The sequence below is a fragment of the Misgurnus anguillicaudatus genome, chromosome 9, assembly GCF_027580225.2.
Source record: "Misgurnus anguillicaudatus chromosome 9, ASM2758022v2, whole genome shotgun sequence".
Taxonomy (NCBI): domain Eukaryota; kingdom Metazoa; phylum Chordata; class Actinopteri; order Cypriniformes; family Cobitidae; genus Misgurnus; species Misgurnus anguillicaudatus.
The window spans coordinates 25,586,941-25,655,910 of NC_073345.2; the positions used below are offsets into that span (position 1 = coordinate 25,586,941).

The 68,970-nt window shown below is 38.3% G+C and overlaps 2 protein-coding genes and 2 long non-coding RNA genes across 4 annotated transcripts; 1 reads left to right on the forward strand and 3 right to left on the reverse strand.

Moving 5' to 3' along the window:
* Positions 1–11,840: 11,840 nt before the first annotated feature.
* On the reverse strand, positions 11,841–57,171 carry LOC141366236 (C-type lectin lectoxin-Enh4). Its single transcript, XM_073871709.1, has 5 exons — positions 57,057–57,171; positions 56,369–56,746; positions 56,155–56,169; positions 12,489–12,559; positions 11,841–12,286 (listed from the first exon to the last, which is right to left on the reverse strand). Exons 1-5 carry the CDS (start codon positions 57,121–57,123, stop codon positions 12,206–12,208), a joined length of 612 nt encoding a protein of 203 aa, XP_073727810.1. The 5' UTR covers positions 57,124–57,171; the 3' UTR covers positions 11,841–12,205.
* LOC141366235 (uncharacterized) lies at positions 26,934–28,026 on the forward strand. The gene is made up of 3 exons (XR_012371339.1): positions 26,934–27,084; positions 27,152–27,220; positions 27,293–28,026. It is a non-coding gene; the product is annotated as an uncharacterized lncRNA (long non-coding RNA).
* Positions 39,062–40,025, reverse strand: LOC141366121 (uncharacterized). The gene is made up of 2 exons (XR_012371164.1): positions 39,768–40,025; positions 39,062–39,305 (listed from the first exon to the last, which is right to left on the reverse strand). It is a non-coding gene; the product is annotated as an uncharacterized lncRNA (long non-coding RNA).
* Positions 57,137–60,530, reverse strand: LOC129423323 (C-type mannose receptor 2-like). The gene is made up of 6 exons (XM_073870993.1): positions 60,128–60,530; positions 59,677–60,042; positions 57,970–58,347; positions 57,539–57,880; positions 57,248–57,428; positions 57,137–57,155 (listed from the first exon to the last, which is right to left on the reverse strand). Exons 1-6 carry the CDS (start codon positions 60,528–60,530, stop codon positions 57,137–57,139), a joined length of 1,689 nt encoding a protein of 562 aa, XP_073727094.1.
* Between the last annotated feature and the right edge of the window lie 8,440 nt (positions 60,531–68,970).

The following is a 68,970-nucleotide window of genomic DNA, read 5'->3' on the forward strand; positions in this document are numbered from 1 at the left end:
AGCGCAGATATCTTAGCCTATACTACAGCAAAGGGCTTTATTAGCCACTCTCTTATAAAACAGTACTAACCCATTTGAGAAGAACAAAGATTTGCATGTGAAAAGTGTACGTCTAGAGAAGAGATACAGAGCTACTTCAAACTATAGCTGTCACATTAATAATCTGATTTCTACTAAATAGTATTAACTCTGACTGCATGTTTATAGATATGTTCAAATATATAAAATAATTAAATGAGAGACAAATATAATGCCTAGAGTAAGACACTACCTTTGTAAAACTGCTTTAAAAAAACATAAGTACTAACTCTGGGATTTTAAGCATTTCTACAGTATGTTACCCCAAAAGCTAATAAATGAATGGCAAAAACACTTACAACACTGCTTATTCAATGTACAATAAACAGATATAAGATATATAAGATATATAAGATATAATATAATAATAATTATGTTACAAAAGTCTGAACAAAAAATGTAATTCAAAATAGTCTTGTATCGTGATGCTCATCGTATCGGGACCCTTGTATCGGGATACGTATCGTATCGGGGAATTGTTGGCGATACACAGCCCTACACGGCACCAACCCAAAAGGGACAGCTCACCTCACCAGCAGCAACAGTCCAGAGCTGTGATAGAGAGGGGAAACAACGTTAGTGATAAACCAGCAGAGTAAGCGCTGGACAGCGCTCAGTACTGACAGCTCGCTGGAGATAAAATATACAGCAAAGTCACAAAGTGGCTGAGGTTGAAGAACAATAACAATGTCCTGCTGACAACGGTAGTAATCCAATGAACCAAAAGTCAACTCAGCTGTGTGCAGCAGTAGAGCAGATAAATTGAGACTCGTGGTATTCCAAAATCTCCACAGCGAAGTAGATCTCTAATTCATGAACAGGCTGATTGCAGGGCTGGGAAGATCGCAGCAGCTAAGGTGACTGGAAGTCTGCGAAAGCGAGACAGCAGATAACACAGACTAATATATGTGAACAAAACTGAGATTTAACAAGACAGGACAAGATGGCGAAATGCATCAGAAGCACCACCTGTACATTCAATGACGGACTCGCAAAGACTGGGGGGAAAGGGAGAGTTATATACTACTGCCGATTGGGATTCAAACAAGCTTCAGGTGATGATGACGTAGTGAGGAAATCACAGAAAACGGGAACACCTGTGAGAGGCACGCACGTGGATCTGTGAGACAAACATACAAGACAACAAGGGAAAACAGCACACAACAAACCGGTAAGACGGAAATCATGACATTACTCCCCCCCCCCACTGCCGCCACCTGGCGGGCCATCGGGAGGCTCATCTCGTTGCCGATGGAAATCCCTTATCAAGCCAGGATCCAGGATGTCCCGGGCCGGTACCCAACACCTCTCATCCGGACCGTAACCCTCCCAGTCCACCAGATATTGAAAGCCTCTACCCCGGCGGCGCACATCTAGAAGAGACTTAACAGTATAAGCCGGGGTACCATCTATAAGACGAGGGGCGGGAGGGGCGGGAGCAGACGGGGCAGGATTAAGGGAAGAGAAAATACCGGTTTTAACTTGGAAACATGGAAAACCGGATGGACTAATAATAGTGAATGGCCCAAGGAAACAGGGTACCAGCTTACGAGAAGGCTCCTGGAGAGGCAGATCCTTGGAAGAAAGCCATACTTTCTGCCCACAAATAAAAGCTTTGGTTCGTCTGGAAGCTTGGAGAAGAAGATTTCTAGCTCTCCTCCAGGTGCGTTTGCAACGTTGGATGAAGGCTAGCGCAGACGGAATTGCCACATCGGGTTCTTGAGATGGGAAAAGAGGAGGCTGGAACCCAATGGACGCCTCAAAAGGGGACATATTAAGGGAAGCCATCGGAAGGGAATTGTGCACATACTCTACCCAGGGTAACTGTTGGCACCAGGAATTCGGATACTGAGATGTCAGAAAGCGGAACACTTTACCTAGATCCTGATTAGCCCGTTCGCATTGCCCATTGGTCTGGGGATGATAGCCTGAAGACAAGCTGGCCGTACAACCGATCTGTCTACATAACTCCTGCCAGAAACGAGAAATAAATTGGGGACTAGGGCTGTGTATCGCCAACAATTCCCCGATACGATACGTATCCCGATACAAGGGTCCCGATACGATGAGCATCACGATACAAGACTATTTTGAATTACATTTTTTGTTCAGACTTTTGTAACATAATTATTATTATTATCTGTTTATTGTACATTGAATAAGCAGTGTTGTAAGTGTTTTTGCCATTCATTCATTAGCTTTTGGGGTAACATACTGTAGAAATGCTTAAAATCCCAGAGTTAGTTCTTATGTTTTTTAAAGCAGTTTTACAAAGGTAGTGCCTTACTCTAGGCATTATATTTGTCTCTCATTTAATTATTTTATAATAATACCTTACATTTTTTAATACCTTACATTTATATAGCGCTTTTCTCAGTACTCAAAGCGCTTTACATATGAACGGGGGAATCTCCTCAACCACCACCAATGTGCAGCATCCACCTGGATGATGCGACGGCAGCCATATTGCGCCAGACCGCTCACCACACATTTTATATCTTTGAACATATCTATAAACATGCAGTCAGAGTTAATACTATTTAGTAGAAATCAGATTATTAATGTGACAGCTATAGTTTGAAGAAGCTCGGTATCTCTTCTCTAGACGTACACTTTTCACATGCAAATCTTTGTTCTTCTCAAATGGGTTAGTACTGTTTTATAAGAGAGTGGCTAATAAAGCCCTTTGCTGTATAGGCTAAGATACAGTATCTGCGCTTTCTTACTGAACTCATTGATTTTAAATATGTGCGCGAGCGAGGAAGAGAAAGAGAAAGAGAGAGAGTGCGAGTACGCGGCTCCTTATGCAGACACGTGCGCCAGCGAGACAGACACGCAAAGTGAAAGTATACCCCGCTACCTTTAACTCTACGTACTCCACGGGACACATGCGTCCTTTCCATATGGATCAACAGCGTTTCGTCACGTTACTTTCAAAAGTGCATCCGAATCGATACGGAAGGTGCTGTATCGATGCGCGCATCGTCATGCGTCCATGACGATGTATCGTCGTATCGATATTTTGAACACAGCACTACTAGTGACAAATCAGGTTGTTAACAGTTAAACTGTTTGTTTGTTAGTTTAATTAATCATTTGGTGCGTGTGTATCATGCAGTATACAGTTGAAAACTGGGGTTTTGTTTTAACGGTTAATGTTACAAAACACTGCTTAAAAAATTATGTAATTTTAACTGCGTAAAACCCCACGCGGAGCGAAGGCTCAAGGCTGAATCAAATCCTTGGTTTTAATGCGGTCGTTACGTTAGTACGAATTCAGTACTGTTTGATCTTATAGAAATTATAGTTTAGCAAATATTATACTCTAACACCAAATGCAAGCAAAGTTTAAAGTTTAAGTACATGACAAAGTACGCTATCAAGCAGACTCGAAACACCAAGTAAGAGCCCGGAGCGAACGAATAAACATAGGCTACTTAACAGACTGCACGGTCGGCATATGAATATCTTCTTTATTTGGTTTGACATGTTTTTATGAAGAAAGACAACCATATTTTGCCTACGTGCTCCGTGAAAGCCTGTTCTTAATGCCAGCAGAGAAAACTCTCCTTAAACAGGCATTTGCAGTTCCGCTTCATTTTCCATATAGAGCACCACATATAATAAATGTTCTCTGTTTCGTTTTCCATGTCTGTCTCGTTTAGCTGTAATAACAAAATAAAATAAGTCATAACAAGAAGCTAACAAATCTCTCATGATGCGCGCTGATGGGGCAGAGAAGCACGTCTAAATTAAACCTGAGCCGGTGGACAAAAACAGATAACCCGGTGTTAAAACTCGAAATACTTCAATTAGTCTGCGATTTGAATTGCCAAAACAATCAGACATACAAACAAATACATTTTCATGTATATGTAATTTATATTTGATGTATATTTACATTAAAGACTGTAAAAGACAATACATGAAGTGAAAACATTAAATGAATAGTAGCATTTACCCTGCGGGGGCGCATTAAAAACAAACAAACTAATATTCCAATAGCATCTTTTCCATTAGAATTATTATTGCAGATCAAATATTCGACCATTCGTGCACATCCCTAATTTTAAACACAATAGTGTTGAAAGTCTGTTTTTCTGGATGGTAATCTGAACCAGTGTTTTGTATGAGCATGCATTTGTGTACAGTTTTCACAAACTCTGAGAAAATCCGCGGGAGCGGGCAGGAGTGGACACAAATATTGCGGGCGCGGGCGGGAGTGGAACACGCAGGTTGCGGGAGCGGGCGGGACTGGTCATAAATTCAGCGGGTGCGGGCGGGCATGGGTTTAAAAAAACAGTCCCGCGCAGGGCTCTACTCCACGGGACACATGCGTCCTTTCCATATGGATCAACAGCGTTTCGTCACGTTACTTTCAAAAGTGCATCCGAATCGATACGGAAGGTGCTGTATCAATGCGCGCATCGTCATGCGTCCATGACGATGTATCGTCGTATCGATATTTTGAACACAGCACTAGTCCCGTGGTTCAGTTCGCTGAATAATTCCACGGCAATTTAATTATTCCCCTTCCCTGAGGCTCCCGTGACGCGGCGCTCACGGGAGCGGTCTACGTGCCCTGCCCCGTATCGGGATTCCCCATACTATCATCCCGTGCCTTCATTGTCGGGAAACACATCCGGTGGCTGAGAGACTTTATTCTTGCATATTGTTAATAAACATCTCTGCTTTGGAATCCTGTGTTTTGTGTTCCTTACATATGATGTTCTAAAAAAAGTAATAAATCATGTGATAAATCAATAATAAATCATTCTTTGAAGAAAACATTACTTTGTATGAAGTCACTGAAATTGTTGAAACTGTAAAGATAAAAAGTTAGTATTTTGTGTATTGGTGTTTGATGCTGGTGTTTTTCCTCTCAGTGTGTTGTGAGTGACAGTGTGTGTTATCTCAGTGAGGGTTGTGCATAGTGTTTGGCTGCACTGAGCTGTTTTGAGACATTGTTGTGCTCAGGTGACTTTTGGTAGTGCAGACTGTAGTTAGAGTTTTGCACATATAGCTCCAGTTGTGCTCACTGTCGTTTAGCAATCGAAAAAACTGTAATAAAGTCAAATACATTATATGTAGATATCAGAAAACAATTTAACATATTATTTCAATGCATTCTTTGGCATCTTTAAGAATATACAAACCTGTTGGATTATATTAGGCTATCTAAAGCAAGCACAACTTTGAACATTGCTTGGCGACACACAAAGCTTGATAAATTGGCAAGCTACTATACACTCTCAGAAATGAAGGTACACAAGTTGGCACTGGGACAGTATGCTTTCAAAAAGGTACACTTTTGTACCCAAAGAGTGAATATTTGTACTTCAAAGGTAGATATTGGTAGTTTAAAGATGGATGTTTGTACCAAAATGGTACATATTAGGACCTTTTTTAAAGGGTACTGCCCCAGTGACAACTTGTGTACATATTTCTGACTATCAACATTAATTTTAAACTACATTCACTTTAGGATACATAAACACCTTTAATGTTTATAAGGGCTATAACATATACATGTGTTTATATGCTGGTAATGATGACCTTTTCCTAATCATCAAAAACAATTTATATGTTTATTTAATTGAAAACATACAACTAATAAATGTATAAGATCGTGCATGTATATGATAAGATTTAGATAATGTTAACATGCTTTACAACATGTCAGAAGCCAACACAAAAAAACTAGATTAATTTTAATATTTACATTTTTTCAAATAGAGTATTTGATGCAGTGGTAATTTTAACCCCAAATCTATTTGCATTATTTAGTAGGCTTATGTGAATATGCAAACCCCTGTATCAAATTTTCAGGGATCAGTTTTATGATAGTCTCTCAAATGCATGGTGATGTTGCTGGGAACCCCAAGTTCAATCAGCTTCTCTTGAAACTGAAACAACAGAGAGTGATGACATCATTTGTGTGCTTATATTTACTGTAATATTTAAATAGCATGACTTTGTTCAGTTTAAAAATATTTTTACCCGTTGTCTGTAGTGCTCTATGGATTAAAAAAAAAACATTTTAGAGTAAATTAATTAAATTAAATGATATGAAATAAGTATGAAAAAAAATTAATGTAACGTTATTATAAATGATTGCTTTAAGTGTTTGACTGTTTAGTTACTCACTTGTATAATCACAAGCTCTTCAATCTGAGACTCTGACAGATTTTCTTCACTTGTAATTTGCAGTCTGAGTCCCACCTATACATCATCTGATACCTATACATTGTGTGTGTTGCGTTTTATGCCTTCGGAGAAAGTAAAGAAAGTAGAAGGCAGCAAAGTAAAGTTACCCTCTTTATAGAACAGCCTTGTGTCAGGAGCAAATGGGGAAAATGTCAATACCAAATGACTATGCAACATAATGTCAGCAAGTATTCATTTTCCTTTGTAGAGATGTCACAACTCACACAACCTCTGAAACAGGTTATGCCACAAATGTAAAATATTTTCTTGTACATCTAGTTATAAGTGAAAGTGAGTGACCTACAACCAGGGCTGGACTGGTAATCTGGCATACCGGGCAAATGCTCGGTGGGCCGACGTCCTTGGGGGCCGGTGAATATAATATGATATATGTAAGCAATAAGGTACGAGAGGCTGTGCTGTATCGTGAATAAGTAACGGCTGAAGGGCGTTGTTAGGCACGACGCGAAGCGGAGTGCCTGCAACCCCTTCAGCCGTTACTTATTCACGATACAGCACTTGCCTCGAGCACCTTACCGCTTTCATAAAACGGTTACCACACAATATTAAAGTAAAAAAAATATTAGTGCAACTTTCATGAAGTTAAATCAATAAAAGCATTCCTTCCGCTAGAAAAAATAGTCCCTGACTGCGAACAATAACATGAAAGCTCAAATAAAAACTGTTCTCAGACTTTGTCTCATTATATGTTTATGTGTTGCTAAGGGTGTTGCTAAGGGCGCAGTGATATTAAATATCACCGTTGGGTGAAGCGGTCATAGCAGTGTTTTATTGTGAATAAAGCACACCTATTGACCAATCAGAATCAAGGATTGGAACTAACCGTTTTATAAATTTTTTTAATTGGCCAACGACCGGCCTCATAAAGCATGGACAGCGGCCCATTGGTTCATTTTCCATACTGACACTGGGCTGGCCCAATCAACAAGCTCCACCCCTCCCCTTCTGTTTCTTGTGTCAGATGGAAACAGAGAGCAATGATCTGACACACACAAGAAACAGAGCGCGAGTATCATACAGACGTATCATACACACACCCGTCGCTATGGGCGGGCCTTAGGGGGCCGGGCCCGCCCTCAAGGACGCTTGTGCCCCCCCCCCCCAGTATTTAAAAAAATACTGTCATTTTAAATTATTAATGTTGCTAATTTTGTGTTGCATTAATGTTGTATTCTTTATAATTAAAACATTAAAAATATAAAAAACAATGGTGTGATTTTGTTTGATTGATGGGAATCTAGCTACACTGCAACAGCCTATCACGAGGCTACGTACGACACGTACGTGACGTAGCCTACGTCAGTGTAGCCGCTCAACAGTTACCGCACTTTTTTTTAAACTGGATGAGTTTTCGCTTAGCTATACTGCTTTAAGATGGATGTTATCCGCAAATGGTTAAAATCCCAACAACAGTCTCCAAAAGACACGCAGCATTCAGACAGAAAGAAACTCCGGTGGCCTTGCAACCAATTTGGCGAGCTGCTCCATTGGTTTTACTTTGTTATCTGATGACGACACCAACGTAACTTAACCGCTAAAATGTAAATTTATAATTGACTGACATGTTTGTCTCAACGAAAATGAACCTTCCGACAACCACACAATGTCGCAGGCGCTCTTGGCAAACAGATGAGAGGTTTGAAAAGGACATTGACGCACACAGGCGAGAGAGTTCGGGTCTTCTCGGGTCCGTTCAGAAAAAACACATTCATTTTTAAATTACCCGAGACCCGATGCCGCTATTGTTGTACACGACCCGTGTCCGAGGCACATGTGAAACTTTTAGACCCGAACCCGATCGGGTCTCGGGTCGGACCTCGGGTTTTCGGATCTAAGTGGACCCGTGAAGAACTCTACCGTGGAGCCCGACCCCGGGCCTAACATACTACTACATTCAGAAGATATGGACTTGTTCACTGCGGTGATTCAGCTTGCTTCTGAAAAGGACCTCACTCACAAGTTTAATTCCGAGTGGACACTTTATTAATGAGGAGCTTCTGCTCGGAGAAACGCCGCCTGCCGCTGTACTGACAGGAGGGAGGGGTGAGACGACAGCGCTGCCTCCACAGTACCGTAGGTTCAAAGTCTGCGTGCGTGTGTGTGAATGTGTGTGTGTGTACGTGTCTCATGGCAATGCATATCCCTTTGTTGACTGCTTTAAAATGCAATGTTTGAGAGATGTCTCTGGTGTTACATGTAATATGTTGTATAGATTTATGGATATTCATAAAATTGTTTCTATATGTAATGTGGTGTGTAGGCTATTAGGCTATCTGGTCATATTGCTGATGGTTGTTTAACGTGGTGATTACGTGCTGCGCGAATAGAGTATATATTATTATAAGTATACGTACTGTAGGCTAATAATAAGTGTGCCCTCCCATGCATTTCATATGCCCCCCTTAAGACTGAGGTCTGGCGACGGGTCTGATCATACATCTCGCACTATTTTTGTCTGACCAGCCCATAACACTCGTTCATCGCGCAACGCAGGCCGTTGCTTTCTTTCTTTGTTTTAATGTAATTCATTAATGGCGCTAAAAGGTGCGGTGGCAATGTACTGCATTTTCCAAAAAAGTTATCGTAAGATGTTTTGGCTAGCCCAATAACAACTTTTAGGGCATTTTATGAGGCATGCAGCGTCAGTGTGCGTCTGTCAAAATAAGAGACGACTGAGAAGCGAGTTGACATGCGGTAAGCAGAACTGCTTTTAAAACACTGTTGTTAGATATCCTCTTAAAAAAACACAGTCAAAAACACAAATGATAGATCAATGGCTGTTTGCAACATGACAGTGATTACACTGCTATAAAATACAGTGTGGGCAGAATTATTACATCAAACTTTTGATCACAGTTTTTATCAAACATATTTTACTTATTCCAAACCAAATAAATTTTAATAACTACCATTAATTTTGTAAATAAAGCATTTATAAGTAATACATTATTGTTAATGATGGCTGACTGGAGAAAAAAACACCTTATATTCAAGTGTGCAGAATTATTAGGCACATATTCTTTTACATTTAAAATGGGCCAAAAATGTTTAACACACACTGGACATTCATTATTTATGTCCATAAGAAAGATGCCATGCATGGAAATTGCAAAATTGAGGTATGACCATTATACAAGAAATCCTGATTCGGGCAGCAAGGGAATTAAATAGGATGAAAGGAAAATATATATATACAAAATTATTGTTGGTTATTAAATTACTTTGGTTTGGAATTGGTAAAAGGTGTTCAGAAAAAAAGTGATCAAAATTTTCTGCACACACTGTCATGGGGCTTGTCATTGTAACATTTATCTTGTCTCAGTCTTATCATAAGGTGCACAACATTGTGGACTCACTGGCTTATACTATTATTTTTAAAACCTGCAAAGCCTTTTACAGCGCTTACATTTTTGTAATGTCACGTGTCAGCTCTTATACTTTTCTACTTAATCATTATATGGAGTTATAGTCAAGGTTGCACAAAGATTTGTGATCCTATGTAGTGGGCCGGTCTGGGCCAAAATGCCAGGGCCAATTTTTGTCCCAGTACAGCCCTGATTGGGGTTATTGCATACTGTGCAATTTATCTAAGAAAATACATGGCTGATTAATTTTGTGCACTCTTAATATTCAGCAGTCCAAAATAATGGGTCATAGATCAGTGGAGAAGATTCATGTAATTTAAGATACATTTAGTGAACACAGAGAAGATTTGCATATACACAAAAAAGATATACAGTTACAATCATACAGATTATTAGATTTAGATTGGTGAATATAGTAAATCAGTAATTCAATTCATATATTTTGTCTTTCTGCCTAAAAATGTTTGGTCAGTTTGATTATTAAAATCACAGTTCTGTAATTTAACTTGCTTAAAGTTCCTGTAAAGTCAGATATTACAGTTTTTTCCAATTGTTAACACACTAAAATTACATGAACAGCACAACTATTTAAACTATTTAAGACACACAGAGAGCAACACCTCTTCTCAAGTCTCCAAAAGTCTAAACACATTTTCTGCTTTACACACATTTTGCAATTCACAATGGCACTTTTTAAATGCACTGAACACGGTTCTCTGCACAAGACACAACAATCGGACATAAAGTCACATGTTTGCCTTTTCAAAACACTACCATTCAAAATGACACTACACGAGCTAAATGGCCAATGTATGTGCCACCTGCCCAAACACCTGAATGGTTAATTGTTAACACTTCAATCAGGATGTAAGCACTAGAAAAGACCACAGGAATGTCATTGGCCACAGAGCCATTATAGATGATCCTGGCTAACGTGGTGGGAACATCACAATGTGTGCTGCCATCTCCAATATGGATAGTGTCCTCCACCGTCATGCCAACCTTGGACCATACAACACAGCCCATATTCTCACATTTCTAGAAAGACTCCACAACATTCTCATACCATCAGAGTGTATGAATGATGCAGACCAAAGAAACCGGTATGTTGTAGTATGGCACAACGTGAGCTTTCATCGTGCAGCCCCAGTCCAAAACTGGTTTGCTGACTACCAAACATTTATTGTGCAATACCTCCCACCATACTTGCCATTTTTGAACCCCATAGTAGAGTTATATGGAAGGTATATGACCACCAGCCCTTTGTGCGCATGCCTCTTTTGCAGGCTATGGAAGAGACATGTGATGAGATTGATGTTGGTGCAATTTAGGGATGGATAAGGCGCTCAAGGCGCTTCTCCCCCGATGTCTGGCAAGGGAATATATTGCCTGTGATGTGGACGAGGCGTTGTGACTTGTTTGGTGAAAAATAAAAAAAATTAAACAGCATGTGTGTGTATCTGCAAATATTTTTGTGCATGTGAACAATCTAATACATATTTTAGTATTATGGCAAAGCATACTAAAGAAAAGTGCACTTTTCATTATGCCCAACTGTGTGTAGTTGGTTAGACAAAAATCTGGTAATATGAATGAAGTGTGTTCCAATTTGTGTCAAAGTTTGATTTTGATAATGTTATATGTAGTTTAGATTGGAGTGCTTCATTTTGCAGGATATATGTGGTATTTTGCTATTTGGGTGTGTGGTTTTGTAAATTGTGTTAAGTTTTTTGATAAAACCAGACTAGTTTGCAAAATTGTGTGTTAGCAATTGGAAAAAACTGTAAATGTGTTCTTAACCACCCAACCAAAATTGAATGATGGAAAAAAACATAAAGTAAATAAAAAAGTTATAAAATTTTTGAAAAAATAGGCTGTATTTTCAGCTCTCAAGTGGTGGGGGTGTGTCCTCTATAGGGCTGAAACCACGCTAACTGCTGTCAGAATACACCGCAAAATCACCGGTGTCAAAACTAAACTCTCTTATAGTTGTTTAAAACTTGATACCAGTCTGATACATTTATGGAATTGCAAAACATACAAATGCAGACATTTACTTATTTGATAATATGTGTGTGTGAGAGTGTGTGTGTGTGTGTGTGTGAGTTTGTGTGTGTGAGTGTGTTTGTGTGTGTGTGTGTGTGTGGGTTGGCAAATGTGGTTTACGAGGACATGAATAGTGTATAATGACATGTTAACTATGCTATTACCATGGTTTATGAGGACACAGGAAGTGTCCTCATAAACTGAAACGCTAAAAATACATACTAATTGGTAGTTTTTCATAGATTAAAGACTGGCAACAGGTTTTTGTGACATTGGGGTTAGGGACTGGGGTAGGTTAGGGGAATAGAATATAACAGTTTGGACAGTATAAAATGCATTGCGTCTATGGAAAGTCCCCATAAACCATGTATGCCTGACTGTGTGTGTGTGTGTGTGTGTGTGTGTGTGTGTGTGTGTGTGTGTGTGTGTGTGTGTGTGTGTGCGCGTGTGTGTGCGCGTGTGTGTGTTCAGGAATGCTGTTGTCTCTTTCATGGTCCAATTTTACGATAACTTCTCAAACTAAAGGTGAAGTTACCGTGAATTCCACTTCTTATAAATCCTTCATGGCGCTGAAACAAGATTTTTAAGTTATTTGCGAGCTCTTTGACACACTATTCTCTTACTGGTGCAAATGTATATTATTAAAATTGTATTTGCTGATGTTATTTTTACAGTGAGTTATTATTGGACCAGGGAGACAACATGAAACAACAAAATAAAACATAAAAATAGATCAATAATAACATGCGAATGTTATAAATGTACACTCACTTGTATAAATGCTTCAAACTGAGAACTTGACAGAATTTCTTCACTTCTAAATTTCACGCGTAGCCCTGTTACTGTTTAGTAAAAACAACAAGATGTTGAGTACTGTGTAAATACAATATATACATTCTTACAAATATAGTATTTACTATTAATGAGACTGGATGTATAAAAGATGTATTTAAAAATTGATTTATGTTAATTGCAGTATTCTGGAAATGAAAAGAGCACATATACACAAAACATACCATACTTATCTGATAGTGTTGGTTGAAGTAATGATCATCATGTTTACCAGAAAACAAACAGAAGATAGAGATAATGTTAACATAAAACATTACTAGTGGCTACACTGCCATTTATATTAGCTATTGAACAATCAAATTCAGCTTGCCTGTTTCTATGTTCTCTGTTTCTCTAATGTTTATTCTTTAATTTCATTACAATAAAATGAGGATTAACCTACCACCATAACAGAAGAAAGGCAAATGGGCTAAGCAGCTTTCATCTGTCCATTGACCGACATATTTTCCAGACACAGCAGTGCAGTGTTGAGCTCCCCTCAGTCCTGAGTCACCAAAACCATTATCTGGTTGTGCAGAAACATATGAAGTGGACGGCAGCCAGTATGTGAAGGAAGAGTTGCTCTGATCTGACCACAGTCTGTTTCTGTACAGACCAATCCATACACTATGACCCAGTGTAATGTTTAGGATCTGTCGAGACTCAGTTTGATTTCTCACGCTGGCCAGATCTGTGTAAAACTCTCTGCAGTATCTTTGAGCTTCAGTCCAGTTCCTTCCCTCAGGTACAAAAACATAACTCTGAGAGGCGTTTTCTCTACCTAAAAATATCAAAATGTAATGTACTGTAATCAGTTAATCCATGTGTGCTTTTGACGGGCCACCTTATTTTTATGAAAACAAAGTGTTTTTTTGGGCCTTGGGTAAATTTTAAAGTCGTTTACTTAATCTGACTTTAAACAGTCGTTGTCATGTATTTGACACATATTGGAATGTTATCATCATAGCAAACTAATTTGAAATTTCAGGTTTACATGTGTAAACAGCAGAAATAAATTATTCACAATCTTTTTAGGGATGAAAAATTGAAGTCTTACCATTATAACAAACAAATGGGAAATTAGTGTCACATGAAAAATCATACCAGTTTCCATAATAATCCATATAAACACATAATTCCTTCCCAAAAAAGTTGTTTGGTTCATGAAACCAGTTTCTGAATTCTCTCTCTCCTTCCTGATAGAAATCATTGTTTTCCAGTGACCATCTCCAGCTGTTCAGATCACCATACAGTCCAATCCAGGCTGATCCATTGTAACTCCCATTAACTGTGTTCATCAGACTGTTCATTTCATCCATGTTATCAATGGTGGCCAGATCAGTGTAATTCTCTCTGCAATATCTCTGAGCTTCAGTCCAACTCATAGACTCAGATATAAAGTCATACTGACGGGATGATCCTAACACTGTCTCTGTGAAAAAAAAACATATTTTTTATAATTCCACAGTGCTTTGACAAATTTGTCTTGAAATGGCATGGATTTATGTTTGGATGGTTTACTCACCATTGTAGCAAAAGAAAGGTAAATTCAAATCACAAATTTCATCTGTCCATTTCCCATCAATAAATGACACAGCAGTGCAGTCTTCAGAGTTTTCAACATTATTTGGCTCTCCTGATCTCCAGTTACTGAATGTAGAGTTACTCTGATCAGACCAAGATCGACTTCTGTACAGACCAATCCAAACCCAATCATATTTGTCTAAAAGAGATGTGATCCTCTTATTTTCAATGTCATTCCTGATACTGACAAGGTCTGTGTGATGCTTTCTGCAGTAACTCTGAGCTTCAGTCCAGTTTTTGTACTCATAAACAAATACATAATTTGCACTGGCATTCTGTCTTCCTGTGGGAAACATTTAAACATGGTAAACATCTTATAGTATCATAAGTATGTTTTTTCTAATTATTTAAAAGTCCAGTCGCTGTTCTCACCATCATAGCAAATAAAGAAACGCTGGGAGGAGCACAACGATTCATTCCAGAATCCTTTGTAATATGAAAGGATAACACAGAGATTCTGTCCATACCAGTTAACTGACTGCTGGCCATACCAGCTTTTAAACCCTTCTCCCAACTCTGTGTTTCCCAGTGACCATCTCCAGCTGTTCATATCATCATACAGTCCAATCCATGCTGTACCATACTTATTTCCCTCTACTGTTTTAATGAGTCTGTTCATATCATCCATGTTATCAATGGTGGCCAGATCAGTGTAATTCTCTCTGCAGTATCTCTGAGCTTCAGACCAGGTCTTTTTTACAGATATAAAGTGATACTGACGAGGACCACATGAAGATTGTGTGCAGATTCCTGTAAGTCAGAAATGTTAAACACCAAAAAAAAAAAAAAAAACATTTTACCTATACATGTATTATCTAGTATGAAACTAAAGTACTAGTTGGACAGGACTAGTTTTACACAGAGTTGGAAAGTAACGAATAACATTTACTCACGTTACTGTAATTGAGTTTTTTGTTGTTGTTAAAATCTGTAATTTTACTTTTACTTAAAGGAATAGTCTATCCATTTTCCATATTAAACTATGTTATTACCTTAACTAAGAAGAGTTGATACATCCCTCTATCATCTTAGTGCGTGCACATAAGCGCTGGAGCGTGCTGCGACACTTCGATAGCATTTGGCTTAGCCCCATACATTCAATGGTACCAAACTGAGATAAAGTTAGAAGTGAGCAAACACATCGGCGTTTTTCCTGTTTGGGACGAGTGGTTGTGCGGGCAGGTTTGGTGGCACAAAATGGGACGTGGCGCTTTTCTGAGCGGATTTAAAAGGGTAACTATATTGTATGACGTAATAGCACTTTTGGGAGTAACACTCTCCCTCTCCCATTATGAGAGGGAGAAAGGGGAGCGGATTTTTCAGGCGAGTCGAAGTACTCCCAAAAGTGCTATTCCGCCATAATATTTTGAATCCGCTTAGAAAGGCGCTACGTTTTGATTTGTGCCACCAGGCTTGCTCGTGTGGCTGCTCGTCTTGAGTGGGAGGACCGTTGATGTGTTTGGTCGCTTCTGGCTTTGTCTCTAAATGGTACCATTGAATGTATGGGGCTAAGCTAAATGCTATCGAAGTGTCGCAGCGCGCCCCAGCGCTTACGTGCACGCACACAGAAGATAGAGGGATGTATCAACTCTTCTTAGTTAAGGTAATAACATAGTTTAATATGGAAAATGGATAGACTATTCCTTTAAGTATATGTTTTGTTGTAAGTATTGAACTTTGTTACCATTAAGATCATATCCATTACTGAGTAAAAAAATATTAACAAAAATAATGCAAGGTGATAAAGGCGTGCCACGGATACTGATTGATTGATGGGCGGGGGAACTCTTGAACACTGAACTCACACACTAAACTCACAAAAATAACCATAGAAACGGATGAGACAGGCGCAAGCTGATGCAAGCTGATGCTTTGAAATATGCTCTTGTGCGTCCGAGGTTAATCAAGCCAATTTCTAACCTGAACCTGTTCCCAAGATGTCCGCCTGAGCCTGTTCTCATGATAGCTGTCACACCCAAGCCTGTCCCCAAGATAGCCGCCATATCCAAGCCTCTCCCCAAGATGGTCGCCACACCCGAGCCTGTCCCCAAGATGGCTGCCACTCCCGACACCTATCCCCAGATGGCCACCACGCCCGACCTGAACCCAAGATGGCCACCACGCCTGTCCACAAGATGGCCGCCACACCCGACCTGAACCCAAGATGGCCGCACGCCCGAGCCTGTCCCCAAGATGGCTGCCATGCCTGACCTGAACCCAAGATGGCCCCCACGACCGAGCCAGTTCCGAAGATGGCCAACACGCCCAAGCCAGTTCCCAAGATGACCACCACGCCCAAGCCTGTTCCCAAGATGGACACCATGCCCAATGCCTGTCCCCAAGATGGCCACCACCCTGACACCTGTCCCCAAGAGGGGCTTCACTCTAAACTTTCCCCCAAGAGACGACACTGCATGGAGACAACCACCTTCAAACTGGATGCTTTGCTCTATTCTCGACCTCAAGAGATTCTACTGACTACCATGAATTTAACAACACTGACTGCTTTTACATTAATTTTTGAGCTTAGGAGGTCACAATTAGACAACCAGAAATTTTTTACAGGTCAAAGTGTACACTTAATTATTCTGAGAATAAATGTTTAACTGGAGAGTTATCTATTACTGTGTACTCTTTAACTCTTTCGCCGCCATTGACGAGACATCTCGTCAATCAAAAGAAAACGTTTCCCTAGCTGCCAATGACAAGTATTTCCGGCTTTCTGCGATCTTCTGCAACTTTTTAAACCCGGAAGAATTGCCCTATGGCAAGCGGTTGCATGTCTGTGTCTGTTTTAAAGATCGCTCTGAATGGGATCTCCATGAAAAGTCCGTCACAAAAATGGAATTATCTCTGCTTTTTGCTCAAAATGTGGTGTTTTTGCAGAAACCTACCCAAATTCAAAAGCTGATTACAAAAGAACTACTGAAGGTAGGATGAAACTTTTTTTGAAAGCAAGATATATTGTATGTTTATATATTTAAAGAAGAACATTTTCTGGAAGGCATTAAACTTTTGTGAAAATCATGAAAATCATTAAAAACGCTGGCGGCGAAAGAGTTAATTAGTTTGGCCGTTGATCAAATTAATGTAACACTATGTAGTTTTTTTACCTTTAAATAATGTCTCTAAAATTATTTCAGTGATAGAACAACTTTTAACTGGACAAATTGTACTGTTGCTGCAACCTGAGCAGCCTCCTAGCTGCTACAAGCACACTCTGAAAGTGGCGGTGGAGGGTAGGAAACACAGCCCCTCCCCCTGCCTGCAGAAGAGTGTCTGATACCAGGCACTGTTGCGCTTTTCAACCTCATGGGGGAGCAGTAAGTCATTTTTACATGGAAACTACATAGTGTTGCTTTAACATGATGTTAATTCTTTGGAAGATATGTTTTTGAAGATGTTCTTTAGTAATGATAATGAAAGTTTGCTTGCTTTTAATCAACTTTGAGTTACCAAGTTATAATGGTATATTCTTTATGATTAAGAGGAGGGATAGATTGTAGGATTTTCACAGCCTGTAAAAACTGTCTATACATGTCAAAAACACATAAAAGACATATTATGTTGACATATTATATTCCTCCAAAAATAAATCAAACATAAACTCACTATTGTAGCAGAAGGAGGACATGTTGGTTAAGCAGTTCTCATCTGTCCATCTGCCCAAGTGTCCTAATGATATCGCAGTGCAGTGCTCGTCACCCTGCTGGTCATAAGTATATCGACCATTATCTGGTTGTCCCGGTGAATAAAGAATTTCGGGTCTCCAGTTTTGATATTTGGTAATCTGACCATTTGACCAAATCCTGTTTCTGTACAGACCGATCCAGACCTCACCACCAGTTATCTCAAGGATCTTCTGATTTTCAATCATGTTTCTTACATTGGCGAGATCTGTGTAATGTTCTCTGCAGTATCTCTGAGCATCTGCCCACTTTCTTCCAAAATTAATTATGATGAATGTGTTATTGTTCGCTAAGTAATGAAACATAAATATGCTCAGAAATTCTAAGCGAAAAAATAAGGAACAGACATGATAATTTAAATGTTCTTACCATTGTAACAAACAAATGAAAAGGAGTTGTCACATGATGAATCAAACCATCGGCCATCATAATTCATATAAACACACAGTTCATCCCCTGCGTAGTTGTTTGGTTCATGAAACCAATTTCTGAAGTCTTTCTCTCCTTCCTGATAGAAATCATTGTTTTCCAGTGACCATCTCCAGCTGTTCACATCATCATACAGTCCAATCCAGGCTGATCCTCTGTAACTCCCATTAACTGTGTCCATCAGACTGTTCATATCATCCATGTTATCAATGGTGGCCAGATCAGTGTAATTCTCTCTGCAGTATCTCTGAGCTTCAGTCCAGTTCTTAGACTCAGATATAAAGTGATACTGATGGGTTGATGCCAAATATGACACTGCAAAGAAAGTGTCAAATTTTAACATTTAAAGAGCCCCTTTTTTCCTTAACATCATTTTACATTTATTTTGGTGTGTAAGGGAGTGTTAGTACATGTTAACAATCCGCAAAGTTTTAATCCCAAAGCAAACGATGACATAAGTTATCGTCTCCAACCAAAAACTATTTTCTCGGACTTCAATGAATGCAAAGATATTAGGCAACAGTTTAGTTCCGCAACGAGTTAACGTGGACTTGATAAACATTATCATAATTCCACTCGCTTCTAACTCACAGCCTGTAAATATCCTATATGTTTTCATATTTATTTGCTACTGACTATTCAAATCATGATTTAAACACGACTTTTAAGCAGTGTCAAAGAGTATAGAAGAACAAGAGGGGAAACTCTGATTCGTTTTTGGCAACAGCCACTAGGTGGCTCACTGACACTGCCAATTCATTCTGAATTCATTCTCAGCGAATCCAACAGCCTAATCATAAGCGCAAAAGTAAGTTTTTTAAATTAAAATTTTGTTCTCTTGCTACACCTACACGAAACGCTGTATTGTCTTGTATGTATGTGTTGTGTTGTTGTTGTTATTAGTTGTGGAATCCAATCATTAAATAGATACACATTTGAGGTAGTTTTTTTTTTTTTTGCTTTATTTTTTTATGTAATTTTAATTTAGGCTACTTTACACATTTACTATTATTATTAGTTACCAACTCTACTAGGTATGAAATATATTTTGTACATATTAATCCCCTGGATCCCGCTACAAACATGAAAATCTTATACAACATGATGCATTTGTCACACCCAGGGGCTGGCTGCTAGTAGGCTAAAGTTGCCTTCTCAACTTCCACCTCGAGGAGGTCCCCAAAGCCAACCCAATGACCAGACAACAACGAGGACAGGTAAGTACACTGAAAAAATGATTCGTTGAATTTAATCAATTTTTTTAGGGTAAGTGGTTGCAATCAATTTATTTAAGCTACATTTAAACAAAAAAGATTAGTAAAGTAAAATAAAATATAAAACTTTGTTTAAATGTAGCTTAAATAAACTGACCGCAACCACCCACCCCAAAAAAATTGATTAAATTCAATGAATCACTTTTTTCAGTGTATAAAACAATCTTTATTTATTTAAATATTTAAAATGTACTTGGGAAATGGGGAAGGGGGAAATTAAAACTAAAGTATCTGGCTCTGCCCTCCAGGTAGGCAACGGCCAAGAGAATGACAGGAAGAAGGGGGGGGGCAACGGGGGTCCGGGACACTGTGGACCAGGGGGTGTGGGACTCAGGCTCCTGCCTGGTCTTTGCTGTCCGTGGCGCCCTCCTTTTTCCTCCTGGAGGCAGAAATCAAAACAAGATGAGTGTTGGGATTAATGTCCTCTTTGCGTACCTTGGTTCTCCGTATGGGAACTTCTCCACACGTGCCCACACAGTTCCTTGTCGTGTCACTCACTCTTCCTCTCTCTTCCTCCACAGGCAACAACTAGGACACAGAGGCACCGTCGCTTGGACTTGGTTCGCTCTCACCTCTTCGCTGACTACAGCTCACGGTAGGTACAGAATCCACACGGCTCGTTTTCGTGGTGCTCACTCTTTCTCTCTATTTCTCCACAGGCAGCGGCTGAGACACAGGGGCACAGTTAAGTGGACTTGATTTATTCTCACCTCTTCGCTGACTACAGCTCACGGTAAGTACAGGGTCCACACGGCTCGTTTTCGTGTTGCTCACTCTTTCTCTCTGTTTCTCCACAGGCAGCGACTGGGACACAAAAGGCACAGTTAATTGGACTTGATTCGTTCTCACCTCTTCGCTGACTCAACGTACCGTAAGTACAAGTTTCACTCAGTTTCTTCTCGTGTCATTCACTCTCTCTCTTTCTTTCTCCACAGGCAGTGACTGGGACACAAAGGCACAGTTAATTGGATTTGAATGGCTCTCCCCTCTCTGCTGACACAGCGTACCGTAAGTACAAGTTTCACTCAGTTTCTTCTCGTGTCATTCACTCTCTCTCTTTCTTTCTCCACAGGCAACAACTCTCTGCTGACACAGGGTACTGTAAGTACAGGTTTCACTCAGTTCCTTCTCGTGGTGCTCCTCACGTGCCGATCGTATATAGTGCGTTTTCCGTCTCTGTCAAACAACGGGCTTAAAGAGGTTGGTATTCAATATAACAAGAGGGCGGACTTACAACAATTGGTCTTTGCGATGTGTCAGATGGGGTAAGCAGTTCCTATGTGGCGTCGGGGGCGAACCCTCTCGACAAGCTCGATGGTTACAAAGGGGTGAAACGTCACACCGTCACGCCGGACCGAGCGCTTCCCTCTCCTCACTACCGTTGGGCGATCGAACACTGGACAGGGGCGCCCCTTTGTAGAGGCCTCGGGATGGCAGAATTCCTACACCTCTCTCTCTGTAACAGCATTACTACACAAATGAAAGCATCAACAATAGCGGCCCCTGATCGTACTATAACATCTGCCAATTCTCCTGCTCTTCACTGCCACTCTCCAATCCGCCCAATGTCTAGACGGGACAATCGTTCCCGGGGCACCACACCGTTACTTTAGACCTGAAGCACGTTCACAACCTATAATGCACTGATTTCTCTAGGACCGGCAGCCTCTTCGTCCTTCCTCGACGAAGTGTGTGAAGGCGGGGGTTTGTCTGACAAGACACACAGCAATACACAGCAATCCACAGCAATACACAGCACCACGTCAAAATAAAGGTTTCTACAGCACAAGGACTCACCCACCACACTCAAGTGTACACAAAGGACGCCCGTCTTCCTCCACTTCGCTTTGATCGGATCTGGCGATGAATCATACGGCCTAGTTGATAGTGTCGTCGTTGTGACTGCTTCGGTTAATGTTCCTTCGGCTCACCCACCACGCTATCTTAGGGGTAGGGCCGCCCTCCTTCTCCTGGAGGTATCTAGTATAAAGGCAGGTCAGTATACAATACGCTTTCAATTGAATCTTGTTACTCACATCAACGCCGTTTTCTTCTCCTCTTGGTTTATCTCGGTTTACAACGTGTTGCGATCGCTCCTCAACCTTTAAGGTTCACGACGTCCTCACAAACATGCAACTTCAGCCTAAGAGAGAGAGAGTTTAGACAGCCACCAGCAGCGCACCAGACGAGCACAACACAGCGCTTCAACACACACCAAAAAAACTCCTGCGGTGCAGTGCTCCTTAAACTCTCTCACAGCTCCGTCCTTTTTGCCTCTCTTGGCTGCCGTACTCTCTCCTTTCGCTCTAAGCGCTCTGTGGATCAACGGAGCCCTCCGGCTCCTCCAAGGACGGAGTGTGTGATTTGGGTCTGCCCTAGGCAATAATGGAGCTCGTGCCCGAAACAACTCTGTCTCTTTGTGCTTCCTTTGGCCTTTTTATGTGTCCTGTCTTTTCTCTCTCCTCCAATCGTGGGTTGCCAGCTTAATTCGCCTCACCTGTGGCTCGTTTTCCCCTGATTCGCGTTGCTAGGGAGACTAAAAAGTGAAAGGTACTTTTAAAAATCGGGCCCGGGCGGAAACCATCTTCAGGCGGAACCTTTCTCCGCCACTTTTGGTTCCGCCCTATCATAGTCACCCGGTGACACATTGCTCTGTCTGTTATCCTATAATTGCAACTTTTGGACAGTGGCTGTGTTTTACTTAATCCATTTCAAGCAATTCAGATGTATATGTGTGTATATGTGTATGCAGGGTGCGATTTGTAAAAAAAACAGAGGGGGGATGTTTTCATAGGCGTCGATTTCGGCCACGGTGAGTACCCACCATATTTCGTCATGAGTCATTTTGTACCCACCATTAGTTTTAACTTTTTTGACTGTTTTCAGTGGTTATGAAGAGCAATAGGCTATATGAGAAATTTGGTAATCATTGTCCGACCTAACCAAAATCCATTATAATATTATTTTTTTTATATATATTTCTAATTAAAATATTTCTAATATTCAGAAATGCGCTCCCCACTCACGAGCTCTGATCGGAACAAACCCGAACCTCACTGTCTGCTGAACTTGCGCAGAAACATAAAAATATAACCAGCTTTTCAAAATGGTTTTAAAACTAAACATTTATACTATTTTAGCACAAATTATGAGCTTATTGACGATTTTTTATCATTCTTGACATAATGCGTCTCTGTCCACAGCACATTTCAAAACATTTTAATTCATAAAAATAAATCATGAGAACATGAACTCATCACTGCATTTGCAGGAATTGTAAAATCTTTTTTCTTATTAACTCATGAAGCAGCCTAACACAATATTTTTACTCTAATAGCTTATCTATCCCCACACATATGAACTTTGATCATGCACAACGAAAAAACACGCAAGGATTAAATCTTGAATGGCAAAATATGGCACAACATAGTGTCATCTTAAACATAAATATGAACAATGTATTGATTGCAAAGTTAAACCATTACAGTAGAAACAGTTTTAATGCTGCTTTTAAAGTAATAACATTAACTTTACACCGCGATGCTGAGCTACAGTGAAATGATAGAAAAGTCAGATGCATTATGTGTTAGTCACTTAGCCTCATTTGCGCAAACTGGACGCGCCCGCGTCTTGCTAAACGCCTCATCGGCATTTCTCATGTGTAACTTCAGCCATTCTCAGTGGTTTGACTGGGACACTAACTCTGCTTGTCATCATAAACAGATAATCAGATTGTTATGTTTATTCCCGCTTTATTAATATGCGGCTGAATATGCTGCATTTCATCGTTTCGACACACAGCTCCATAACCATCTCGCAAGTGTTGATAGGTGAGGTGTAACCAATCAGATAGTGCCGTGGGCGGGACATTGAGCAAGTCTGCAGAGTGGTGAATACAGAGAGGCTGCGTGGCAGCTGTATCAGAGCCAGCCAAAGTAGCGCATTTTAAAACAAAATTGACTTTAATCAAACCACGGATCCGTGATACGTTTTGTGATCCGTCTCGCCACTAGTGTAGTAGCACTGATCACTTTAAGGGGGGGATAAATTTATCCCCACCGGGGATAAAAATAATTAAGCAGAGTCAGGGATACATTGACCAGAAAGGGGGAAATCCCACGCATCCCCCCCGGCAAATCGCACCCTGAGTGTATGTATATGGAGCCAAAATATTATGTGTGGATGAGTTTATGTCGGTATGTATGGATGTAAAATTAGCCTATATAAAAGTGAAAGACTTGTCTAAATATCTGAAAATAAGCTGTAATTAATGATCACTGGTTTGATTGTATTTTATTCTGTGTTATCATCATTCAGTTTGAATTTGATCTTTATAATGTACAAAGTAGCTGATATTGCCATTACTTCTAGTTGACTCCTGAGTCGCTCTCATTCCAAAATGGCGGATTCGTTGGGCTGCTGCTGGGCGCTGGTGTTGCAATGGAACATTCTATTGAGTTTCACTTCTTGTCAATATAAGTTCTTTGGCAGTGTAGAGTATCGCTTGTTATTTGTCGTTGCTGCAGACATGGTTTAATTTTTAAGTATCCTTACATTACTTTAGTAGTCTGTTACATTCTGCTCAAACTGTGCTGGCAAAGTTGATAGATCAGCTTGGTCAACTGCAATTTCTGGATCAGATTTGCACTCGTATTTATAAGGTAGTAAAGATGATATAACCTCCAGTCCATATATGGTAAGGAGCGTAACATTTCCGCCTCAGATAGGTGGTGCATAGAGGAGCAAGAATAATATATGGTATGTGGAAAATAATGTTATTTGAACCATAAACCATGTGAACACATTGCTTTACACCAAATAGACAAAATAACATTATTTTTATCAACATAATAGGGGCTCTTTAAACATTTTAGAAAATTCTGGTTACAGAAATGTACTCACCACTGTAGCAAAGGAAATATAACTGATTATCACAGTTTTCATTTGTCCAACTCCCAAAGTCAGTAAAGGACACAGCAGTGCAGTATTGACTGCCTTCAGCATTATTGGACTCTCCTGTCTTCCAGTTACTGAATGTAGAGTTACTCTGATCAGACCAAGATTTGCTTCCATAAAGACCAATCCAAACTAAATCATAGACAATATATTGAAGAAAATACTGAATCTCCTGGTTTTCAGATTCATTCCTGATACTAACAAGATCTGTGTGATGCTCTCTGCAGTAACTCTGAGCTTCAGTCCAGTTCTTTGGTTCATGAACTAAAACATAACTAGTGTTGGCATTCTGTCTTCCTAAAAGCATCAGAGGTTGGTTATTTAATACAATTTGAGCTCTAATTGTGCTATAGTATAATAGTATTGAAATTGCTCACCATCATAGCAGATGAAAATATGTGTGCTGTTGCAGTTTGTTGGATACCATATCCCATTGTACAAAATCACACAAAGATTTCCTCCATAATATCCTTGTCCTATGTTATACCAGCTTCTGAACTGTTTATCCCCTGCTTTAAAGAAATCAGTGTCCTCTAGAGTCCATTTCCAACTGTTCAGATCATCATAAAGTCCAATCCAGGCCAGATCAATGGTATTCACTGTGTTGAGTAACTGGGTCGTCTCTTGTTCATTTTCAATTGTGGCCAGATCAGTGTATTTATCTCTACAGTAACTCTGAGCTTCGGTCCATGTCTTGGATTCATTTACAAAGACATACTGACGTCCAGAACATAAGGTCAGTGTGATAAAGCCTGATGAGAAAAAATGATTAAATGCATATATTTACTAACATGTGTGGCCAACTAGGACCTAATAAGCCTATATTCAGCCCAATCTTACGAAATTTCGTTATATAGTCACATATTTTTTGCTATTATCACAAAACTTCGTGTTTTTTCGTGATCGTATAACAAATTCCTGTTTTCGTGTGATTATCACGTATTGGTTACTCAACTGTTTTGTCCTATTTTCTTACTATTGTAGCTTCGGTTTAGGGTTAGATTTACATAAAAGGACATCCCTAACCAAACCCAACTCTAACCCTAACGCCAGTCGACATATAAAAAATAAATCAGAAAAAATTGTATAAACCAATATATAAAGTGACATTCTAATGCAAGCACCAAATCTAACCCTAAACCCAAGCGACAATGGTTTATAAATAGGAAAAAGCAGTTGAGTAACCAATACATGATAATCACACGAAAACAGGAATTCGGTATACGATCATGAAAAAACACGAAATTTCGTGATAATATCATGAAAAAAGAATAAAAAAAAATGTGACTATATCAAAAAACTTTGTGAGACTGGGTAGCTATATTATTTAATTAATTCATTTTGACTAAATAAGTAAATAAATGCTTTGCTTTTAACAAATGCATCTATTTTTAAATGTTTTATTGTATATGATGACTTATTGTGATATGATGTACCTCTGGATATGGTGATATGAGAAACATTTTTAAGTAATGCTAAAAAAACATGGCGCTGTCCGAGTGCTGAAACAGCTCTTCCCATGTTTGTAAATTCTTTATCTCTTGTTTGTTACAAATAAAGTATTTTTAGAGTACAAACTTTTTTTGCATATTTGGAAATTATTTTATGAGATTACACAACACATTCTCACTCCCCGAGGCGTGAAAATCTGAAGCATGTTCAAACGCCTTCAGCGGCAGTATGAAGACCCGAAGAGTGCCCCTATGCGTCACTATATCGACGAAATGGGAACTCCGTTGCTTTCATGCTAATCCCTCAGTGTTGGATATAGACGAAAGGGAATCCAGGAAGGTGATGCCGACGATTGGCAGGATCATGCCGCTTCTGGATGGTAACTACTCAATTTTTTTCCAATTTTTAAATTGTCGCTTGGGGTTAGACTTGGGGTTTGGATGTCAGTTTAAGTATTGGTTTATACTTTTTGTCTTCTGATTTTTAAGCCATTGTTGCTTGGGGTTAAAGTTCCGGTTTGGGTTAGGAAGTCTGTATTGGTTTATATTTTTTGTCTTCTGATTTTTAAACCATTGTCGCTTGGGGTTAGGGTTAGAGTTGGGTTTGGGTTAGGATGTAATTTTATGTAACAGAAAGTCGTTCTAACCCCAACCCCAATTACATTATTCATAAACTGGTGGACTTCGTCCTCTCCTTAGTTTTTCAGTTTACAAATTCTGCTTTCTGAATAGGGATTAGGCATGGCGCCAGGCGCAACTTGCTTTTAAAGGGAGCTGAGACTATCATTGGTTTATTGCACGTAACACCCAAAACACACCCATTTCTCATTAGGAGAATAGGAACCCTTCGCTTTAGACAATGCGCTTAGATCATTAAAATAGGGCCCTAAAAATATCAAGGTTATATTTTGTATCATGCTTTTGTGTAGAAAATAGCAAGTGACCAAATGCACAACACTACTGTATAGGGCATATGTGTAAAATGTTTAGCCTACTTGTAGCAGGATGACGTTTAGTCATTGGTTAACGTGTGGTAAAACCAGACCAATTGGATGTTGATTCAGAGGGTATAAAAGCCCTGAGAGGTTTCGGAGCGAGATGCGTCATCCAGTGGTACCGCCCTCTTGGCGGACGCGGATTTTATGAATGAATGGTAAGTGTTGGCTGCACGCGTAAATTCGTGTTTGTGTAAAGTTTTAATTTTATTATACTTGTGCTAGGATAATGCTCGTTCCATCGGGTGTCTCATCACCGAGTATGTGATGTTCGTAACCTTTGGGAATGACTTGGTATGTAGCCTTACCATCGTTTATTCCGGGTATTTGAGTATGTTATGTAATTAAGTGTTCTGTGCCTGGCAGGTGACATGTAGCCTACGCCTTCACGGTGTCCGTAACCACATTAAATGGGACGAGTGTTAATCTGAGATGACTGCACTGCTGCCTTGCCTGGGTCTCATTTGCTCAATTTGGTAGTTGGACGCTCACGAATCCGCGACAATGATATTGCCCTCCTTTAGGCTGCTATAGGACTGAGGTGGGGGGCTGACGGCATCGACTGGGTGCTGACGGCCTTGACCACGTCATTTGATTACGGGACTGTGATCATGAAGGTCTGAATTGACTTTTATCCACTGCTTTTAAAGTGCAGCCTTTCTCTCTGGTCGCTGGGAGCACGTGACCAACTACCTTCAGCTGCCGCTTATGGTTGTTTGTCGGTTTATTAAATTGCCTTGATTATGCTTTTTGTTTTTGTTTTATGTTTTAGTTATTAATGTCTGTCTTTTTGTATAAGTTTAATTGTTTTGATTGTATTTTGTTTGAAGTGGGATGCGTTGGCTGGGGATTGAAATTCACCAATTGCGGTTTGCTGTTTTGCAGTGCTTCACTAACTTTGCGGTATTGAGTGTGGGGTGTAAACAACAAAATCCCTGCCAGCAACTCTCACTTTAATTTTATTGTCTTTTTTCCGTATGTGTTGTGAAGCTTAAATTGTGACTCTTGAGGGATGATTATTTTTTTTACTCTATAAAATAAAGAATTTATATATTTTTCTATATTTGGGTTGTCCTTCTCGCCCCATCTTTGACAACGAACCTTCGTGCCTTATAGTTTAATTTCCCGGTATATTCCGGGTGGCGTAGTCGGAAATTAGTTTCATTTGTAATTCCCTTTTGTGTTCCACCTTGCCACATACTGTTGAAAAGTCTTAAACTGGCAAAAAATGTAAGCTTGGGCATACTCTGCAAAGCTCTCACTTCTGTTGTAGATGCAAATGCATGACATTGACAAAAGTATGAAACTTGTATTATATCATTAATGACTATAACACATTTAGAGAATTGATTGAAATCATGATTCAATAAAAACATTTCTAAACCACACAATTTAGGCATAAAAAGTGATATAAAAATGAACATTACCTGGAATAAGAACTAGTAGAAACATGGCTGTGGATGAATTGTGTGTCTGTTTCAAGAAAAATAACAGTAAGTTATAAAGAAAAAATATGTTTGTATATTTGCAGTGTGTTTTCATTTACCTTTAAGTTCCGAAAACTGCAGTCTCTAACCAGTTTGTGTTTTAGTAGAGCTCTTTTATATTTGTAAAACCCAAAAAATGTGGGTGTGATTATTGTTTATGCCCAACACCCTTAAAGACTTATTCATAGTGATCTGACAAATAACAACAAACACTGACAATCTTTGTTTAACAGCATTACAAACATGCTTAAGAATATTAAAAAACCATTCAAAAACCCGTTGGTCTACGTAGTTTACATGCAAATCTGAAAGCAAATAGAAAAGCAAAATGCTTTTGATTTTTGTTTCTGATATGAACTGAACTATCTTAGAGGAGAACTGACTAACCCTAAATAAATCAAATGAAAAGGTATTTGTAGCCAAATAAAACTGGTGAAAGGCTCTGGGGTGTGTTTTGTGGTCCCACACCTTTTTATAGATTTGGTTTTATTGGCTTAAAGGACAAGTTCGGTATTTTACACTTAAAGCCCTGTTTTCAGATTGTTTATGATGAAATAGAACGGTTTTGACTGAAATTTGGACATATGATGCTGTCCTGAGAATTTCTGAGTGTTTGTTCGATCGCCCACCACCTCTACAATGGCTGCATAGGTGAACAGTCCTTCCTAAAATGCATTAAACTTTCGTTTACAAAGACGTGAAACTCACCGAGTGACTGATGTGCTCACACAAAAATCGCTGCAAAAGACGCATTTCAACAGGTTTTATCGTAGTTTTTGTCCAACTCCATTGACTTGTATTAGATGTGCTGTGAGGTACGGTATTACTCCGCCGCCGGGAACGGAAATGGTATTGTTTGTATTCTTGCAATTGGCAAAGGTGGGTTATCGCCAGTCGCCACCAACTGGGCTGGCGTTTGGAAAAATACATCCACAAGTTTACAACAAATGCTAAAACACCTGTTAGAAAGCAAAAAGCGATTTTTGTGTGAGCATGTCAGTGCACACCTGACCGCTCGGTGAGTTTTGCGTCTTTGTGGACGAAGGTTTGATGCGTTTTGGGAAGGATTGTTCCAGTGCACCTATGCAGCTATTGTGAGGGCGGGGGGGAAATTCTCGAGCCAGCATCATATGTCCAAATTTCAGTCAAAACCGAATTAAAAAAATCTGAAACAGGGCTTTAAGTGTAAAATACCGAACTTGTCCTTTAATATTTTAAGCATGTGTGAATTGCATAGCACTTATACACTTTAAATAACACTCTAAAGGCAATATCTAATTGAAATTCTAATTATTTCAATAAAATATTAACTAGAAAAAGAAGTAGGGTGATGATATTTTTTAATTCAATTAAAATCCATTTGCATTAAGGCAAAGTGAAAACATTAACAGTAATATTGGACAAAACTGCGGTATTTGAAAACAAAAATTAACACTAAAACAGAAGTTTAAAAAAAACATTTAATAAAAGAAAATATACTACAGCTCGATGTGTTTTCGAGTGTTTGTATGCTATACTTTTATTTTGACTCTCTTTGGAATAAAGAGGCTTGAGACCCTATGAAGAATTATGGTTAAAAAAATGGATCCATATTAGGAAAAACAACTTGCTTTGAGCATGTAGTGACAGCACTGACAGAGTATTGTGTACATGAAAACAGAAAGCAAATGTCATATTAAATTATCATCTTGAAGATAATGCTAGGCCATTTTAGTTTTCTGTCTCTTCGTGTAAGCCAGACTGGCTCAATGATGATAAAATCAGATTTCTATGGGCCATTTGTTCAGACCCCTTGTTTAAAAAAATCCTACTTGATTATTTCAGGCAATGTCAAAGAATATTTGAAAATCTATATTGTTATTTCCAATTGATACACCAAAGCATAATATTTAAATAAACCTAGCATTAGCATAGAGCTGCACATATTTCTTTTCTATAGGCTACAGTACAAACACATGCAATAAATGTGCTCACAGTCCATGTGTTTACATGCTGCTAATGCTGATTAGATTTTAAGCTTATGACCTTATTCTAATAATCTAAAACAATTAATGTGTTTTATTGGAAACATACAAAATAAATGGTGGAAGACTGTGCATGTGCTCATCTTCATACGCATGTAAAAAACAGAGAATCGTAAGGAAAATTCACATACATTCTTGTTGGAGGTGTTTGAAAAAACTGATTAGCATTCCTTTTTTATAGGGAGTTGGCAGAAGATTAAAAAAACCTGATAGTTCACATGCATTATCCTATTGTATTAAAAGTGAAAGTGAAAGAGAACACTGACTTACTATGACTAAAGTAATTATTTATAATAATAATGATTAATAATTTGCGCAGATCAGATTTCATGGGTAATAACTTTAACTTTTTGCAATAATTGCATGATTATGTCACATCTGTAAACAGAAAGAAGACAACCTGGCTACATTTTGAGCATTTGTAGGGTCAGGGGATCTCTGGATAATCCGTAATTCGTTTGTAATTAAAAAACGAAAATACCGCTTTTCTGTTTTTTGTTTCAAAACGAAAAACCAAATAACCGTTTTTGGTGTCAGAATAAAAAAAACGAAAAACCAATTAAAAACGTCACGTTTTTCGTTTTTTGGCGATCATTTTATCGTTATTCCTTTTTGAACAAAAAATGAAGAGTGTCTTTGAACTTCAGTCAATAGAGTGCCGAAGTCATGACGTCACTTTGTAGGCCAACCCGGAAGTTAGCGGCGCATGGGTTCCCTCGATCGAAAAGCCATTCATTTTTCCCATAGACTTTTGGAAAATCGCAAAAAATAAGATCTGTCTTCAACAAAGAGTTATGAACCTTACACGTTTTGTCTATCAAGATAATCTTTATAAGTTAAACGAAAATGTATACATTTTGAAGCCTAAATAAAGCCGTCAGATATAAAATGCTAACGGTATGCTATAAACGGACTACAGCGCACCGGTCGCGGATCAACGTCATCATCAAGCTTCCTCAAACTTTATTTAAAAAACACGCTCGCTCATTGTGATCTGCGCTGTTTATGGACACTTATCCACTTTTTCATGAGAAATATTGCACATTCGTTATTTCCAAAAATGTTAGAAATTTTGTTTACGCGTGATTTTTTGTTAATGTTTTATTTATTTATTAGTTTAATTATTTCGTTAGTTTATATAAACCTTAATATTATCATTGTGCCCCAAATAAACTTTAAAGATTATCTTTCACTGTATTATGTTTGATTGTATGTTTGTATACCATTTGCTAATTCGCCAGAAAAAAAACCCATCTCAGAAGCACTAGCTATTGCCGCATCAATTTCCAATCTTATGTACTTTTTCTAACTTAGACGATAGAAAACCATAGATCGAGGAGAGAGAACCACTATAAATCTGGACATAACAGTGCAGCTTAGATGCTGGTTTACTTACCGGAATTGTAAGGGCCAGCATGAGGGACAAGGTTTATCAAGTCTCATTAAGTAAAACTATGGAGAGAGGAGTTATAATAGTGTTCTATGTATTTTTAAGATAACTATACAATCTCTGAACAAACAGAACACAGTTAAATTCCAAACATTTAATATAATAGTTATATATAATTATATATGTTAAATTTAAAGAGAATTGTCCAATAGCATCAATGCTTAAATACAATATATTATAATGAAACCATATATGTTCTCTAAATAAACAATATATACTAATTTTGTTCACATTTTCTATATATTTCTACCTGGTAATCCACAAGCCCCAATGTGAGAGCCTGTGTAGTAAATTGTATCTCACATTACTGTGAGCTGACTGGTGTATAGTTACAATAGTATAACATTTAATTTTTGGTATTTGTTAGACAAGGGACTTACAGTGCATTCAAGCTATATATATCAGCGCGTTCTCTGGGAATTAAACAAAAGTTAACAAAATGCTCCAATCACTGATCCACAGAAACATTGCAGCACGTTTTGTAGTGAACATCTTTATTTTCATAAATAAGTAAACTTTGTCTCCGGACAAAACAAAACATGTCAAACTACAGTCTCTCCACAGTACAACAATATTTGGAAAAACTACAATTTGAAAAGACTAAATATATAACGCTATGTATATTAACTGAAAGGTAAACTTCTGAGAACGTGAGGCTAAAAGGCTAGTGACAGATTTCCTGTCATGATGACGTCTAAACTCCCCGCCAAGGATGTAGTCCCTATTAGCAACTTGTTAGCAACCACCGTTTTTAAGGCACAATAAAGTTTAAAAAAATCACAAGCAGATTATAACTGGTGTATTTTATGTCATAGAACAAAACGTGAAAATATTTCAGGCGATTTAGCAAAAACCCATTCAAAAAACCCATAGACTTCAGGGCGAGGGAACCCGTAGTGCTAAAATGCTACCTCACTTCCGCGTTTTAGCCTACAAAGTGACGCCATTACTTCGGCACTCTATTCGTTTTTCGTTTATTGCAAGTGGTGCCCGCTGCATAGAGACAGAGCGCAGCGCGTCACAACCTGAAAACCACGCCCACCGGGGGGGAAAGCAATCCAACAGTCTCCATTGACTTTGTATTGCAAAAGGCCGCCTCCTTGTCATTTCTGGCTTATAACAAAAAACTGAATAATGCCTAAAAGCTGCTTTGGGACAATATGTACAGCTAACAAGCCAAAGAACACAGAAATAAGTTTTTATAAGCTGTCGAGCCGTAAAACCCAGTCTTTAAGGAGAATAAAGTGGATCGCCGATTACGTTTCCCCCTATTGGACGCAGTTTTACTAATAGGAGTACTATGAAAAGTTGCCTGTTTCCATTTCTGTGTCTAAACGCTCGTTTTTTGAAGTCGACAGCTTATAAAAAAATATAAATATATATTTTTTTGGCGTGTTAGATGTACACCTTGTCACACAGCAGCTTTTAGGTATTATTCTGTTTTTAAGTTTAATCTGTAAATAAGTTTTTATAAGCTGTCGACCCCAAAAAACGAGCGTTTAAAGACACAAAAATGGATACAGGCAACTTTTCATAGTACTTCTATTAGTAGAACTGCGTCCACTAGGGGGAAACGTAGTCGGCGATCCACTTTATTCTCCTTAAAGGCTGGGTTTTACGGCTCAACAGCTTATAAAAACTTATTTCTGGGTTCTTTGGCTTGTTAGCTGTACATATTGTCACACAGCAGCTTTTAGGCATTATTCAGTTTTTTGTTATAAGCCAGAAATGACAAGGAGGCGGCTTCTCGCAATACAAACTCAATGGAGACGGTTGGATTGATTTCCCCCCCGGTGGGCATGGTTTTCAAATTTGCATAACGGCGCTCTGTCTCTATTCACCTTATTCCGCCACGCCCCTTTTTAATTCTTCGTTCTTCCGCATTTTGTCAACAGACTTCCGCTGCTAATATGGCACAGTGCATTAGGTGGTTAGTTTGGTGGTTAGAAGATTGTTTGTAGTTCTCTATAACTTTAGCGAAATTACAAATATCGCTACTGCTGTAAATGTTTTAAATTAGGAGCACGGTTAAAACTTCATACGACGCTCGGATAGTCTTATATTGTCCCATCAATCGTCTCGTGGTTAGGCGATATGAAGCGGCCGCGGCAAGTAACCTGGCATATTTAATTACCTCGTCCTGTCAGGAGTTGATGGAGCAGCACTGGAAATTATTAAAGTACTTATGCCTACCAATATTTACACAGTGATTTCGTCTTTTTTTAAAGCAAATGTGCACCTTAACCAGTCCAATAACTATTTCGTTTTTATGTGGTAATGTACCATAATAGAATTCATTTTGGTACACATCAGTGTACCACATCAGTAACAGAAGATGGGAAGATGGCGGGAGGTCGGTTAGGTGCGGTAGTGGCTCTGCTACTATATACACTCCTTTTGAAGTTTATACAACCGACTAACATACGTCTCTGTAAACAATCTTTCAACAACAAATATGCGAATATCACTCACAATAATGATAAACTAATTGCTAAACTAATTGCTTACGGGATTTATCAGCATAAACAAACAAACAAGATTCACGGCGTTTTCGGGTATGGGGACTACACCCTGGCCATCCATTGTACAAGCCCAAATCGATACAACCGCAGGGTGAAAGCGACAAAAACAACGTGCAAACGACATTCCAGTCAGGCCGTGATCATAGCTATCTGTTTGCTTTTGTCGGGGGACATTCATCAGTGTCCTGGCCCGGCAACAAATGGAGCAAGTATCTCTGACGTCTATACACGCAATTCTACCTCAGCTCAGGTATGTAGCATTGTTGGAGACTACTTATGCGCCAAATCCACACAGCAAACTTACCTTCTTCAATGTCCACTTTCGCCGAGTTCCGTCGGGGATCCTGGGGGAGTTCTGTGGCGTCCCATTGGCGGCTTGGCGCGCTCTGGGGTGGTCGGTCCTGGCGGGCGTCTGGGGCTGAGTGTGGAGAGAGCCCGGGGGAAGCCGCTCATGCCACAGGAAGCCTCTTCTGGCAGTCTGGGTGTACCGGAGGATGTGGAAGCCGTCCGGTTGCAGATGGAGGATCGGCCACCGTTTGACTCACCGGCGGTAAAGCCTTCACCACAGGGGAGACTTTCGGTAATGAGTACATTTGCAGCCCTTCCTAGGAGCGATACCGGTGGTGACTATACGCTCGTGAGTACAACAAATTCCCAACCGAGTGATAAGCATCGCAGGAATTTATCAGAGAAACGTGTGTTCAAGAAAAAAAAGTGTGGGGAAGTAAATAAAGCCATCCTTAAGAACCGGAAGTGGAAAATCTTTCCAACAGTAAACAACTCGAGGATTATTTGGGATCCAAAAGCTAAACCAAAGGGCATATTAGGTGCCCACTTAAACATACGTAGTTTAAAACCTAAAAGTGATCAAATAAAGAAAATATTAATAGACTCTAATTTAGACTTCCTCTGCTTAACGGAAACTTGGCTTCATGATAACTCTCCATCCGCTGCCCTAATAATCCCGGGCTATGACTTTTACAGGAGGGATCGAACTGATGCAAAAGGGGGTGGAGTTATGATATATGTAAAAAACACCATCCAATGTAAAGAGATTCAGTTGCAAAACCCAAGTAATCTTGAATGTTTAGCCTTGAATATGACTATCTCGCCTCAGATGTCCTATACTATTGTAGTAGTATAACACCTAACTCGAATATTAGTTTTTATAAAAAATTTAGGTCTGTATTGTGGCAATTTGATTTTAAGAAAGAAATAATTATAATGGGTGATTTTAACTTAAACTGGGAAGATAAGTCTTCAAGAATTAAACTTAAGCACATTTTTGATGGTTTTAATTTGGTTCAATTGGTTAAAGGTCCAACAAGAATAACTAACAACTCTAGTACCCAAATTGACCTTATATTTAGTAATAAACCGGAAAGGATTACAAAATCATTTAATATGATAACTGGTCTATCAGATCACAATATGGTGCTACTATCAAGAAAACTTACTTGCAGGCGGGTTATGAATGCTGCCAATAAGGAATTCTTTGGTATCCCGAAAAGCAAACAAGAAGATTTCAAGGCAGCCATACAAAGTATAAAATGGGATGAGTTACTGCCTGATAATGATTTAGAAATGACCAGTCAAATTTTTACACAAAAATTGCAATCTATAATCCATGAATTTTCAATTAATATTAAATGTAAAAACAAGAAACAAAGTCTTCCCTGGATCAACGAGAAAGTTTTAAAATTAATGAAGGAACGGGACACTGCTTTGAAATTGGCCACAAAATCAAAGTTGTCCGTTGATAGGTTTAATTTCGTTAGGCTAAGAAATTTAGTAATTAGAGAACTGAGAAAAGCTAAGGCCGATTTTTTTATTATAATTGCTGAAAATTCAAATGGCAATTCTAAAGCCATATGGAGCCAGATTCAAAAATTAACTGGTCAAAACATTAGTATAACTAAGCCAATTGTATTAAAAGTTAATGACACTATCTTGGAGAGCCCGATTGAAGTGGCACAAGCCTTCAATCAATATTTTGTTGAGTCAGTAGATTCTATTGCCCAATGTTTTTCAGTACAACAAAACAATGAACATATAGTCAATACTACAGAGTCACCATTAATAATCAGACCAGTGTCGGAGGATGAGGTTGTAAAAGTAATTGCATCTCTAAAACCTTCAAGGGCTAAGGACATCTATGGTATGGATACACTAATGCTGAAAGAGAATAATTCCTCAATAGTCATCCCATTAACACGTATAATTAATATCTCATTGACCCAAGGATGGTTCCCTGATTTATGGAAGCCTGCTGTTGTGGCCCCTATCTTTAAAGGTGGTGACCGGCAGCTGACTTCAAATTACAGGCCCATTAGTGTTGTACCTATAGTTTCAAAAGTATTTGAAAAATTAATTAACAAACAAATGATAGATTATTTAAATAATAGTTCTTTTCCATTGCATCCATTGCAATTTGGCTTCAGGGCTAACTACTCGACAGAAACGGCTACATGTTACTTTATAGAAAAGGTGAAGGCATCACTGGATAAAGGCGGGGTAGTAGGGGCCGTGTTCCTTGACTTAAAAAAAGCATTTGACACGGTTAACCATAATATTTTATTATACAAATTACAGAATTTTAATTTCTCCTCAGAGTTAGTCAGTCTTATTAAATCTTATCTTTCACTCCGGACTCAATATGTTAAAATTGGCAATTATAAATCTAATCCCCTATGTCTTTCAACTGGGGTCCCGCAAGGCTCAATACTTGGTCCAACCCTTTTTAGCTTGTATATTAATGATTTACCGTTGGTGTGTGAAAATTGTGATGTTTTAATGTATGCCGATGATACAGTTATTTTTACTCATGGTGGGACTGCTGCAGAGGTTGCAATTAAGTTAACAGAGATTTTAAAGAAGGTGACATCCTGGCTTGATCATTGTTGTTTACAATTGAATATTTCAAAAACAGTTTGTATGTATCTTTCCAAAAACTCCTCTATAGACATAGAACAAGACATTTTACTATCAGGACATACACTAAAAGTTGTATCAGAATATAAATATTTAGGAGTTCATATAGATTCAAATCTTACATTCAAAACACACATAAAAAAGGTCTGTAATAAAGTAAAGTTTAGTTTGGCAAATTTTAGGTATATCAGAAACCACTTATCAACTAAAGCAGCTAAGGTATATTTCCATTCACTGATTCTCTCTTACATTACTTACTGTTTGATAAGTTGGTCCAATGCGCACTCGACTGTTTTAAAACCACTGAAATCATTATACAATCAAGCTCTTAAAATTTTAGATAAAAAGCCAATTCGTTACCATCATTGCCAAATTTTAAAAAAATATACATTGCTTAGTTGGGTAAACCTCATAAAGTACAGAAATGTTTGTTTAGTTTACAAAATTTTACATAACTTAGCTCCCCCACCTTTACTCGGCCTTATTAATTTTAAATCGAATGCAAATAGAGTCACAAGAGGCGCAGCAAGGAGGGACTGTATAATTCCATTAAAAAAAACTGCATTTAGTCAGGCTGTATTTTCATTTACAGCAGTACATCAATGGAACTCAGTTCCACCATCAATTAGAGAGTCGCCATCCTACTACACTTTTAAGGTTAATGTTAAGAAATGGTTTAATGATAATCAACATTGTCAACACTGAACATTCCCATCTATTAATAGTAATTGTATCATCTTTTATCTTTTATCGTTTTTATTTTTTCTATCACTTCCTAAATGTGTATTTATACCTCTTGTATTTTCTTAACAATTTTATTGTATCACAACTGTTTTAGGATGCCTATTAACATCTGGCAAAGGGACTGCCGATGAAAATTAGCCTGTGGCTAATTCGGGTGCACTTACATTTGTTATGAATGTTGATACGTGTACATTGTCCCTTTTCAAATAAACAAATAAAATAAAATAAAATAAATAAATTTGCAAACTTGCCAACTTCAAATCAGGAGACTTAAATCCTTTTAAGTGGAATCTACAAAGCTCACATATGGTTTAAGAAATTCCTTACAGATAATATCTGATCACACTGTAAAGGTTTATATAACTGCATGGCAGGTTACATCTGATCACATAGTAAATGTTTAATATAACTGCATGACAGGTAACAGCTGATCACATAGTAAAGGTTTAATATAACTAAACAACATCTGATCACATTGTAAAGGTTTAATATAATTGCACAACATCTGATCACATTGTAAAGGTTTAATATTAATGCACATCTGATCACACTGTAAATGTTTCATATCACTGCATGACATCTGATCACATATGAAGGTTTAATGTAACTTTACAACAGGTAAAGCAAGACCACCCTGCAATAAATTAAGACACAGCTTTATCGGATTCATCAGGAGCTGATCCCAAGTGTTTATTTGGAAGCTGTTGGTGTATGTACTGGTAAAGTGCTTGGTCACTGTGTGATGGATGCGATATCAACCCTGTGTAAAGCTGACAAAGACGGTTGTACAGATATGTACATATGTGCCACCTCAACACATTGAAGCAGTTTCTCGGACAGGATTTACAGGACTAGGATTTAATTATATTAGGACATTTTAGTTTTTACAAACAAACCCTACAAAAAAACAAGACTGGTGCGCATCTTGTGACAAAACAATGGCACTTATATATGTTGAGGTATGTCAGTAAAAGGTGTTTTTAAATTATTGTAGCTCAAATATGCATTTTAGCCTGGGACCAGGATAAGCCCTGTCAGGGAAACTGCACCATTGTTTTCCCATATCAGATGTAGGTTGCTTCAGGTTGAGTTGTGATTTTAAAGTGTAGTTGTGGTCAGAGACGGATGGATCCTCCCATTGTGTTTCTGCATCACAGTTTAGGAACATGTTGATTGTATCATCCTCACAGTTGTCCACTGCATCACTACACATCAATGCATCTGTGAAAACAATATAACCATAAACATTTTTATGTTAGTATTTAAAATAAACTTGCATCATGAGAATTAATATATAAATGGCAACCATACTTAAGCAGAACAGTGTGTAAGAGAGAGATGCATTAAAAAGAGACAGTAACATTATACACACAACCTTTAACTTCAGTGTTAAATAATACGTTTTTTATAGGTCATTATCAATATCTGAATGAGAAATGAACTGACATTCTAGCATCTGAAATCTCAGTAACTTGTAGGAATCACGTGGGCTACTGTAAGAATGCAATGTACTATAATATCTCGTTGTACTATCGTAAATATAAAAATATAGGTGGACAATTAAAACCATTCAAATAGTTGCATTTTATAAACTAACGTTACTGATCTTAAGTGTATTTGTAGAACGGACTTCACAAATCTAACTGTAGGCGAACGAGCACAAAGTTAGCTAAGATAGATTACCTGAAACTGGCCACCTTTTCAACACCCGGCGTGGTTTAAAGTTACCGGAACATCGTAGTCGAACCATTACTTGGGATAAGGGTGTTCCTCAGTCCTTAAAATTGGTAAGAAAGAAACATAAAGGCTCTCGAGTGAGTTTTTTAAGCTTAACGCGTCGCCTTCAGTCACTGCCTCAGCTGCTCATCGTCTATGCGGCCGGAAGAACGTTGACAAAATGAGCGAAATGGCGCCGGCCTTGTTGTCGTGAAAAATAAGGTGAATAGCCAAATGGGCGGAGCTGGAGCTCTAGCGAGGCGTGGCATCCTCGCTGGATCTAGTGGGCGTGGCAGCATCAAGTGCGCAGGCGCAGATAGAGTTTGTTTAAACTTCCTGTACAGCCTGTATCAAGTACTCCGGAGAATTGCACGGGAAGAAAACGGTAATTTAAAGATAAACTGAGCTTTAATATGTATATTAAATCTTAGTCTTACAATTATCGCTGTCTCGACGTGATTTTCGGAACTATGTTGAGTTTCGTGTTAAACACTAGATAGCTAATGTGCTAACATTCTTCCGTCCACCACAAGTGGTACGTAGTGTTTTTATTGTAGTTTTTATTTTTTGTATTCAAATATTTGTTGAACCTGCACAGGTGCACCAGACAATACTTATGCGAGGACAGGATCTTCTGCTGTCTATATCACGGTGCCTACTGTAAATAAACATTTACACGAGCTCTGAAATCATGCAGTTCAACAAAAAGGTATGTGTGTGTGTGAATTAAATATTTTAATTATACTGTGTGTGATAAACATCATGTTTGTTGAACCTTTCTGTTTGTGCATGTCATAGTAATTTCTTTCTTGCATTTAAAACTAAAAACATACTGTTCATTTAATATTTTCTTGTGTTGTGAAACCTTTGGGATGTCTGAATTTAAACTACTTTATTTCAGTTGTTATAATAGTTTTTCTACGTAGCATTACTTATGACAAGTTAAAAACATGTATATAAATACTCTTTATGTTGTGCTCTTGAGCAAGGTGATTCATCACGAAAGCTGTTTATATGCAATGCACTGTACAAAACATGTAAACAAGACAATGATGCTAATTTATTCTTTCTATGTTTTAGATTTTATCATCATCAAGCGTGTTCTCAAGTCCAGACGATCCCACACTTTCACTGCTGTTACCGTACATCAACATTTTTAAATGTGTAAAAATCCAGCCTCTGGACAACCTTCCATTGGCTGCAGCACCCAGCATCAGCATCCCCACCTTTACTTCCCCTCGACATTGGAACATGTCTGTACTGATTTTGAGGTACAGCTTTTTAACTTCTTGCTGCTTGTAAACTTGTTTAAATATCTTTAGTGGAGTATTAAGACAGAACAAAGTACACAGTTGTCACAAATAACCCACTGAGGGTCAGTTAAGTAAACCAAGTACACATTTTTAACAAAACTGTAAACAAACAGAAAGACTTAACTTAAAAAAAAAAACAATCCCTAGATGTGACAGCTATATACTGTATTAATTGTATATAGTCTAATTGTATTGTCTATAATTAACAGGGTGCCCCTCTACAGCTAGGAGAAATTGATTGTGGGGTATTTATGTTGATGGTAAGTGGTCTTTTATTTGCTGTACACCTGTGTCTGTGTACTAAACACAGCATTTGTTAATATTGTTTTGTTTTTTGTATGCACTCTATGTTATGACTGTGAGTAAACATAAAAAAAGAACGATTAAGATTTTCGATTGCTATCTTTTGCCAGTCTGACACACTAATAATCATGAAGTGGTGGTGCTCAGTTAATTTAGACATTTCCTCTGACAAAGTATGATATTAATAACTATACTTATGATAAAACCTCCATTCTGTGCATTTCCAGTATGCAGACAATATATATATAAATAAAGCAATGCATGCCTAAAAACATTCTAATGTTTGTCTCTTCGTACAGTCAAGTCCCACAACTACTCACCCAGAAAGTAACATATGCAGATAACATGAAATTCACTCCACCTGAGTCAGATGTCATGGAGATCATCCAGACACCAGAGGAAGATGTATGTAGCAGGAATGTTTATGTACTGATTGACTTGTTTAACTTGTTAATGTGTGTATCAACCTTTCCTCTTTCATGAATTTGTTTATAAGCAGTACATCATTTTTAATTATATTATTATTGGAATTCTTATATAGCACACAGGACTCAGAATGAGAAACATTCAGCTGACCTGTGAGTGGCTAAAGGAGACCACTTGCTGGGAAGATGAGCTGCAAAAGATCTAAAGGATGATACCCTGTTGGCTATAACAATGTTGGACTTGTTTATAAACACCATGTTTTATGAGGGTGAAAGGAATGAAGAAAAAATGTCGACTCCCTTCCCTTTAATATTTTAGAGAAGAGCAGGAAATATATGAGACAAAAGAGTTATTCGTGGGTTTTGTTTACACAAAAAACCCTGTCTTGTGAATCTACCAGTGGGGACAGACCAATGCAAATATTGATTTTTTTGATTGGTTTTGTAAAATACTATTAAACGTTTGTGTGAACTGTAAAGTGTTGTGTTCTTAAAATAAATTTATAATATTTATTATTGTATCTTATTATACCATTAAAGTCTTGTGTTCTTGAAATATTCATGGTATTATTTTATATCTTCTTATTATAACATTTTATATAGATTTCTTTTATGTTAGAGGCATATTTTGCTAAATTTGGGTTAATAGAAACCAATAAATACACTTGTAGGACAGTGGAGTACAACACTTGTACACCTGAGTATGTGACTATTAAATTACATTTATCTTCTACAAAAATGTAGTTGAAGCGAATGCTTCACTAATGTCAAAGCACATTGTATATCCTCTACTGTGGTAAGTCACATGGTTGGTTTTAGACTACTTGTCTGCTTATTCATTAAAAATAGCATAATGCATAGTCTATCACATAAAGGTTGAATCTTTTCAAAGTTACAGTCAATATTCCATTTAAATTTGCAATATCATTTTTACACCATATGCTTTCACATTTACATACAATAAGGGCAGGTAACCTAGTCTTATTTATTATTATTATATGTATGTATTTATTTATTTATTGAATTAATCAGATGATTTTTTAATACAACAAGGTTGTATTAAACATTAGTAAATGCATTAACATTAAAAATAAAGCTTTTCAGCAAGTTTTAATTTTTGTTAATGTTAGTTAATGTCAATACAATTATTTAGTTCATGCATTAACTAATGTTAACAGTTACAACACTTGATTTTATAAATTTATTAGTAAATGCTGAAATTAACATGAACTAAGATTCATAAATGCTGTAGAAGTATTGTTATTTGATAGTTCATGTTAGCTAATGCATTAACTAATCTAAACAAATACAACCTTGTTGTAAAGTGTTATCGATCATTTAGATTAGTTCACAACCCACACTTTGCGGTGGACACAAATAAAGAGGGGTGCACAGATAGTAAGCTTTCACTGGCAAAGCAGCACACCACTCCTTCCTCCATAAAAGGGCCTTGCTGCTGTCACTTTCAGATATTTACATCATGGTTTATGGTAAGCCACATTTTTTAATTGTGTTACTACTTTGTGGAATTGGATGATGTCAAATTATGTCTTTAAATACAAATGTACAACAGTACAGTGAAGCAGGGCTTTGCATTGCAACTCTTTCACTTGCATATATGCCCTTAAATGATTTACAAGCATAGTGGATGAGTGAAGACTAAAACCTACTGTAAATGTTGTAATGTTAAGGTCATATTATACTTTTATACATTTACACTAGTTCCTGTGGCCTACCACAAACCATGATGCAAACATCCGAAAGTGACAACAAGGCCATTAATGCATTTACTAATGTTTAATACAACCTTGTTGTATTACGAAATCATCTGATTAATTCAATAAATAAATAAATAAATACATACAATAATAATAATAATAAACAAGACCAGGTTACCTGCCCTTATTGTATGTAAATGTGAAAGCATATGCACTGTAAAAAAAAATTGTTGGCTCAATGAATTATTTTTTAGTAACTAGTTCCACAGAAATTTTACGTTCACTCAATTTCTGTCTCCAAAGTGTTACCTGGATTGATGTTTTTTAGTTGGCCCAAATTTGACTCAAATATAAAAAAGTATGTTGGCTCAATTAGCTTTATAGTTCATTCAACTAAAATGTTTTAATCAGTTGAATCTTTAAAAACTTACAGCAAAAACTCTGTAAATTAAAATTTAAGTATTCACTCAATGTTTGATGTGTTACTTCAATTAATATTTATTATTTGGGATTTTTTTTAATAAATTTTTTTAATTATTTATCAAATAATTTATGCTGGTGTTGTAAACAAAATAATTAACTTCAGTCACATAAAAACAAAAGATTTTTATTCACTTATTCACTTATCATACAGACTGAACATACAGAATTAAGTCTTCTTTAAATAGAGGGCATAAAACAGTCCAAAAAGCCCCCAAAGTCAGTCAGAACATCTGCAGGGCCATTTAGGAGACTTTCCTCAGCCAGTCCAAGCGGAGACTGTCTCGCTATGTATCCTTCTGGTCTGCCTCTTACATAATCTCCGCTCTGGTTTGATAAACAGAGGAATATAAACACACACACATACATAAATAACATGTTTAATATAATAAAGCTTGACGGTGAAAGACTTTATTCCCTAAATAACGTTAACGTTAGGCCAAATTTCCCTCAGACATCACACATAATTAAACACTATTGGGCGGTTTTCTCGGACAGGGCTTTTCACTGACTAAAATAACTTACTGACATCTCTTAACATGTTTTGTCTCAAAATGCACGCCAGTATTGTATTATATAAGGTTTGTTTGTAAAAATGTCCCAATTATAATAAAGACCGAGTTCTAAACTGTCCGGTAAACCAACCTATCCAGGCTTTTTATCTTAACTAAATAGCTCCACTTTACTTCGGTCACATAACATAACACACTTCTAATATATATCTTTACAAAAATATAATTACAAAAACGTCGAGTATTTGCGTCTTTGCCAATTAATATATTCTAAAATTAACATTTAATTACAAACACTTACCTGACGTGAACTTGAGGAAACGGCTGACTTGTGTGTCCTTCCTTGTGTGAATCAGTAAGTGATTCCAGCTGTTGCGTGCGGATTGATCTCAGATGAAATGACCTGTGATCCAGATCCTTCCGAGTTAAAACATTTTAAATTCAAAATACACAGACGCACATACATACATACATACATGCACACGCGCGAGCACGCGCGCGCGCACACACGCACGCACACGGGTACACACACGGGTATATTTAGAAGTTTTAAGATTGTTATGATATTGGGACTATTTCTTCACTCGCACCTTCAGCTCTGAGGTTCAAAATCGCAGGCAGTACGCAGACCAGTTATAACAAATGTGAAAGATATGAAATATCATTCAACAGCGATATCATTTAAGTGCAATCCTAAAATATGATTTAAAACATACCGGTAAACCTTTTATTATTAAGTATAAGAAATTAAAATTAATTAAATCGCATGTTTAAAAGCCACAGAGATATCAGAGCCAGCAGTCGATTTCTGATGGGCTTGCCGAGGCGAGGCTGCGCTGGGCGGGGTGTGAGCGCTTTAAGTGTCTGTGATTTTCTGGGGCTCATCTGGAGCTCTTCTCCGTCCGAAAGTGTCCGAGCACATTTTTAAATAGACGCTATTTATATTAACCGACCGCATATTTAAACTTAAAGCACATACATTCACGCCTGAACAACTCTTAAAATTACATTTTGTTACCAAATAACAGTAATATTATGAGCATTTTGTTGTCAGGAAACATAGCTGTCATAAGTCCACATATTGACCAGATTTGTCTTAATTAGTTCAGTCAACATACACTGTAAGCCCATACAGGTTGATTGAACCTAAAAAATTTATGGAAACTCGTTGCCCTAAAAAAGTTGATTTTGCCTGGTTGAAATAACTATTAATTTTAAGTTTAATGTACTTAATGTTTTAATTTCTTCCAATGCACTCTTAACCCAGATTAGATGACATTAAATGTGTGAGGAAACCTGTTGCATATAACTTTGGTTTTTATCACTTTAAATTACTTTTGATGTTATAAATGGTATTATAACAAAAATTAATGACTGACTTTAAGTCAATCATTGAATAAACATGATTCTCCACAGAAACACACAAAAAATGTGTTTTGACATACATTGTAAGTACAGTGGAGAGAAATACAATAAAATGTTTTGAACAGGGTTCATGTACGGAAACACTGATCACCTGAACGGTGACTTCACAAAATTATCATTTACAACACAACAACATCAATAATATAAGAGCTTGAACCTATATGACATTTTATTAACAAATATTTGAATAGAGAAAGTTCTTATCAGTTTTTAATTTGTGAAAAAGCAAAAAATAATCTAAATAGTCAGGCGCAAAGGATTATGGGTATTCCTCACAACATGAACTAATAATTTTAAGTTCATTTTACTTGAATGTTTTAGTTTAATAGATTTTGTAAGGTTAACAGTTAAATCAACTAAACTTTTTAAGCTTTTGCTTCAAAACTGAAAATATTAATGATTTTGCTTTGATTGTTTGGGTAAAGACAATTTCTGGGTTAACAGTGTAGCCATTCCGAATGTTGACTGAATTTGGAAATAACTATTCACTTAATGTTTTAAACACAGATTTATCTAGACTTAAAATAATATGTCTACTCAACTAAGCCCAAACAAGAAAATTGGTTTAACTTATATATTTTTGCCTTTCCAACATTTCATTAATTGGATTTTTTACAGTGTGGTGTAAAAATGATATTGCAAATTTAAATGGAATATTGACTGTAACTTTGAAAAGATTCAACCTTTATGTGATAGACTATGCATTATGCTATTTTTAATGAATAAGCAGACAAGTAGTCTAAAACCAACCATGTGACTTACCACAGTAGAGGATATACAATGTGCTTTGACATTAGTGAAGCATTCGCTTCAACTACATTTTTGTAGAAGATAAATGTAATTTAATAGTCACATACTCAGGTGTACAAGTGTTGTACTCCACTGTCCTACAAGTGTATTTATTGGTTTCTATTAACCCAAATTTAGCAAAATATGCCTCTAACATAAAAGAAATCTATATAAAATGTTATAATAAGAAGATATAAAATAATATCATGAATATTTCAAGAACACAAGACTTTAATGGTATAATAAGATACAATAATAAATATTATAAATTTATTTTAAGAACACAACACTTTACAGTTCACACAAACGTTTAATGGTATTTTACAAAACCAATCAAAAAAATCAATATTTACATTAGTCTATCCCCACTAGTAGATTCACAAGACAGGGTTTTTTGTGTAAACAAAACCCACGAATAACTCTTTTGTCTCATATATTTCCTGCTCTTCTCTAAAATATTAAAGGGAAGGGAGTCGACATTTTTTCTTCATTCCTTTCACCCTCATAAAACATGGTGTTTATAAACAAGTCCAACATTGTTATAGCCAACAGGGTATCATCCTTTAGATCTTTTGCAGCTCATCTTCCCAGCAAGTGGTCTCCTTTAGCCACTCACAGGTCAGCTGAATGTTTCTCATTCTGAGTCCTGTGTGCTATATAAGAATTCCAATAATAATATAATTAAAAATGATGTACTGCTTATAAACAAATTCATGAAAGAGGAAAGGTTGATACACACATTAACAAGTTAAACAAGTCAATCAGTACATAAACATTCCTGCTACATACATCTTCCTCTGGTGTCTGGATGATCTCCATGACATCTGACTCAGGTGGAGTGAATTTCATGTTATCTGCATATGTTACTTTCTGGGTTCGTAGTTGTGGGACTTGACTGTACGAAGAGACAAACATTAGAATGTTTTTAGGCATGCATTGCTTTATTTATATATATATTGTCTGCATACTGGAAATGCACAGAATGGAGGTTTTATCATAAGTATAGTTATCAATATCATACTTTGTCAGAGGAAATGTCTAAATTAACTGAGCACCACCACTTCATGATTATTAGTGTGTCAGACTGGCAAAAGATAGCAATCGAAAATCTTAATCGTTCTTTTTTTATGTTTACTCACAGTCATAACATAGAGTGCATACAAAAAACAAAACAATATTAACAAATGCTGTGTTTAGTACACAGACACAGGTGTACAGCAAATAAAAGACCACTTACCATCAACATAAATACCCCACAATCAATTTCTCCTAGCTGTAGAGGGGCACCCTGTTAATTATAGACAATACAATTAGACTATATACAATTAATACAGTATATAGCTGTCACATCTAGGGATTGTTTTTTTTTTTAAATTAAGTCTTTCTGTTTGTTTACAGTTTTGTTAAAAATGTGTACTTGGTTTACTTAACTGACCCTCAGTGGGTTATTTGTGACAACTGTGTACTTTGTTCTGTCTTAATACTCCACTAAAGATATTTAAACAAGTTTACAAGCAGCAAGAAGTTAAAAAGCTGTACCTCAAAATCAGTACAGACATGTTCCAATGTCGAGGGGAAGTAAAGGTGGGGATGCTGATGCTGGGTGCTGCAGCCAATGGAAGGTTGTCCAGAGGCTGGATTTTTACACATTTAAAAATGTTGATGTACGGTAACAGCAGTGAAAGTGTGGGATCGTCTGGACTTGAGAACACGCTTGATGATGATAAAATCTAAAACATAGAAAGAATAAATTAGCATCATTGTCTTGTTTACATGTTTTGTACAGTGCATTGCATATAAACAGCTTTCGTGATGAATCACCTTGCTCAAGAGCACAACATAAAGAGTATTTATATACATGTTTTTAACTTGTCATAAGTAATGCTACATAGAAAAACTATTATAACAACTGAAATAAAGTAGTTTAAATTCAGACATCCCAAAGGTTTCACAACACAAGAAAATATTAAATGAACAGTATGTTTTTAGTTTTAAATGCAAGAAAGAAATTACTATGACATGCACAAACAGAAAGGTTCAACAAACATGATGTTTATCACACACAGTATAATTAAAATATTTAATTCACACACACACATACCTTTTTGTTGAACTGCATGATTTCAGAGCTCGTGTAAATGTTTATTTACAGTAGGCACCGTGATATAGACAGCAGAAGATCCTGTCCTCGCATAAGTATTGTCTGGTGCACCTGTGCAGGTTCAACAAATATTTGAATACAAAAAATAAAAACTACAATAAAAACACTACGTACCACTTGTGGTGGACGGAAGAATGTTAGCACATTAGCTATCTAGTGTTTAACACGAAACTCAACATAGTTCCGAAAATCACGTCGAGACAGCGATAATTGTAAGACTAAGATTTAATATACATATTAAAGCTCAGTTTATCTTTAAATTACCGTTTTCTTCCCGTGCAATACTCCGGAGTACTTGATACAGGCTGTACAGGAAGTTTAAACAAACTCTATCTGCGCCTGCGCACTTGATGCTGCCACGCCCACTAGATCCAGCGAGGATGCCACGCCTCGCTAGAGCTCCAGCTCCGCCCATTTGGCTATGCAGCGGGCACCACTTGCAATAAACGAAAAACGAATTGACTGAAGTTCAAAGACACTCTTCATTTTTGTTCAAAAAGGAATAACGATAAAATGATCGCCAAAAAACGAAAAACGTGACGTTTTTAATTGGTTTTTCGTTTTTTTATTCTGACACCAAAAACGGTTATTTGGTTTTTCGTTTTGAAACAAAAAACAGAAAAGCGGTATTTTCGTTTTTTAATTACAAACGAATTACGGATTATCCAGAGATCCCCTGACCCTTACGGCCCACCAATGACTTTTTAAAACATTCCGAAAACCACCTTTCTAAACATGATAGTATCAATGCAGAATAACAGAAAAACAGGATGTTACGGACCCGGATTCTTCCTCTACAGGAATGGGAGGAGGAGGTACATCATTCGAGTCAGTGTCTGTGGGAGGAAGAAAAACAGGTTCAGTGAATGGTTTGAGGAGAGATACGTGAAGTGAGGGAGAAATCTTTTATTGTGGTGGTTAGTTGAGCCGGAAAGTAACTTCGTTCAGCTGCCTCTGAATGGTGAAGGGGCCAATGTAACAGGGACTAAGCTTATGACAGGGCTGGTGGAGGCGGATGTCCCTAGTGGATAACCACACCTTTTGTCCGAGTTTGTACTGGGGTGCTTCGGTGTGAGCGCGGTTGGCTTGGCCTTGGTGCCTTAGCACAGCCTGTTGGAGTTGTCTGTAGGACAAGTCACAAACCCTTCGCTCTTGTGGAACCAGTTATCAACAGCTGGAACCGTAAAGAGCTTGCCTGACCAGGGGAACAAAGGATTGGTAGGCCAGGGTGCACTGAAAGGGGGTGAGCCCGGAAGTAAATTGAGGAAGTGAGTTTTGGGTGTATTCAGCCCAGGGGAGATAGTGGCTCCAGCTGTCTTGGTACTGGTGGCAAGAGGTACGTAGATAACATCCAATTTCCTGGATCTTGCACTCAGCCTAGCCGTTAGTTTGAGGGTGGTATCCTGAGGATAGACTCAAAGTCACTCCAAGGAGTTTGAAGAAGGCCTTCCATACCATTGGGGTCCGCGATCTGAGACTATTGCCTCAGGAACACAGAAATTGTGGAATACTTGATTGAAGAAGGATTCTGCAGTTTCAAAGGCGGTAGGGAGTTTGGGCAGAGGAATTAATTTGCAACCCTTGGAAAATCGGTCCACCACTACTAGAATACAGGTTTGGTTTTGGGATTTGGGCAGATCAGTCATGAAGTCAATACCTAAGTGGGACCATGGGCGTTGAGGTATAGGAAGAGGTACCAATTTACCCACGGGTAGCCTTCTGGGGGTGTTGGTTATGGCGCAGACTGAGCATCCTTTGACATACCCTTGAAACATCCTGGGTGAGTGTTGGACACCAGTACAGATTACTGAGGAGCGAGAGGGTATGCCTGCTACCTGGATATCCATAGCCCAGAGCACAGTGAGCGGAACTTAGAAGTTCAGTGCGTAAGTGTTTGGCCACGAAGATGAGGCCATCCGGGGTCTCTGGCGGAGGGGGATGAAGTACTTTTCCTGGTTGATCTGTTTGTCGATATCCCAGATGATAGGGATAACCATGAAGTTGAAGCGGGTGAAAAAGAGAGCCCAACGGTCCTGCCCTAGGTTCAGCCTTTTGGCTTTACAGAGATATTTCAGATTGCGATGGACAGTAATTACTCCGAACTGATGGTTAGCTCCCTCCAGCCAGTGCCTCCATTCGTCAAGGGCTAGTTTGATGGCGAGCAGTTCATGATTCTCAATGTCATAATTTTGCTCCGCTGGCTCTGACTCCGGTGGAGGAAGCATCGAAGGGAAGATCTGAATTAGGATGAACCAAGACTGGTGCGGACTGAAAGGTTTCTTTAAGGAAGTTGAACGCTGATTTCGCTTCCAGGGACAAGGACAGTGATTTTGGTTTACCCTTTAATGAAGAAGTGAGAGGGCACTGATTAGACTGTAGTTTTGGATGAATCTTTTATAAAAGTTAGCAAGGCCAAGGAAACATTGAAGGTCCTTCACAGAAGTGGGTATGGGCCAGTTGTGAATGGTCTCCACCTTCCTCTGGTCCATTTGTACTACTTGATGATGTAACCCAGAAACTGTACTGGGGAGGTGTGGAACTTGCACTTCTGCAATTTCAGGTACAGATGGTTCTACCTAAGTTTCTCCAAGACTAGTTTTATGTGATGTTGATGTTCAGTGAGGGAGGATGAGTAGATGAGGATGTTGTCAATGTAGACTACAACAAATCCTTTAAGGTATTCTCGGAAAACTTTGTTCATGTAACCTTGAAAGACAGCCGGCGAGTTGGAGAGTCCGAAGGGCATGACCTGGTATTCATAGTAGCCTAAAGAGTTAATTAATGCACTTTTCCACTCAGCTAGACTACCACAAGCTGACGGATTTGTGGACGGAGACCATGACAGTAAGCGGTGATGAGAGCAGTTTCATTTCATCCGCTAGAGGCAGCCAATGTGCAAAAGTGTAGGGCATATGCACTGACCGAGAGTTTTCCTTGACGAAGATTAAAGAGTTGATCATGAATAGATAAATCCGCTGCTGTTTACCCAAAGACCTCCTTAAAATGTTCAATGAAACTGGAGAGAGATTTTAGAATAGGAGAATTGGAATTCCAAAGGGATTGAGCCACTTGGAGTGCTCGTCCGGACAACAAGGAAATAACAAATGCCACACAAGATTAATCATTAGAAAATAGATGAGCTTGCATCTGAAGATACAGAGATACTTATAACGGGAAACGTTGGCGTGGCGTGCTGCATGAAGGATATCTTCAGGTACCAAGGGTGGATTTATAGGTGGAGTGGGTAGTAGTGATTCACAAACTGCCTGTACCAATTCCACAAAAGGATCATGAGCCGGGTTGAAAGCGGACTCGGTAGGATCTAGGGATGCACCGAATCCAGATTTTTTAGGTTCGGCCGAATCCCGAATCCACCGTTTAAGATTCGGCCGAATCCGAAACCGAATACCGAATCCTACTCGCATCCTTATTCCAACACAGTAAAACACCTTAATGAAGTAAACAACGTCCACAGCAGTGTATTTTTCATTTTATTTAATTTTAACTGTACATTATGCCAGGATGACAAGTTGGAAAAACTATTTTGACAATTACCATAAGCCTATGCATAATGAAAGCGATGCGTTGCGACACGCTCGTTTTTCCAATAAGCAAGCAGCTCCGCGCTGAAAACTATATTTAACTTTGAGTGAAAAGCTCCGCTCGTCAATGTCAGTTTTCACACGGCCGTCCAATCACAGTGGAGGAGGGGCGGGACATTACCACAGCAACCAACCGGCTCACAGATGCAGCATCACAGCTACCAAACGCTCGGCTGAAAAACAGCTGGCATTTGGCGTCCTCAAGGCGTTTTCAGCCGTGTTTAAAAGTTTTGGTGTGTCCAGCCCCTAAGGCTCACCGAAAGAAAAAGCTCATCTCCACGTCAGCACCCGATGTGTGTAATCAACGGCCGCGTGACGTCGACCAGCGTAGCGCAAGCCTAGGGTTCGGTTCGGTGGGAAAAAAATCTAGGATTCGGCCGAACCCGAACCCCGTCAAAAACCCCAGTATTCGGCCGAATCCGAATCCGAATCCTGGATTCGGTGCATCCCTAGTAGGATCCTGCATGTGGGTCTGGTCTTCTGTCACACGGAGAGACGGCAGGCAGACAGATGGTAAGTATAACACAGCTTTATTAAAAAAACACAGAAGTAATAGAGTAGATATGGTAAGTGAAATGGAATAGATCTTCAGAGGTGAACTTAGCTTAGTCAATAACAGAGTCTCTTTATTGCAGGTGGCTGATGATAATTCCGGGATGGATCAATGAAGAGGAGGAACTGGTAGACGATGACGGGGAAATAAGTCCTTGAGGTAAGTAGCTAGAGTGAGTCGGTGTCATAAAGGGTTGACCGAGAAGAAAGAAAACACGTTCAAATTCATTTTTTAACAACACAATGCTAATGTTTTAACATTTATATTAGGAACAATTCAAAAGTGAATATTTGATGGAATAACCCTGATTTTTAATCACATCTTTCACATGTCCTTTCATGCTCTCAGTCTTGTATATTGCTGTTGTGTTGGGGTGACTGTCACTCCTGAAGTTCGCTGTCTGAAGTCAACAGACACTGGACTGAAATCATAACAATAGGCTTCATGTAGACATGATTCTAAAAGGCAAAACTGAAGTGGTCTATTCACTTTTTTGGCAGCTTTTTTAAAAATGATTTCTACTTCTACACTTAAAATGCATCTTTATTTGACGCATAAGCAAAACTGAAAGTATCTTGCATGTCAAAAAACCCAGAGTTCAGAAAATGATGCAAAATGCACGTCAAAAAGGGGCGCTACAGTAGGGGAAAGTGTGCGTTTAAAACTGACCTAAAGGGTGAGGATTTTGCTTTCTTTCAGGGTATCGCACACCGGAGTCACACAGTGACGCATCACGGTATTCAAACATGAATGGGCTTTTAGATCATGCATCTTGAATGAGGGTTTTTAATTCATATAAATTCATAAGAAAAATATGATGCGAATATAACAAGATTTATAAAACTCATTTGACACTACCTACGCGGCCCACCAGATGGTACTAGAGGGACCACTGTTGGGGCGCGGCCCACTGGTTGAAAATCACTATTAGGCCTTATCTAAAGCAAGCACGACTTTGAACATTGCTTTGGGATACAAAAAGCTTGATAAATTGGCAAGCTACTATACACATATTTCTGACTATGAACATTAATTTTAAACTACATTTACTTTAGGATATATAAACACCTAAAATGAGTAAAAGCGCTATGTAAAACATATCCATGTGTTTACATCGAGGGCCAACCTTCCGATCTCTCTGATGAAGCCAATACGGAAGTGATTTAAATGGCAATACATTGACTGGCTGCTAGAGGCTGACTCCAAAGGGGAGTAAATTCCCATAGACCCCCATGTTAAAAGCCCCAACTTTACAGTAGAAAATAATATGTTTACATGGTACAAAAAGTGTTTTTGGTCTATATAGCTAATTTTACCCCTTTATGACAACTGTAAGGGGGGGTGATTTTTTTGTAACTCATCCGATTAAATGACATTAAGCTTTAAAGTTCTGCATAATTAAGGGCGTGGCTACTTGAGTGACGGGTGAACTGCCACTGATGTCACTAGAATCGAGCTAGGCAGACGTGGTTTCAGCAACCAGCCACCTCAGCTTCACCCATGTCTCGCCTCTTTACCCATTTTTGGTTGTCTGTGAGTAATGCACGGTGATGCCTGGCCAAGATAGCAACGGCAGGCACCACCTACTTTAAGCTACTAAGTAATATATGGGTTACGTCACTGACACATCTTCCATATTTTTTTACAGTCTATGGTTTACATGCTATATGCTGGTAATGCTGAAGCTTATGACCTTTTCCTAATTATCAAAAACAATTTATATATTTATTTTATTGGAAACATACAAATAATAAATGGTGTAAGATTATGCATGTATATGATTTAGATAATATTAACATGCTTTACAACATGTCATTAGTTAACACAAAAAAAATTCATTTTAATCTTTACATTTTTTTTCATATAGAGTATTTAATGTACTAGTACATTTAATCTTTTTGCATTATTTATTATGTCAATATGCAAACTCCTGGATCTAACTTTCAGGGATCAGTTTTATGATAGTCTCTCATATGCATGGTGATGTTGGGAACTCCAAGTTCGATTAGCTTCTCTTGAAACTGAAACAACAGAGAGCGATGAATTCATTTGTGTGCTCATATTTTTAGCAGTCATACTGTAATATTTAATTAGCATGACTTTGTTCAGTTTAAAAATATTTGTTACACTTTGTCTGTAGTGCCCTTTTTTGTAAAAAAAAAAACATTCTAGAAGAAAATCAATGAAATGAAATGATATGAAACTTCTAAAAAATAAAAGTTACATTTTTATAAGTGATTGTTTTAAGTGTTTGACTGTTGAGTTACTCACTTGTATAATCACAAGCTCTTCAATCTGAGACTCTGACAGATTTTCTTCACTTGTAACTTGCAGTCTGAGTCCCACCACTGAACAGAAAACAATTCACTATCAGTTTATAAAACAAACCAATGCTCAGTACTGTGAAATAAAATGTATTAATTCAGCATGTATTTACTGTAATATAATATAATAGTAATACAGTGTGTGGTTTTATAACTATAGACAAATTAAGACAATTTACTTCTATATGATATAAAATTGATCAAATGTATGTATTAACACTCATTATCAAACAAATACAACAAATAGATGGAAGAAAAACATACCATACTCATCTAAAAAAGCAGGTTGACACAAAGGTCGTCATGTTCACCAAAAAACAAATATAACAGAAAGATAGTGTTAACATAATAAGATAACTATAGGGGTTTTCACACTGCGCTTAACCCTGGGTTATCTTCATTCTAAACCCCGCTTTTAACCCTAGGTTAAGGAGGGTTTCACACCTGTAATTTGAAAGCGGTGTTAGCACCGCTTTTTACCCAGGGTTATGAAACCCTGCTCCAGAGTTGACCCAGGGTTTAGGAATGCACAGTGTGAAACGTCAAATTATGAATACCCAGGGTTATCTCTTAACCCCTGGTTAAGTTTGAACAGTGAAACATGCAAAAAATAACCCAGGATTACGTTAACCCTGGTTTTAGAATAACCCAGGGTTAACAATTTCAGGTGTGTAAAGCCTCTAATACAATTGATCTATGTTAATTATAGTATTCTGGAAATGAAAAGAGCACATATACACAAAACATACCATACTTATCTGATTCTTTTGGTTGAAGTAATGATCATCATGTTTACCAGAAAACAAACATAAGAGATGTTATGTTAACATAAAAATACTAGTAACTACACTGCCATTTATATTAATGAACAATCAAAATAATTCAGCTTGCCTGATTTTTTGTTCTCTGATTCTCTAATATTTATTTTTTAATGCCATTATACTAAAATGAGGATTAACTTACCACTGTAACAGAAGAAAGGCAAATGGGCAAAACAGCTTTCATCTGTCCATTGACCAACATATTTTCCAGACACAGCAGTGCAGTGTTGAGCTCCCCACAGTCCTGGGACATCGAAACCATTATCTGGTTGTGGATAAACATGTGGAGTATATGGCAGCCAGTATGTGAATGAAGAGTTGCTCTGATCTGACCACAGTCTGTTTCTGTACAGTCCAATCCATACATTATTACCACGTGTAATGTTCAGGATCTGTTGATACTCAGTTTGATTTCTCACGCTGGCCAGATCTGTGTAAAACTCTCTGCAGTATCTCTGAGCTTCACTCCAGGTCCTTCCCTCAGGTACAAGAACATAACTCTGAGAGGCATTTTCTCTATCTAAAAAGTAATGAAAATGTAATGTATTTTGTATCAGTCAATCCATTTGTACTTTGTTCTGACCAAGTATCTTTTCTTTTATGAAAACAAAGTGGTTTTTAGTGCATGTTTATTGGTTAACTTTATAATCTGACTTGCATGATCATTTTTTTTCTTCTGTTTCAGTTTCATTAAGTACTTAAAAAAAAGATATTAAATGTGCTTTTTAAGTGGCCATTGTCATGTATTTGACACAGATTGATATGTTACCATCATAGCAAACTGATTTACAAATTAAATATCTTTCAGGGATGAAAAATTTAAGTCTTACCATTATAACAAACAAATGTGAAATTATTGTCACATGCAGAATCATTCCACTTTCCATTATTATCCATATAAACACATAATTCATTTCCATAAAAGTTGTCTGGTTGATAATGCCAGTTTCTATAATCTCTCTCTCCTTCCTGATAGAAATCATTGTTTTCCAGTGACCATCTCCAGCTGTTCACATCATGCAGTCCAATCCAGGCTGCTCCATTGTAACTCCCATTAACTGTGTCCATCAGACTGTTCATTTCATCCATGTTATCAATGGTGGCCAGATCAGTGTAATTCTCTCTGCAATATCTTTGAGCTTCAGTCCAACTTTTATTCACAGATATAAAGTGATACTGACGGGGTGATCCTAACACTGTCACTGTAAAAAACGTATGATTTTTTTATAATTCCACAGTGCTTTGAAAAAAATGTAGTCTTGAAATGGCATGGATTTATGTTTCAAATGTTTTATTTGGATTGTTTACTCACCATTGTAGCAAAAGAAAGGTAAAGACAAATCACAGTTTTCATCTGTCCATTTCCCATCAATAAATGATACAGCAGTGCAGTGTTCACTGTATGCAGCATTATCTGGCTGTCCTGATCTCCAGTTACTGAATGTAGAGTTACTCTGATCAGACCAAGATCTGCTTCTGTACAGACCAATCCAAACTGAATCATAATTCTGTATAAGAGATTTGACCTTCTCATTTTCAGTTTCATTCCTGATACTGACAAGGTCTGTGTGATGCTCTCTGCAGTAACTCTGAGCTTCAGTCCAGTTTTTGGGCTCATGAACGTACACATAATTTGCACTGGCATTCTGTCTTCCTGTGGGAAACAATTTAAACATGGTAAATAACTAATAGTATCATGTATGTTTTTTTCTAATTATTCAAAAGTCCAGTCGCTGTTCTCACCATCATAGCAAATAAAGTAAAGCTGGGAGGAGCAAAACTCTTCATTCCAGAATCCTCTGTAATATGAAATGAAAACACAGAGATTCTGTTCATACAAGTTTACTTGCTGCTGGACATACCAGCTTTTAAAACCTCCTCCCAACTCTGTGTTTCCCAGTGACCATCTCCAGCTGTTCATATCATCATACAGTCCAATCCACGCTGATCCATTGTAACTCCCATTAACTGTGTTCATCAGACTGTTCATTTCATCCATGTTATCAATGGTGGCCAGATCAATGTAATTCTCTCTGCAGTATCTCTGAGCTTCAGTCCAGCTCTTATTCACAGATATAAAGTGATACTGATGGGATCTGCATGAAGATTGTGTGCACGTTCCTGTAAGTTAAAAATGTAAAACACCAATAAAGACCATTTTAACTATAAATGCGTTAAGAAGACTATGTAGTATGAAACTAACTATTGTGTGAAAGTATTATTGTGGTTAAACAAAATTATGTTACCCTTTTATTTGCCAATGCAAAAACAATATTAACATGTTAAATATTACTGTATTGTTTTTTGTTAGGGCTGTTTGATTCCGATTTCGATTCCTAGTTCTGAAATCTAACTAATCGATTCCATGAATCGATTCCTTACTGTTGTTTTTAATTCTGTTTTAATTTCTTCTTTTCACTAAAGGAACAAGTAGGAACAAACATCATCATAAAAAATACCAAACTGCTAATATTAATATAATATTAAACTATCAACCAAAACCATGATATTAGTCTAATGATATTCATATTGATATGAGTAGAAACTTAAACTTGTGTTCCATATATATATATATATATATATATATATATATATATATATATATATATATATATATATATATATATATATATATATATATATCCACATCACATTGGTAAGAAGTCCTGAGGGACGTAGCTCTCAATATTTTTTCACAAATTAGATCCAAGGACTAGTTTGTCATGAAAGATCTGGAAAGCCCCATTATCTAAGAAGCCAAGGAAATGTGCTTCTCCAGCACAGAGGACCTCTTTCTGGGTGTATTATGGTTTTCAACGACAATGCAGGCTCAGTTCTTTCCTATTAGACTTGCAATTTTCTTGCTGTTTTGTTTTTCTTTATAAAGGTCTTTGTATTATGTGTCTTGTCTTGGATTTAATCAACTCTCAATTCCCAACACCTCAGAAACAAGGCCAAAAGAATTGATTTCCAGCCCTATTTTTTCTGTGTCAAATGTTTTATTTTGTATCCATATATATTTAATTTTAAACTCCATTATCCATATTATTATTTTCATCCATATTAATCATGCAAACTAATTTATATTTCCATAATATGACGTAGGGATGGTTTTCCGGACAGGGATTAGACTAGTCCTAGACTAAAATAAATGTAAAGCTGTTCAAACTGAAAACACCTTGCACTCAGATATCTTAAAATACATCAGTGCCCTTTGTTTTGCATCAAAATGCACACAATTAATGTTTTTAGTAAGGCATGTTTGTTAAAACTAGTTTAATTTCCTAATTAAACTAAGGTCTAGTCCTGGCTTAAGCTAATCCCTGTCCTGGAAACAACCCCTAATTGTCTAAATGTCAAAATCATATAATATTATATTGACATATTAGATTGCTTACATTATCAAGTCCAAAAAAGCAATTGCCAAAAATAAATCAAACATAAACTCACTGTTGTAGCAGACGAATGGCATGTTAGTTAAGCAGTTCTCATCTGTCCATCTGCCCAAGTGTCCTAATGATACAGCAGTGCAGTGCTGCTCACCCCACTGGCCATAAACATTTAGACCATTATCTGGTTGTTGTGCAGAATAACGAATTTCGGGTCTCCAGTTTTGATATTTAGTAATCTGACCATTTGACCAAATCCTGTTTCTGTACAGACCGATCCAGACATCACCACCAGTACTCTCAAGGATCTTCTGATTTTCAGTCATGTTTCTCACATTGGCGAGATCTGTGTAATTTTCTCTGCAGTATCTAAGAGCATCTGCCCACTTTCTTTTATCATTAATTCTGATGTATGTGTTATTGTTTTCTAAGTAATGAAACATAAATATGCTCAGAAATTCTCAATGAAAAAATAAGTAAAAGACATGACAAATGAAATGTTCTTACTGTACCATTGTAGCAAACAAATGGCAAGACGTTGTCACATGATGAATCAAACCATTTGCCAGCATAATTCATATAAACACACAGCTCATTTCCTCCATAGTTGTTTGGTTCATGATACCAGTTTCTGAATTCTCTCTCTCCTTCCTGATAGAAATCATTGTTTTCCAGTGACCATCTCCAGCTGTTCACATCATCATACAATCCAATCCACGCTGATCCATTATAACTCCCATTAACTGTGTTCATCAGACTGTTCATTTCATCCATGTTATCAATGGTGGCCAGATCAATGTAATTCTCTCTGCAGTATCTCTGAGCTTCAGTCCAGATCTTAGACTCAAATATAAAGTGATACTGACGGGAGGATGCCAAAGATGACACTGCAAAGAAAGTGTCAAATTCGAACATTTTTCCTTTACAGGTACATGATTTTTTTGGTGTGTAAGTCAGTGTTAGTACATGTTAACAATCTACAAAGTTCCATATCCCAACACAAATGATGATGCAAGTTCGAGATCGTCTCCAACCAAAAAGTATTTTCTTGGACTACAATGAATGCAAAGGCAACTGTTTGGGTCATTCTACAAAAAAGGTGGAAATGCTTGTCCCTTGCTTTTGCAGACCCCTTAATCATTTAATTTGACCCAAAAATCCCATAATGACATATATTTGATAAATATAGACTGTCCTTAAAAGGATAAGAGAGTTTATTTATTTATTTATTTAATTTTTTTTCTTTTTTTACACTTTTTTATATGTCTGGTCCTGAAAATTGCCCTGTCCCTTTGATCATACATGAAAGTTGAACTGTGTACTTACTATTTAAAACCATGTTTTTTGTAAAACAAATCAAATGTACATTTACATTTAACCCTGTATGAATTTACTACAACAATGAAATGGTAAAAATACACTATTAATATGAATAATATCAAATAAATATTTGTCCCCCAAAATATGTCATTGGTGTTACCCAAAGCACTTTTGTTTTGAAACAATGCATCAGCTCTTTGAAGTTTTTCAATAGTCAAGAGGTCAGTGAAAGAAATGCAGTGGAGGAAGGCAAAAGGTTTTTGTGATGTCTTACCTTATTTGTCTAAAATATCATGACATATCTAAGAATTTTGAGATTTTTTGGATGTCATTAGTGTAACTCTTTTTTTATAGCTGGGAGTGTTAAGATCTTTACACAAAAATACATTATACTGAATAAGTATGTGATTGTTACATCTCTGATAAAATGGCACATGGCAGCCATTTTGTTAAAATATTAGTTTTTTTTTCTGTAAATTGTGATTGGTGTTACCATCATTGGTGTTGCCGTCATTGGTGTTACTTCTCTAATGAGTACTTCCTGAGCACTATTCCTTTAACTGACCAACATAAAAGCATAAAAACAAAACAAGATGGAACATTTTATGAAAGTTTATAAGTTTTATCATATTCATTATCTTTATCTATTAAAAATAGATAAAGTTCCCTGTTTTGCGGATTCATAGATTTGACAAGTTAATTAATGCTATTAAAGAAGTTTTGGGTATGTTGAAAGAAGTTCATTTAAGCAAATTTCCATCACCCGAATTCCACCTTTTCTGTAGAATGACCAGTTTATTAAGATACGTGTGGCATAGTGATGCACATGAAAGGAATAACAAATTAATTAGACTAATATCCGAGTACGCCACCCAGAATACACCGGGAAATGAAACCATAAGGCACGAAGGTTAGTTTGCCAAAGATGGGGCGAGGAAGAAGCAACTCAAAAATATAGAAAATATAAATTCTTTATTTTATTCATTTAAAAATGATCGCCACTCAAAGGTCACTCACTTTGACATTCACAACACATACAAAAAGACAAAACAATAAGAATAAAGTGACAGCTGCTAGCAGGGATTGTGTAGTTTCCATCCCAAACTCAATACAGTGAAGTACTGCAAAAACAGCAATTTGTAAGTTTCAATCTCCAGCCAACGTATTCCACTTTAACACAATCAAACAAAATACAATCAAAACAAAATAACAAAGCTCTCATATAAAAATGGCATTAATACCTAAAACACAAAAAAATAATAATAATAATTAGTTAGAAAAACTGAGGGGTTACTTGAGTGTAACCTTGTTCACTGAAAAAGCGGAACGAGATGTTGCGCTGCTAAGCGCTATGAGGAAACGTCTCTATTGTTGACCAGCTGAATATAGTGTGCAAACACGTCAATGAAAATTGACTCGGAAGTATATATAGCCTCAGTTGATGACGACATCACAGCCCACCCGATGCGAGGCTATAAAATAGATGAGCACCAGCTGTGTCATCAGATCTTTTGTTTGAAGACCAGTCCTGGGACATCTACTGTACGGCAAGACAGCGCAGCATCTCGTTCAGCTTTTTCAGGGAACAAGGTTACACAAGTAACCCCTCCGTTCCCTATCAAAAGCTTTACTTCGATGCTGCACTGCTAAGCGCTATGGGGAATGACAATACCCACCCTGCCGTGCTTGGAGATGTCTGGACCCCTTACGGATGTGTAAGTGCGCACAAGGACCGCAAAGAAATCTCAGACATAAATAACCAAGCTAAAATAGTGGATGTGTGCGGAAAGGATGCTCCTGCCGCCTCACAAACACCTATAAGAAGGCACCCCTTACTGAAAGTAGCAGTGGGGGATACCCCTTTATGCACAAATGGTATAGACATTAGCTTGAGATGTTGACTCAAGGACATGAGACCCTGAAGTGACATAAGCATCCAAGCTATAAAATCTTATGAATGTATGCGGAGAGGAACCATCCCGCCACATCACAAACGCTCTGTAAAGAGGCACCACCTACTAATAGTAGCAGTGGGGGATACCCCCCCTTGGAACAATCGGTTTTGACAACAGCTTGAGATGTTGACTCGAGGACATGAGACCCTGGAGTGACATGAGCATCCAAGCTATAAAATCTTATGGGTGTATGTGGAGAGGACCAGCCCGCCGCATCACAAATGCTCTGCAAGGAGGCCCCTTTTACTAAAGCAGTAGAAAAGGCTACTCCCCTGGTGGAGTGAGCTCTCAGACCTGCTGTCGAGACTTGACCGCGCGCCTCATAGGCAAGAGCAATGGCATCCCTAACCCAATGTGAAATGGACTGCCAAACAAAACAGACAAACAATTGCTCGGACTTACGTCACTGGCTAGTGCAGTGGACATAAGTCTGAAGAGCACGGACTGAACACAATCTGTGGTATAACTCCTGCTCCGGCGTTGTGAACGGCAGAGGGCAGAAAGTCTCAAGAATGACCGGATGTGCAGCCAAAAAGGGAACCAAGTAATCAGGATAAGGATGCAAAATCACCTTCACCATTCCTGGGGCAAAATCTAGACAGAATGGCAAGACCGCCAGAGCCTGCATATCCCCAATTCTTTTTAAAGAAGTTATTGCCATTAGAAAAAACATCTTTAGTGTCAGAAGTCTATCAGACGCTGACTCTAGAGGTTCAAAGGGGGTCTGAACCAGACCCTCAAGGACTATAGCTAGGTCCCACGAAGGAATCTTAGTTCTCGCTGGAGGCCTCAATCGTTTTGCCCCACGAATAAAACGAGCGAGAAGAGGATGCCTCCCGAGCGGCGCCTCATCCACCAAAGCGTGGCAAGCCGAAAGAGCGGCCACATAAACCCTGAGAGTGGATGGGCATAAGCCTGCTGACAGCTTTTCCTGCAGAAAACTAAGAATTGTAGCAATCTGGCAGTTAACAGGATCTGCATTATGTGTCGTGCACCATTCTTCAAAGACACCACACTTAAAGGCATAATTCTTTCTAGTGGAAAGAGCCCTAGCCTTCAAAATAGTATCAATACCATCAGGCGACAAACCTGTGTCCCTCAGTTGGTACCCTTCAGGAGCCAAACATGGAGATTCCACAGGTCGGGCCTGAGATGCATTATCATATGAGACAGAAGGCCCCTCCTCTCTGGACTCGCCCATGGCGAGCCGTTGAGGAGAGATATTATCTCTGAGAACCATACTCTGTTCGGCCAATGCGGTGCTATAAGAAAGAGGCAAGAGCCTTGCTGGCGAACTCTGGCTAGAACCTGCGGGAGCAGCGCCACTGGAGGAAACACATAAAGGCGTTTGTCCGGCCATGTGTGCGCCATTGCGTCCAGACCCAGGGGGGCTGGAGGACTCAGAGAGAAGTAAAGGAGACATTGCGCTATCTGAAAAGAGGCCAAGAGGTCCACTTTCTCTCTGTAAAATCATTATCCATATCTGAGACACTATGTCTAGGTGGGGTTTCCATTCCCTAGTTGATAATGTCTGCCTGGACAGTAAATCTGCTCCTACATACAGGTTCCCCGGGATGCACACTGTTCTGAGTGACAGGGACTTGTCCTGAGCCCAGAGAAAAATCTCCCTCGCTATCCTGTTCAAGCTGCGCAAGCACAGACCTCCCTGGTGACTTATTTATGAGACTATCGCTGTGTTGTCCACCCGCACTAGGACATGACAGCTTCTCACTTGGGGTAGAAAGTATTTCAGGACCAGAAATACAGCCGTCAGCTCTAGGCAATTGATGTGCCAAGCAAGCTGATGACCCTCCCATTCCCCTTGAGCTGGACGACCACCTAAGGTCGCACCCCAGCCCATCAGGGAGGCGTCTGTCATTAGCAGTCTGCGATGACAAGTTGCTCATAGCGTGGGACCCAAGGCAACAAACCGGGGTCTTATCCACATAGTGTACAAAGCCTTTTTATTAGCCTTTGAGGGTTGGTCCTTGGATGTCACAACTGAAACGACCTTATATGCAACAGCCCCAAAGGAATCACCGTGGATGCTAATGCCATGATTCCTAATATCCTCTGATATTGTTTCACAGTGAGATCCTGGCCCAGCCTAACTCTGCTCAGGGTATGCTGAATGGTCGTGATTCGTGCGGGAGGCCCGCATCGTAATCGAATCCCAGACTATCCCTAAATAAGTAGTTCTCAGGGCATGAGAAAGAACGCTTTTCTTGGCTTTGAGTCTCAACCCTAGAAAAAGTAGATGTGCTAACACAATAGCCGTGTTTGCACTATCGGGCTTCAAGCGGGCGTGCCAGTGCCTGCCGAGGCCTGTCACGTTTGCATTGTCACTTCCGGGGCATGATCGTGCTTCACTGGTGCTTCGTTGGTGCTTAAGGCCCCGCTTTTCTGGCCCGCCGAAATCGTTGGGCCAAAGCGGGCTTCTCGGGGCTAGGGGAGTGGTAAAGGTCTAAGGCGGAGTTTATCTGAGTCTCTGGCAAGATGTGCATCCATCTGTCTGCAGATTTAAAACTTTAAATATAACCGGGATCACCAGTAATTGACTGTTTCACGGAAGATGCCTGCTATGTTTGTACTTCGGACTGAAGAAAATGATCTGCATATGTAAAAAAAAAAAAAAACACGCGTTACAACGCCGAACTCGCCATGCTAAGGATCCGGCGCACACCGCTACCGGTTCGGGAGAAGTTTATAAAGTTTCGGGCACAGAACAAAGTGTTTAAAGTGCAACAGTGCCGAGAAATTAAAGATGTGTGTTGAATCATCATTTCATCGTCCATCACTCCATGTATTAAAGCGATCGAGTCACGATGGTATCTACATTCGGTGAGTTAACATGCTACATAACGTTTGCATACAAAACACTTAAAATACAAATACAAATGCTACATTACGTTTGCATACAAAACACTTAAAATACAAATAACGATTGCAGAAGTGTCTTACATGGGTCTTTGTTGTGTTTTTTGTGTTATAGTGTCATCTCTGTTGAATTTTTTAGTCAGCCCTTAGAAAAAGTAACCATGGTCTTATTATAGTCATAGCCATGCTTTCTGGTATTTTGGAGATTAATTAAACTCTTATATGAATGTAGCAAACTTTATATGTCGGTATACTGTATGTGTATTTACAAACCCTTTATACAAAACGTCACATGTGCTGCTTTCTTTTGTGTCCGTTTTACAGAAAAATTCCAACGTAAAGCTTTCAGTTTGTCATCCAGAAGATTTTATTTTGTATATGAGAGATGACACAGCAACAAATGCAAGAGTAGGTGATGAAACGATGATGATGATGAGACGACAGGACCCATGGATGTTGAAATCAGTCCGGAGGAGATGTCTTTAAATACACTGTTTGTGCACTGATATAAACTTCATATGTAAATAAAGTACCGCGTTATTACTACGGCTGCTTGTCAGTTTATTGAAAATGATTGCTTAATAATCACATCTGAAACACAGAAATGGTAAGATGCCACAAAATGGTAAATATAACCATCATTAACTTAACCACTGTAACATAGCTTTTTAAATACTTGTGTATATTCAGAGTTGATTCTTAACGAGTACATTTTCTAATGATTTCTCAAACGTTTTGATTTTTGAGATGCAAGTAAAGTGATTTTCAGTTCTATTCAGCTATTCGAGGCAGTTCTTTATAGACAAAAGTATTTATTGATTGACACATTATTGAAATAGCTATTAGACAGTTACCTTGTGTTTTATGTGATGCTCAACTATTAACGTTTTCATGATTAAAGATATCACACCTCTTATAATGTGTAAGTATTTACATCGCCATAGAACTATAATTACAAACGTAACGTTACATATTTAGACACGTGCATATTTTAAAATAAGATTATTTTACATAAATGTAAAACTAGGACTCGTTATATTCTTTAAAATATTGTGTATAGGCAATAGTATAATGGCACATTAGGTAGATGAACGCTTTATTTGTAATTACCACTTCATAAAGTTTACTATTGCTTATTGATCTGATATTGTCTCGTCGTGAGATCGCTCGTGTGCAGCCAACATAAACTTCCAAGAGTAACACCGCGGATGAAGCAAACATCTCTATCTTCTCATCTTGGCTTTCACCGTGCAAACAGCCGCCTCAGTCATTTTTCATTATGTGTGTTGTATGATGATGCGATCTCACTCCCGTCTCCTGTCAGATTGAAGTGACTTCCTCATGGTAAAACAGGCGGAGTTGTGTGACGTTACATCCAGGTAGGCGTATTAAGGGCGGGGTTTTCTGAAGCGCTGCGGCGCTATTGGCTTGACAATGCAAACGCGTCGTGATTTTGGCTACACAGCTGGAGGTCTGAGGCTATTGGCTCCGTGAGGCCCGTTTGAAGCCCTGGCTCGCACAGGCCCGATAGTGCAAAAGCGGCTAATGTTTTTGTGTTGGAGTGCCACCTCTCATGATTTTGATGGTATTAGCCAATCGTCCATGTAATTTAAAATGCAGATGCCCCGGAGTCTCAATGGAGCCAGTGCTGCATCCATACATTTTATGTATGTGCGGGGTGATAAAGCTAGGCCGACTGTAAGAACCAGGAAGTATCTGCTGTAAAAGCCTGACCTTCTCTCTGGAAGGGGAACATGTTCTATGGCCCCTTTCATCAGTAGAGTTTGTATTTCTTGCAACAGTACGTGCGTTCGTACCGGTCTCATGGAAGTGAATATCACGCCATTGAAGTGCAGAGGACGACAAAAAAAATTGGATTATGTATCCTATATGTACTGTGCTTATTACCCAAGCAGAAACACCTGGCAGGAGTTTCCACACTGCCAGACTCTCTGATAATGCTATTAATTTGATTAAGCCCAGAGGCAGCAGAGGTGGAGAGGCTTTGTAAAGGCAGCGGGACGGAGTGATCTGATGTAGTTTGATATGCTCCACCCCGCCGGCGAGCCCTACTGTAAAGAGTGGGTAATAAGCACAGAGAGCTGGATCTCATACTATAGTATCACAATATTGTCAGAGAAAGATCCTTCTGATAAGTGTGCAAACAATAAATGAATACATAAGTTTTATATGATGATGTTTAGACTTTATTTACTGAACTGACCACCACCAAAGGATCGCATGCTGCCATAACAAACATGTATTAAACACACAAAGTTATAGCAATCAAAAGACTAAACAAGGCAAGAGTCAAGAGTCAAGTTTAACTAAATCAAACACTGATCACAATAGTGGTGACTTTAAATGAAACACAATCTCAACCTAAAGTAAGAAAATGACTCTACAAGTAAGATGTAAAATGTAATTTTAGGTTTCAGACAGAGATGGTGAGAGAGGGGATAACAGAGTTTTTAATTCTGCTTCATTGTTACTTTTTAACACTCTGTAAGATTGGGACAATATATACATCCATCAGTGTTCATTTAACTCAGGGGATTTTGCTGTATGAGGACTTCCTGGGGGCTAAGTGAGGGCTGCCCATGCAGGGCCAGCGCTAAGGGGCCAACGTTTCGCCAGTGAGCAAACCTGTGCGGGGCCCTTAGGCTATGCCCATACAGGCCCATCGTAAGCTTACTTGCAGGGAGACCTGATGACACATCTAGTGCTCATCTATTTTATAGCCTCGCATCAGGTGCCCTGTGATGTCGTCATCAATCGAGGCTATATACCTCCGGGTCAATTTTCATTGACGTGATTGCACACTATATTAAGCTGGTCAACAATAGAGACGTTTCCCCATAGCGCTTGGCAGCGCAGCATCGAAGTAAAGCTTTTGATAGGGAACGGTAAACAACCATAAACGGACAGCTGAAGGTGGTTCATGTTAGTTTAAGCTTCAGACGTCATGCACACAGAATATTGGCTAAATGTCTGATGTTTATTGTTCACTTTCATGGAAACCCTGTGGAAATGTCGAAGTTGTCTTTGGATTGGTTGAAATAAACCGGATTTCCAGAAAACCCGAGTGTCGCAATTAGTTTCGGTCCCTGGAAAACATAACTCTGTAACTCGCTAAAAGACTTCCAAGAGTTTTGCTTGAGGCAGTTAGTGGAGTCAAAAAGTTTGGTTCTCCTGAATTGCTT

Bases quoted from the DNA above. Each gene is read 5' to 3' on its own strand.
- LOC141366236 (XM_073871709.1), bottom strand. From the start codon at position 57,123: ATGGATAATAATGGAAAGTGGAATGATTCTGCATGTGACAATAATTTC. The intron at 56,747-57,056 runs GTAAGACTTAAA...ATTACTTTTTAG, and splicing joins CACATTTGTTTGTTATAATG to ATAGAGAAAATGCCTCTCAG. The intron at 12,287-12,488 runs GTGAGTGTACAT...ATCTTGTTTCAG, and splicing joins AGTTTGAAGCATTTATACAA to CGCCATGAAGGATTTATAAG.
- LOC129423323 (XM_073870993.1), bottom strand. From the start codon at position 60,530: ATGTTCGAATTTGACACTTTCTTTGCAGTGTCATCTTTGGCATCCTCC. The intron at 57,881-57,969 runs GTGAGAACAGCG...TGTTTCCCACAG, and splicing joins TTACTTTATTTGCTATGATG to GAAGACAGAATGCCAGTGCA. The intron at 57,429-57,538 runs GTGAGTAAACAA...CGTTTTTTACAG, and splicing joins ACCTTTCTTTTGCTACAATG to TGACAGTGTTAGGATCACCC.